Genomic DNA, 72,089 nt, shown 5'->3' with positions numbered 1-72,089 from the left:
TGAACCCACCAAGCGTTGGTATGTTAAGTTTGGTTGTCATATTTTAGTGAATCAAAACTCATGTTAAGAGTCGCTTGATTATGTACTAGAGTCAACTTCGTATAGGTTAGCTTGAAAGTATTAGGATAATGGGACTTTACAAGTATTGCGAAGACTTGAAGATGTGAAGAAGCAAGGAGATACAATGACAACACATCCTTCCACTTGAGATTAGTGATATTTGACTTGAACTGTTTCTTTCCCTAACGTATCTTTCAAGTCGTGCATATTGAAAACAAAACTATGAATCATGTTTGAACTATAGATAGACATAGTATTAAGGAATACAGTACGAGGTTTATTCCTTAACCATTAAACTTTGTAGATAAGACGTCGCCATAATCATTTGAATGCAATTGCGATTATTTTTGGGTATAAGGTGAGGATTTCATCATAGGGAACAATGTTTACATGTGTTCTAAGGAATTAAATTCGTGAACTAGGTTTGTGAATCGAAAAGGAAATCTCCAGGCGTTATTGGGTTTGTTATTCATTGCATATCTTGTGAACATCAAGTATGTGTGATTTAGTATAACCGTTCATGACTTTTTTGTGTTCTTGGTAAAACTATTCACAAAGGCCTGACTTATGTATTGGTATGACTTTTATTAGTGAAACCGATCTTAAGTACTCACCTGAGATGGTATGATCGAGTTTGTGATTTTATGTCTGACCAAAACTGGGAAAAGGGGAACCGATCCTAGTAAGAGGTGCAGTACATCACAAAGGGGAATCGATCATTGTATGAGGTGCAGCAGGTTTATAGCAGAAAGGGGAACCAATCCTATGGACATGTGCAACACGTTTTTCGGCAAAGGGGAAACGATCCTTTGGACATGTACAACACATATAAGTTAGATACCATATAGATGTGGGGAGCCAATCCTAGTATCTAGTCAACCGATTTTTGGAAAGCTAGTGTGACTATGCACATTACTCACATGGAAGGTAGAATCGAAACTTTTTTTGGTAGAACCGTAAAACCCGTGATTTGTGATTGAATGTTATTTGATCAATCGCATAGTTCTTGAAAGACAGATGAACCAATTCTAAACTTGTTTGGAAGTGTGGCAAATCGGTTTCAAGGTTGTAAGTATGAAAGAGGACTTACAAAGTAAGGATGTCGACATACTTTGAACACATGTTGTGAATGTTTATTATTTAATTGTTCAAAGTTATTCCTTAATAGCTAAGGGAAGAGAATCCTAGGATCTAAATATAAATAAGTTACGAATCTTTTAATTAAGGTTATTAATTTCATTTTCAGGAAAATTAGAATTAGTAATATGCATTTACTAATTAGAGATTTTCTGAGAAATTTCGATCATTATTTTTGGACAGAGCATTTCCAGGAATTATGGAAACCGAATTTGTGTTTTAATGAATATCTTGAGAATATTTTCGGTTTTGGAAATTCCTTGATGTCCAAACTTCCTAGTCTATAAATACTTGAAGTTTGCATTTCTAACAAACTAATCCTTCGTAACAGCAAACTACCTCTTGTTGTGCTTCTACTGGTGAAGCAGCCTATTCGGAGAGGAGAGTAACCTAATTAGGAGAAATCTCTTACGACCGCTCGGTATAAAGTCTTCTTTGGGATTGAGAATCTCTATTAGTATCGGTGATGGGAAACTAGATAATTGCGGTTTATCTTTTGTATTCGATTGATTTGATTGACTAACGGTGGTTGAACTTTGATTGCACCTAGTTTGTTTATGCTTGAAAATATTCTCTTCTGATATAAGATTCACTCAAACTAGTTCAGAGTTTCGACAGGGATCTTTAGACTGTTGTTAGTTCTAAAGACGATCTTGTGATAATCCATTGTTAAAAGACTCCGTTATGTGCGTGATTGATCACAAGAGATTCAAGTGATTATGTGCAGGTGTTTATTGAATATCTAAGAATATTTGAAGACAAAGAAGAGTTTGAAGATTTCTGATTTGGGGTTCATAATCTTTGGTGTGCACAATACTTGTTTCGGTAAAAAGAGGATCCAATTAATAATCAGTTTTATCCTTGTGATAGAATTGGATTGATTAATTGAGTAGATCGGCATCAACACAATTCTTTGGATTAATAGTTTTGGTCGCAAAATCTTAACGATTACTTAGGTAATTGAACATAAGATAGATCTAAGGACCTAACGAAGGAGTTTATGTTAAGATAAACAGAAGAGACTTTGTCCGACTCATATCATTTGGTTGAAAAGAGTTGATACCAAACATATTTGTTGTTCCTTTACTGTTTGGAATACGAACCAAAGGAATTGTTCCAAGTACGTGACTTTTTTATAAGTTGGAGGCGTGGGAATACAGACGGAACTAGGTGAACTATAGGTTTAGTTGGTTGGTCTCAACTATACGAAGTTAGGTGTAATTTTGTATAGCGGCTTAATCCTGAGAGTACTCAATTCTGGACAAGGTCCTGGGGGTTTTCTGTATTTGCGGTTTCCTCGTTAACAAAATCTTGTTGTGTCATTTACTTTTATTTTTCGCATTATAATTGTTTTATTATAATTAAAGTAAATTACACAAATGTTAATTCCTATTTACTTGATAAGTGAATCCTATTGTGTTTGGTTAAGTCCGAACCTTTTTATCAAGTAAACATACTTCGTTGTTGTATTGTCTCGATCTCGTATCCATAGACGATCACATGAAGTGTGAACCAATTAGTTGAATTGTCATAGACAATCACTTTCGAAGAAAGGACTTATAGGTAGGAAAAGTTTTAGATTGAGGTATATTTGGGTAACCTCGTCTTTTCAATTGGTATCAGAGCAGGCAAACAAGAAAAGATCTAACAATCTGTGTTTGGCGCGATCCAACCTATAAGAATGAATCTAATGAGTGATTCAGTTAACTTACCACCAAGATTTAATGGGACAAATTACCCATTACGGAAATCGGATATGAAAGTTTTTCTTCAATACCGAAATTTTAATACATGGTTATTAATCAAAGACGGATACCAACGTCCGATGGACTATTCAGAGTCAGAGTTTAAATGCTTAGCGTCTTATACTCTTGAAGAAAGGATTCTTGCTAAGCAGAATTCTGATGTTTTGAATGCCATCATACATGCGGTTAGTCATGATGTTCTACATCATGGGATATTCTTGAGACTGTATTCGAGGGAGATGAATCTGAAAAAGAAGATAGACTTCTTTCCCTTTCTTCTGAATGGGAACATCTCAATATGGATGATAACGACACTTTCGAGGAGTTTAACTCTAAACTTTCTGAGACTGTTAACGCATCTTTTTTCCTTGGAAAGACCATACCTGAAAAGGAAATAGTATGCAAAATTCTCAAATCTGTTGATGGTGGTTTTTAGATTAGGGTTAAATTCGTAAAACCTTGCATCTGACGTCACTCTGCAAGGAAAAGCTGTCGTGAGTGCTAACCTCCCCACCAGCATATTTATTGAGCCATTCAATATATTTACATGAAATTTATCCAGACTGGCGAATGTAGAAACTATCCCAAACACTCTGTAAATTTCGGCACCTCGCCAATACAAGACTCACTGAGTACTTTCATGTGTTATGTTCCCCGACAGAACCCTTAATATCGGTATGGCATGACGGATTTGTGTTCACTCGCTGCGGAGTAGCATGAACCTCCAAGTACCAAAGTTAAGGCCATGACACGAAATGCTCAGACGGAAAACACACTGCATTCTGTAGATAAGGATTTTTGGGGTAGCATACAAAATCCAGCCAATTATTGTGATAACTCAAAAAAACTCATAAACCCGAATAATTTGCAAAATTAGGGTTTCGTGCCCCGCGCAGTACACTAGACCCTGTTGATCGAAAAACTATGCTTAGCCAAACTAGGCGATTAAATCCTCCACAGCACAGTGGAAGTGTGGCCACGCCATAGCTTGCAGGACCCACTTCCCATCGACCAATCAGGTCATTTTAAATCTGCCACACTCACACAGAAGTGTAGCCACGCCCATGCTTGGCCGGCCCTCTTACATTAACCAATCAGGTTTCTTCAAACTCGCAACAGCGTTGAAAAGGAGGAAACCACGCCAGATGGTCACAAAGCCAATTGGCTTCCCAAAACCCGCGCCAAAAACGCATGCCAGACGCACATGCCAATCGGCCAAACATGCCAAGCAGCATGCCAAAATCGCCAAACGTGCATGCCAAACGCACATGCCAATCGCCATTCCAAGCAGCATGCCAAACGCGCATGCCAGGCGCACATGTCGAGCAGCATGCCGAGCAGCATGCCAGGCGCACATGACGAGAAGCATGCCAAACCCGCCAAACGCGCATGCCAGGCGCACATGCCAATCGGCATGCCAAACGCGCATGTCAGGTGCACATGCGGAGCAACATGCCAAACCCGCCAAACGCGCATGCCAAACGCACATGACAAGCAGCATGCCAAACGCGCATGCCAGGCGCACATGCCGAGCATCATGCCAAACCCGCATGTCAGGCGCACATGCCAAGTAGCATGCCAAACTCGCCAAACGCGCATGCCAGGCGCACATGCTAATCGGAATGCCTAACTTGCCAAACGCGCATGCCAGGCGCACATGCCAAACGGCATGCCACATATGCTAATTAGTGTTTCGGCATGCAAAACATTAATCTAGACAAAGTTTTCAGGAGCCAATATAAGGTAGCCATAATCAACGGCTATCCTTCCTCATGAGATGCAATCTCATCCATCCAAGTTCGTCACCGAGCTGACAGATTTATGGAAACTTTCAGGTGACCATCCGCCTAAAACTAATGGCCATGGCTACGCCGAGGGGCCACTTGCACCATCGTGCCACTGGCATGCACGAGCCGTGCCAACCATGCCGCATTTCCACTGTCGTACACCAAAAACGCAACTGCGCCATCTTCATGCGCCAACATAAGGTAGCCATAATCAACGACTACCCTTCCTCCTGAGATGCAATCTCAGCCATCCAAGTTCGCCACCGAGTTGGCAGGCTCGTGGCAAGTTTCAGGAGATTATCCAAGACAAGCATAATAGCATCACATGTTATTTTCCTACGACAGGCCTCTCCACTTTAACTTGCCACACGTAGAAAAGTGCTACATTTTTTTCCATGAAAACACTCGAGACATCAAAACATGTCACAAACTGGGGGATACTCATCAGGGTATTAGTCTGGCGGTTTACAGCGTGCGGCGTGCAATACGCCCGTTACAAGAAAGTTTCATAAATCCAGGCGGTTAGTAATGGCAATAAGTAATGGTGAAACATATCCTTCATTATGGAAACATCAATTCCAGGCGTTACCCGTTACTCTTTTCTTCCACCACTCAACCGTTTCCACTTCCTACGAGACCAGGGTACATTTTTTTGCGACTTGTATAAATAGGTCTCACCTATTTTCCACCAAAAAAAAAGTTTTTGTTAGAAGAACGATACAATATTCAGAAATCACCTGATAGATTTTTCATTCATCTAGGCAGTCCAATTTTCTGATATAAGTCACAAAACACCCACACTTCCAGAACGACGATTCTGGTCTCAACACTTTCTTTGCTTCCCTCCCTAAAACCAACCCTTATCCTTCACTTTGTAACCGAAGCAAGTCTGGAACGACCATTTCTTGGTTTAGGCCAGATTTGTAAAGATTGATCTCTTGAATAAAAAGTACTCCCGTGCAGTACATTTTGTAGGGTTTAGACTAAGTTTCTCACCCACACACGAAATTACCAAAATCAGCTGAAACGGTTTTCACCCACAAACAATTGGCGACCACAGTGGGAGATTAATCTCTCGGTTGAAAAATCAATTTCCAATTTCCAATTCCCAATTTCATTTTTCAATTCCGATCTCAAGATGATAGAACTCAGGTCCGGATCAGCAACAAACCCTGAAAACACTAGCGTTGAAATCATCTTCGATGTTAACGTTTCTTCCAATGGCATTAATGCGCCACCTTCTAACACCAGCGACGCGGAAAATGTCCCTTCAGGCGCTACACCTCTGATCACCAGAGCCAGAGCCGCTGTCACCACCCCCAACGTTTCTTCAAGTGTGAAAGCTCCAATCGTCACCAGAGCCGCTGCTACTCCACCACCAGGACGAGAGACTGGAGGATCCAGAATAAGCTGACCTCCTCTTACCACTGTTGATATGATGGAAAGACAAAAGGTTCTCGTAAGGATCAGACAGACATGTCTATAACTCGGAAAGTGATACCTATTTTCCTCAAGACACCAATGGAGTGGCCACCACAAGAGTCACGTCAACCCCAGATGGAGCTGAAAAGAAATACTTTTAACATCCGGCGCAGGCACTTCAGCAGGACGCGCGTTTATAGATGAAGAGGCTCGCGTTGCTCTTGAACTCCCAGTAGACGGGAATCGGCAATCCAATTTCACCACACGTGAAGATCAGGAACGACTTCTCCAAAATCGAGGCAGAAAAAATAAGCAACCCTCCTAAGTTCACGAAGACCCTCTTCCCGTCAGGAGCTGCATGATTTTTGGGGACTTGGCCCACAAAATCGTGCAGTCTATAATGAAGCAATTGTGTGAGATTCTGTATTTCTCCAAAGCGCAGCGTCAAAACATATTTGCAGCCCTCAACCGCATTGTATCAGGAAAACAGTTGTTTTCATCCAGGGAAGTTGTTCCCAAACCCTCCTGGAAAGCACGATTGATAGATGGAACTGGAGACTCCTAACCATTGTTCACTTAAAGGATGTCGAGTTTGACAGCACCGCGGCCTCCGACTTCACCATTGTAACCGTCAATACTCTGAGAGTTTCAAGGGATAATCAAACGGAAGAAGCGTATTCTTTCACATGAAGAGAAAAACACGACTTGCCGACCAGCACTATTTGTGTGTCGTCTTCCCATATTCCATATCGTGTCAACTCGTTTTTCGAAGTCAAGGGTTAATGGCGCCCTCACTGGAGTTCTCTCCAGAAGCCGCTTCAACATTCTCTCGAGAAACCGCTCCGCTTCCAAATCCAGAAGCCGCTCCGCTTCAATGTTTCGCTCCAGAAGCCGCTTCAACATTCTCTCGAGAAACCGCTCCGCTTCCAGAGCCAGAAGCCGCTCCGCTTCAATGTTTCGCTTCAGAAACCGCTTCAACATTTTATGCATAAGCCGCTCTGCTTCCAGAGCCAGAAGACGCTCCGCTTCAACGTTTCGCTCCAGAAGCCGCTTGAACATTCTCTCGAGAATCCGCTCCGCTTCAACGTTTCGCTCTATAAGTCGCTTCAACATTCTCTCGAGAAGCCGCCCCGCTTCAGTGATTCGCTCCAGAAGCCGCTTCAACAATCTCTGGAGAATCCGCTCCGCTTCCAGCTCCAGAAGCCACTCCGCTTCAACGTTTCTCTCCAGAAGCCGCTTCAACATTCTCTCAAGAAGCCGCTCCGCTTCCAGAAACAGAAGCCGCTCCTCTTCAACGTTTCGCTCCAGAAGCCGCTTCAACATTCTCTCGATAATCCATTCTGCTTCTAGAGCCAGAAGCCGCTCCTCTTCAACGTTTCGCCCCAGAATCGCTTGAACATTCTCTCAAGAATACGCTACACTTCAACGTTTCGCATCAGAAGCCACTTTAACATTCTCTCGAGAAGTCGCTACGCTTCAATGTTCCGTTCCAGACACCGCTTCAACGTTCTATCCAGAAGTCGCCACTCCTCCCTGTCAGGGATCGTGATCACAACCATCCAAGGTTCGTAGTTGTGGCCACTTTTTAATCCATCTCTCTAAAGCTCGTGGTCGTGGAAAGTTTACTCGCTTACGCATCTAGCCAATCCCTTTGCTTCCATGGACGCCCATAAAATTCCAGCCAACCTACTTTGTTCCCACGACAATGTAGTCTTTTCTGATCACATCTGCTGTTAAGAATTGTTGTCGCTCGTTTGTTGATACCAGCCAGAGCTTCACCGCAGCAACAATAACTACAAATGTAACCCGTACTCCTCCATATTTTAGTTTAACGTGGAGAAGTAACAAAGTCACCAGTACAAATGCAAGATGGTGATATCTTTATCATGGTCAACTCACCGACCATACAAGATAGAAACATGTAAACCACACTTGGGGACTGAGGCTCTACAAGGAGTTCCTTCACTGTCAAATCTCAGAATACACGGTCAACCAAAAGGTCATAGACACTACAAGGTCATCTACTCTTAAAGGGTGTATCATAAGGATATCATCACCTCTCTGTCTAGAAGGTGCCTGCAACACTTTACAAGGTCGTGGCGGATCCCAAGCCTGCTCAGAGAAAACAACTTCAGAAACTAAATATAAGTTTGATTCGGGGCTGCTCATCGAAGTCCATCCCTACAACCATCAAATATTCATGAGATAACTCTAGAGACGCGGCTGAAACATTTTCTTGAAGAAACAGAGGAAGCCACGATTAACAACATAATACTCTCACTTCAACCTCTTCGTCGTCCAGAATATTTCGTCCATGCGACGCAATTAAAGTAGGATACATATGGGGACTACCAGCATGGGATGCTTTCATTCCCCTCAACCAGGTTAAAGTCGTACGCATGCATCAAAGACTCCAAAAGCACTCCACAGAGACACATTCACATATCCATCCACGTCATCAGATCTAACACAAGTGTAACTGGGGACTGCTCACCGCATCCCATTCCATACAATAGTCCAAGATTCAGAAGATGGTTCAAAGGATGTCGCTTGGAACGAAGTGCTTGAAGACTTGATAGCAACACATCGGTAATGGAACGTCTCTCAACTCATATACTTCACTCAATGAAGATCTCGACCATACAAGCATCCAAACATGTCATCATCGCGATCATAAAGTCCAGACACCAAATAACCTAAAGTCAAGGATGAACCAATAACGCAACCACGATCTCCAAGATTAGCCCTGACATTATTTCATCCATCCATCCCAAGAGTGAAATGGAGTTCGGTAAATTTTGAAATTCACTGGAGAGGTTAGATACTCATTCTTTTGGAGTCAGAACCTTATTACACATTCTAGAGAAGATCGGTGCTACTGTTGGGTAGATACATGAGAGGGAACCTACCTTGAGTTCTCCTGACCCGCCTTGCTACTGATGATAACTATTGGAGGTTGCTTTTTTGTCGTTAATACTCACTCTACCGCCACTGAAAAATGACAAAGAGGAGCCAGACACCACAGACGAAAACACGAATCCAGACGAGCAACAAAAAACAGAAGACGGTCGATACCTCTTTTCATGCGGAAGGAGTTTCTAGAGTTCAAACAGAATAAGGATTTCTTCTTGATCCATGAACGGGAATATATGAACGGGCGCACCACACTCATGCTCCATGACCGAACCAGCAACGCGCCAGCACGAGGAACACCAGCCGCTCAACCTGCAACACTCCTTGGTCAAGCCAGCGACAACGCTCCGAGCGCCAAACATCAACAGTTCTTGGCCGAAGTTGCAGCACCATCATCAGCGCTCCATGGCCAAAGTTGCAGCGCCAACATCATTGGTCCATGGCCAAAGTTGCAGCGTCATCCCCACTTTTTCACGGAACTGAAGCCAGTTTCCACCATTTCGCGGACTGAAGCCAGTCGTCATCCTTCCATGGAACTGAAGCCAGTTGCCATCCTTACACGAAACTGAAGCCAGTTGTCATCATTCCACGAAACTGAAGCCATTTGCCATCATTCCACGGAACTGAAGCCATTTTCCACCATTCCACGGACTGAAGTCAAAACAGCGCCATCTCCCCACTCCACGGCCAAGCCGACGCCAATAGATCCACGTCCAAGCCAGTAGCGCCACGGACAAGCCAATCCAAGCCAGCAGCGCCACGACCAAGCCAAGCCAAGCCAGCAGCGCCACGGCCAAGCCGACCCAACAGCTCCGCGTCCCAAGCCGAGCAAACGGCTCCATGCCAAACCGACGCCAATGGTTCCACGTTCAAGCCCCGTGCCAAAGGTCCGCATCCAAGCCAGCATCCATCTCGGCCATTCCGCATCCAAGCCAGCGGCACCATCTCCGTACGCCAAGCTAGCCGCACCACTCCACGTACTTCCCAAGGTAGCCGTGCCATCCACCATGCCAAGCTAGCCGCGCCCATCCTCTACTCCATCTAGCAGCGCCATCCTAGCCATTCAAAGCAGCGCCATCTCCACCAGCCAAGGAAGCGCCATCCTGGCCGTTCAAAACAGCGTCATCTCCATACGTTCCGTAACCTAGCCAGCTAGCATTCACCGGTTCGCGAACCAAATTGCAGTACCATCTCTGCCAATCAGTATGCAAAGTTTCAGCGCCAACTTTTCCCCTCTTGAAAAATGCCCTAGCCAGCAGCGCCGTGAACCATTCCCTAATTAGTAGCCAAAGACGCCGCAATGGTGCCAATATCCCACGGCTAAGACGAATTTATGAAAAAGCTGCCAACACAAGGATCACGGATTCCTCATGCCTTCCACCAAAGGTTAGTTGAATTTCCTTGGCAATCTCTTCACGTCTTGCTCTTTTGATTTTACTCTTGTCTGTCACCATCTCATGCTTACCCGCAACAATGCCACTGTTACGTGCTAAGCAGGGGACTTAATGTTGATGGTGGTTTTTGGCTTAGGGTTAAAATCGTAAAACCTTGCATCTGACGTCGCTCTGCAAGGAAACGGTGCCGTGAGTGCTAACCTCTCCACCGGAATATTTATTGATCCATTCAATATATTTGCATGAAATTTATCCAGACTGGCGAATGTAGCAACCATCCCGAACACTCTGTAAATTTCGGCACCTCACCGATACAAGACTCACTGAGTACTTTCCTGTGCTATGTTTCCCGGTAGAACCCTTAGTATCGGTATGACATGACGGATTTGTGTTCACTCGCAGCGGAGTAACATGAACCTCCGAGTACCAAAGTTAAGGCCATCGCACGAAATGCTCAGACGGAAAGCACACTGCATTTTGTAGATAAGGATTTTTGGGGCAGCATACAAAATACATCCAATTATTGTAATAACTCACAAAAAACTCATAAACCCGACTAATTTGCAAAATTAGGGTTTCGCGCCCCGCGCAGTACACTAGACCCCGTTGGTCTAAAACTATGCTTAGCCAAACTAGGCGATTAAATCCGCCATAGCACACTGGAAGTGTGGCCACGCCCTAGCTTGCCGTCCCCACTTCCCATCGACCAATCAGGTCGCTGATAGACACATTTTTGTGTCCGATTTGTCTCGATTCTATATATTGTTAGGGCTCATTTTTGTACTTATTATGGTGTTTTATTTATTTGTAGGTATTTTTGGCTAATAAACATTTTTGGAAAAAATTGGCTCGAAAAGTTGACGGAAAGCACCCGGAGGACACTTGCTATTCGGACCCCCGGCTTGGATAAGGGGCAACCCCATGACACCCCTTAAGGCATCTGTTAAAGGCACCCCTACTCTGGATAGGGGGCGTCCTTTCGTCTTCACGGTTTCAAATTCAGAAAATTGGCGGGGAAAATTTGGCAGTTTTGGAAATCGTGATTTGGAGGAGTTTGAGGTCGAGTAAACCTTTGATTTTCATAGCATAGACTCCTTATGGGTCTAGGTATCTGATATGGGTGTTTAAATCAATTAGACTGGGCTCAATCGACGGATTTTTATCACAACAGAAATATATGGAAAGTCACGTGTGTGACCTGTTTTAGGGAATTTTAGAGAGATTAAAGTGCTGTAAACCTTCCCAAATATTTGTATCTATCTAAGGAAGAGTTTAGAATAAAAAGGAAAGCTCAGAAACGCGTAGAAATTCTAAAACAAGAAATTGCCGCAACTTTGCCGTGAAGAGAAGGAAAGAGATTTTGGAAGATTTGGGAGAGATTTAATCGGTATTTTTGATATAAATAGATGTCTTGGGTCATATAGAAGGTGTGTCGAGAGTTTGGGAACCTAAGGAGAGCCATAGAAGAAGAAATCAGAGCTTTACCAAACTCTGTTTCTGCTGCTGCTGCTGCTGAAGAGGAAGAACGCGAAGAACATTGACGCACGGGAAACAGTCGCAGAACAGTGTCGTTGTTTAACAGCTGAAGAACATTAAGCTGTGCAGGACAGTCGTATTCTAGGGTCTTAAAATCAGCGACAAAGCAACAGTATTTACAACAGTTTTCTGTAACAGTTCCATTGTAACAGCTGTTTTGCAACACCAATACACTGTTGCAAACAACCTGTGTTATTACTTTTCACTCTTTGAATCATCTTTTGAGCAACAATCACATATTTTGAGATCATGATTAATATGAGGAGCTAAACCCCATTGCTGAGGCGATAGAGGAAGCTACTTTTCCAACAAAAAGTGGTATATTCTATTTTATCTTTTTATTTTCAATAATTATATGATTATTTGCCTTGAACTATTATTGAATATGATTTTGATTTGAGTGATTGTGATTTATTTTGATGGAGTATGCTTAGTTTTAAGACTTTTGATGCTTCATACTTGGTATTTACAATTATTACTTTTGAAAATCTACTTGTTGGAATATTTTAGAATCAAATTAAACGAGAAAATTGCATAAATATAAGTATTGGTTTAATCACTTTGAACTTGGAAAATAATGGAATCTTAGCCTCAATGTTTCTTTTAATATTGATATCATCTTTGATTGAGTTTGCTAAAATATTTAGTGAGTTTTCTATTTTAATATTAAAATTTAAGTCTAATTAATATCCTTCACAAGTCTAAGAATCGAACCACTTTTACCATTATCTACAAATCACATCAATTTTTGGCGCCGCTGCTGGGGACCTTTGCGTATAGACGCATGCCTTTCGGGCTATGTAATGCCCCTGCAACTTTTCAACGTTGTATGATGAGCATATTTTCTGATATGGTAGAACGGTTCTTAGAGGTCTTTATGGATGATTTTTCAGTGTTTGGTTCATTTTTCGATGAGTGCTTGCATCATTTGACATTGGTGTTGACTAGGTGTAAGGAAAAAAATTTAGTGCTTAATTGGGAAAAATGCCATTTCATGGTTAAATCAGGAATTATGTTAGGGCACATCGTCTCTTCAAAGGATATAGAGGTAGACAAAGCCAAAGTTGACCTTATTAAGACTTTACAGGTCCCAAAAACCGTAAAAGATATTATGTCATTCCTAGGACATGCAGGTTTTTACCGTCGATTCATTAAGGATTTTAGCTTGATTTCTAGACCTCTTTGCAATTTGCTTGAAAAAGATGTTAAATTTGTCTTTGATGATGCTTGTTTAGAGGCTTTTGAGAAGCTTACAACTTTACTCACTACTTCCCCGATAGTCCAGGCACCTAACTGGAACCTACCCTTTGAGATTATGTGTGATTATTCAGATTATGCTATAGGCGTCGTTTTAGGACAACGAGGAAACAAATTACTTCATGTGATTTATTATGCTAGCAAAACTTTGAACGATGCCCAAATGAACTACACAACTACCGAGAAGGAACTTTTAGCCATCGTGTTTGCCTTGGATAAGTTTAGGTCCTACCTATTAGGTTCTAAGATCATAATCTATACAGATCATGCTGCTTTGAAATACCTTTTATCTAAGAAGGATACCAAACCTAGATTGATTAGATGGATCCTATTGTTACAGGAATTTTCCCCAGACATTAGAGATAAAAAGGGTGCAGAAAATTTAGTAGCAGATCACTTGTCTAGGCTAGTTGTTAGTTCCCCTAGTGACTCCCTTCCTATAAGGGATAGCTTTCCTGATGAACAATTGTTCTCTGTTTCTCAATCACCTTAGTATGCAAATATAGTGAATTATCTTGTTACTGGTCGAACCCCTCAACATTGGGGTAAGCAAGATCGTTCTAGGTTTTTAGCTGAGGTTAAGCATTTATTTTGGGACTATCCTTATCTGTTTAAGTATTGTCCGGACTAGATTATTAGGAGATGTGTATCTGAGAGTGACTAGTCTAGTATTATCTCCTTTTTCCATGAACATGCATGTGGGGGTCATTTTAGTGCTAAGAAGACTGCTGCTAAGATTTTGCAGTGTGGATTTTACTGGCCTTCGTTGTTTAAAGATTCCCATTGTCATTGTGTTTCTTGTGAGCGTTGCCAGAAGTTAGAAACCATTTCTCGTAGAAATATGATGCCTTTGAACCTTATTTTAGTGATTGAGGTCTTTGATGTGTGGGCACTGATTTTATGGGTCCATTTCCTATTTAGTTTGGTTATCTTTACATGCTGGTCGTTGTAGACTATGTGTCTAAGTGGGTTGAGGCGGTTCCGTGTAGAACGAATGACCACAGGGTCGTAGTCCAGTTTTTGAAAGAGAATATACTTACGCGTTTTGGTACGCCGCGAGCTATAATTAGTGATGGAGGTTCACACTTTTGTAATAGACCATTTTCTCTTTTAATGAAACAATACGGTATTACCCATAGAGTAGCAACCCCATATCACCCTCAGACTAGTGGTCAGGTAGAGGTTTCCAATAGGGAAATTAAACGTATTCTAGAGAAAACAGTTAATCCAAATAGGAAAGACTGGTCGTCGAGTCTTACTGATGCCTTATGGGCTTACCGTACTGCATTTAAGACACCCATTGGAATGTCACCTTATCGTTTAGTTTTTGGCAAGGCATGTCACCTGCCTGTTGAGTTAGAGCATCGAGCCTATTGGGCTATTAAGAACTTAAACTTTTCACTTGACAAGGCAGGAGATCAAAGAAAGCTCCAGCTCAATGAGTTGGACGAGATTCGTAGAGATGCATACGATAGTGCTAAGGAGTATAAGAACAAAATGAAACTTGTGCATGATAGGAATATTTTACGAAAGTCAATTTCTCCAGGTCAAAAAGTTCTTCTGTATGACACTCGTTTGCATCTATTCCCCGGGAAGTTGCGCTCTCGGTGGACCGGTCCTTTTGTGGTCCGTACTGTTTTTCCTCATGACGCTGTTGAGATTGAGACACCAGATGGTAGTAGTTCTTCGGAGGTTAACGGTCAGCGATTGAAGTCCTTTTTAGAGCCTTTTACTACAGGTGATGTTAAGGAGGTCCCTCTGGAGGACCATGTTTACCTTGATTGACCATCGAGGTGATTTTGTATGTTGTATAATATTTTTGTAGGTTTTTGGTTACACTTCACCCAGGTACTATCTTTCCGACTTCTCTCTTTACTATTTCCTCATGTTACTTATATTTTTGGTATTGTTCTTTGATTAGAAACATTGAGGACAATGTTAGATTTAAATTTGGGGGTGGGGTAGAACTTTTTGTTACCTTTTCGTTGCAATAAATAAACTCCAGAGCCTAGAAATTTATCCCTATTAAGGATGGCACTAACCAATCTAAGTGGATGGAAGAATTTTGGTTGTAGGAGTTGAGGAACCAATCTGACTAGATGGCAACATCTAAAGAGTCTATTCATAAAAGCACAGAGCTCAGGTGTTAGAAATAACATGATAGTTTCACCATATCTCGTTGAGTCCTTTTCACTTCTATTTTTATTTTGTTTTGTTTTTAAACTATGTTTCTCTAAGTGATTAGGTGGGGCTCACGATTCAAGTTGTTACCAATGCTAGGGTGAATTAGAGTGATTGAGATACAAAAAAAAAAAGACCAGACCATCAGACCAACTGGAATAAATTCAATAAAGTCGACCACTGGAACCCTTGTATATGCCAGTTGTGTTGATCTAGAGTTAGGATTATCGACCACTGGTACCCTTGTATATGCCAGTGTGTTGATATTAGTCAGACAGGTATCTCGGTCCATTAGGATAGGTTCATTTTGGCGGAGGCCTTCAGACAGATATGAGAAACACCATTCACCTAGTAAACATCAAAACCATCTATGTTTTTCTATATCCATCTTCTTGATCTATCCATGTGATTAGTTTTGACTCCGGATATTGATGTCCATAGTGTCACTTATATATAAATTTTAGTATGCTTGAGTGCAAAATCGTGTACAAAAATTGGAATTTCGCATCAGGGTACTTCATCCTGTAGTCAATAAGTATGCCAACCAAGGAGATTCTTTAGTGCCTTCCAAGGTTCTGTGTAGATAGATAGGGTCTGGAGTATAAAGGTTTTGTGGGTATACCTCTGGTAAGCCCTCCGGAGACAACACTCCGCCACTACGGACACCTAGGGGTTTAAAGGTTTATTGCATACGCTAAATGAGATCGATGATGCCTGCGACAGTAAGTTAGGATTTTATTTCTATTTTATTTTTGCTCGAGGACTAGCAAATAATAGGTTTGGGGGTATTTGATAGACACATTTTTGTGTCCGATTTGTCTCGATTCTATATATTGTTAGGGCTCATTTTTGTACTTATTATGGTGTTTTATTTATTTGTAGGTATTTTTGGCTAATAAACATTTTTGGAAAAAATTGGCTCGAAAAGTTGACGGAAAGCACCCGGAGGACACTTGCTATTCGGACCCCCGGCTTGGATAAGGGGCAACCCCAGGACACCCCTTAAGGCAGATGTTAAAGGCACCCCTACTCTGGATAGGGGGAGTCCTTTCTTCTTCACGGTTTTCATAGGATAGACTCCTTATGGGTCTAGGAATCTGATATGTGTGTTTAAATCGATTAGACTGGGCTCAATCGACGGATTTTTATCACAACAGAAATATATTGAAAGTCACGTGTGTGACCTGTTTTAGGGAATTTTAGAGAGATTAAAGTGTTGCCTTCCCAAAGATTTGTATCTATCTAAGGAAGAGTTTAGAATAAAAAGGAAAGCTCAGAAACGCGTAGAAATTCTAAAACAAGAAATTGCCGCAACTTTGCCGTGAAGAGAAGGAAAGAGATTTTGGAAGATTTGGGAGAGATTTAATCGGTATTTTTGATATAAATAGATGTCTTGGGTCATATAGAAGGTGTGTCGAGAGTTTGGGAACCTAAGGAGAGCCAGAGAAGAAGAAATCAGAGCTTTACGAAACTCTGTTTTTGCTGCTGTTGCTGTTGAAGAGGAAGAACGCGAAGAACATTGACGCACGGGAAACAGTCGCAGAACAGTGTCGTTGTTTAACAGCTGAAGAGCATTAAGCTTTGCAGGACAGTCGTATTCTAGGGTCTTAAAATCAACGACAAAGCAACAATATTTACAACAGTTTTCTGTAACAGTTCCATTGTAACAGCTGTTTTGCAACACCAATACACTGTTGCAAACAATCTGTGTTATTACTTTTCACTCTTTTAATCATCTTTTGAGCAACAAACACATATTTTTAGATCATGATTAATATGAGGAGCTAAACCCCATTGCTGAGGCGATAGAGGAAGCTACTTTTCCAACAAAAAGTGGTATATTCTATTTTATCTTTTTATTTTCAATAATTATATGATTATTTGCCTTGAACTATTATTGAATATGATTTTGATTTGAGTGATTGTGATTTATTTTGATGGAGTATGCTTAGTTTTAAGACTTTTGATGCTTCATACTTGGTATTTACAATTATTACTTTTGAAAATCTACTTGTTGCAATATTTTAGAATCAAATTAAACGAGAAAATTGCATAAATATAAGTATTGGTTTAATCACTTTGAACTTGGAAAATAGTGGAATCTTAACCTCAGTGTTTCTTTTAATATTGATATCTTCTTTGATTGAGTTTCCTAAAAATTTTAGTGAGTTTTCTATTTTAATATTAGAATTTAAGTCTAATTAATATCCTTCACAAGTCTGAGAATTGAACCACTTTTACCACTATCTACAAATCACATCAGTCGCTTTAAATACGCCACACTCACACAGAAGTGGAGCCACGCCCATGCTTGGTCGGCCCTCTTACATTAACCAATCAGGTTGCTTCAAACTCGCCACAGTGTTGAAAAGGAGGAAACCACGCCAGATGGTCGCAAATCCAATTGGATTCCCAAAAACCGCGCCAAACACTCATGCCAGACGCACATGCCAAGCAGCTTGCCAAACTCGCCAAACGCGCATGCCAGGCGCACATGCCAAACGTGCATGCCACGCGCACATGCCAATCGACATGCCAAACTCGCCAAATGCGCATGCCAGGCGCACATGCCAATCGGCATGCCAAACGTGCATGCCAGGCGCACATGCCAATCGGCATGCAAAACATGCCAAGCAGCATGCCAAACTCGCCAAACGCGCATGCTAGGCGCACATGCCAATCGGCATGCCAAACCCGCCAAACGCGCATGCCAGGCGCACATGCCAAGCAGCATGCCAAACTCGCCAAACGCGTATGCCAGGCGCACATGCCAATCGACATGCCAAACATGTCGAGCAGCATGCCAGATGCACATGCCAATCGGCATGCCAAACATGTCAAGCAGCATGCCAAACTCACCAAACGCGCATATGCCAGGCGCACATGCCAATCGGCATGCCTAAACTTGCCAAACGTGCATGCCAGGCGCACATGCCATACGACATGCCATATATGCTAATTAGGGTTTCAGCATGCCAAACCCTTATTTAGACAAAGTTTCCAGGCGCCGACAGAAGGTAGCCATAATCGACGGCTATCCTTACTCATGAGTTGCAATCTCATCCATCCAAGTTCTCCACCGAGCTGACAGACTTGTGGCAACTTTCAGGAGACCAGTCGCCTAAAACTAATGGCCATGGCTACGCCAGGCGCCACTTGCACCATCGTGGCACTGGAATGCACGAGTCATGCCGCATTGCCACTGGCGTGCACCAAAAACGCCACTGCGCCATCTTCATGCGCCAACATAAGGTAGCCATAATCAACGGCTACCCTTCCTCCTGAGATGCAATCTCAGCCATCCAAGTTCTCCACCGAGTTGGCAGGCTCGTGGCAAGTTTCAGGCGACTATCCAAGACAAGACTGATAGCATCACATGTTATTTTCCTACGACAGGCCTCTCTACCTTAACTTGCCACACGTAGCAAAGTTCTACATGTTTTCCACGAAAACACTCGAGACATCAAAACAAGTCACAAACTGGGGGATACTCATCAGGGTATTGGTCTGGCCATTTACAGCGTGCGGCGTGCAATACGCCCGGTACAAGAAAGTGTCATAAAGCGAGGCGGTTAGTAATGTCAATAAGTAATGGTGAAACGTATCCTTCATTATGGAAACATCAATTCCATGTGTTACCCGTTACTCTTTTTCTTCCACCACTCAACCGTTTTCACTTCCTACGAGACCAGGGTACGTTTTTTTGCGACTTGTATATACAGGTCTCACTTATTTTCCACCAAAAAACAAGTTTTTGTCAGGAGAACGATACAACATTCATAAATCACCTGATAGCTTTTTCATTCATCTAGGAAGTCCAATTTTCTGATACAAGTCACAAAACACCCACACTTCCAGAACGACGATTCTGGTCTCAACACTTTCTTCGCTTCCCTCCCTAAAACCAACCCTTCTCCTTCACTTTGTGACCGAAGCAAGTCTGGAACGACCATTTCTTGGTTTAGGCAAGATTTGTACAGATTGATATCTCGAATCAAAAGTACTCCCGTGCAGTACATTCTTTAGGGTTTAGACCAAGTTTCTCACCCACACACGAAATTACCAAAATCAGCAGAAACAGTTTTCACCCACAAACAATTCCATAATAAAAGGAAATTATCTTTCTACACTTTCGCGAAGCTCTCTTGTAGGAAAGTTAAAGATCTTTGATAGGGAAATTTTGTTGAAAAATCAAACTGAGAAACGTTGCCAAGAGGTTAAGGCACCCGTTGAAAAGGATCTTGACTCAACTATTGTGCTTTTAGCGTAATGAATTAAGAATATTTTATCTATTGATAAACGTGTTCCTGATACATTATCAGTTTTCCATAAAAAGGGTAATGATGAAGTACAATGCTTCAAGTGTCGTAGATTCAGATATATGGAAAAACATTGTTCCAGCAGAAGAAATAGAAAGTGCAATAGGGCATATATCTCCACCCTTGATGATATTCCAGAGGAAGAATCCAATGAAGAAATATCTAATTGCAATGTACTTCTTGTCAACAATAAAAATGATGATTCCGGTGAGTCTAATCAACTCCTAGAAAAACGTGAGTTGGGAATTAAGGTGTTAGAGCATTGCTCGGTCGAACTCGCATGCGTTGCTATCTCAAGCATGTTTGTCAATGTTAGTGACTATAAGTCTTGATTTCTTGTCTATTATAGCCAAGTCTCGGACTAGGAAAGAAAGTGTAGTTAAGCTCAAGGACTTCAGGGCGATTCATCATACAAGTAGAAGAACTACTCAAGGAACCGGTGGAACTTCTCGAAAAAAAGGTATGTGAAGACTTGAACTTATCTATCACTCAAAAGTATATCTACTCTATCTCCTACTCTTTGAGACAATAAGTCGTATGCTATATATATAGACTTTGATTATACACATTTGGTATTTCGAGCCGAGTATACCTCGCCTATATATATATATACAAATATCTTGATGAGCTTGTGGCTCATACTTGTTCTAATTAATCACAAGGGTTCAAGAGCTTACTCATAAAAACCCTGTTGAGTAAGATGTGTTAATTTTCAGGTATACTTTTAGCATTTGCTTCTGTTAAGTTGATCTATCTTCTTATCGTCCATAGCTAAGCTTTTTGATTGCATACTCAGTGTGCTTAAAGTATTGTTTGTAAAGTGTCATTAGGAAGTATTCTTCTGAATCTTGTTTTGTGCTTCAACTATGCTCAAAATTTTCCTGAGTTATGAAACTTTTCGAGTCTTTTGTTGCAAAAGTCCCTTTTGGGCTTTACTTTCTTGGGGGTCATGTTGTACTCGAACGGATATCCGTGTTCTGGGACGAGTCAACTGTTTAAGAAAACCTAGAATCCCTTCCCTAAGAGACCCTTAAATATCAACTTATTGAGTTACGAAAGTCGCGTACGCATACTCTAGGTTGGCTTCTGGGTTGTCAAGAATGTCTTCTTCTTCATCTTGATATGGTGGTTTTGCAAGAGGATTCCTTGACAAAGGTTGTGTTGTTGAGTCCAAAAAGAAAAGAACCTTTGTAGATGAAGATCATACTAATGCTTCATGTTAATTTGCCTATGTTCATGAGGATGCTGAAAAGGATGATATGATTTCTGCTGAAGTTGTTCATGACTTTCTTAAGTACTTTGGGGAAGCAAAACAAGAGCTCATTGTGACTCTGGAAAATCTTGATGCATTGAAAACTGAGTTGGAAAAGGTTACTGTTGACCTTCGTCTCATAAAGTCTTACATCAATGATCTTCGCAAAGAGAATCACCTCTCCGATGTTGCAATGAATGTTGTTGATCACAAGCTCAAAGACCCTTTGTCTCATGAGGATTCTAAACCATCCATATGATCTTAGTTCGTGTTCGGGATAGGACTGGAGTCTATTTTTCTTTAGCTTGTTTTATTTATGTTGCCTAGTATTTCTTCTTTTTGGTTTAGTTGGAAGAATAACTAGTGCTTGGAATAGCAATGATTGTGACTACACATAGCTATTATTTTTCATCTTCTTATTTTTTAGGTTTATTGGTATTAAATTTTAAAAACTTTTTGGAGGATGATGTTTTGCAGTATTAATCTTTATGATTTGATATATTGCAATTTGTTATGGGATATTGGTGTTTATGTCCGTGAACTATGTTTGTCCCATACTCTGTCAAAAGTAAAGTCGTTCGTGTTCGGTATTCACGTACTGGTAAAATAATGAATAGACTTTTGACAAATACAAAATTTAAGCCTATATTGTAAAACATTTGATGGAAGATAGGTTAAAATCTTTTTTTTTCAAGGATTATGTCTATTAATTGTCGTTATGCAAATAGTGATTGAAGATAGAATGAGTCCTTGTGTATTCCGCAGTATTGATCATCCCTGATCCATATTTTATGTATTATTGTGCGGCTCCGTAATGTATCTTATGTTGAGCACTATACAACCAAGTTGATTTTTTAGCTTAGTTGGTGTTCAGTGAGGTATGTTATGTCGAGCATATTGAACTAAATTAATCATCTTGTTTGGTTATTTAGTTATTGCTCCGTAAGTTTTCTTATATCGAGCAAAACAAATGACAATTAAATTGATTACTTTTGTGATTAGTTTGATTGTGTATTCCAATTAGATTAATTATGGGTTCTCTTGTAATTAATCTAGTTGAGTATTTTCGCGTCTCCATAAGTTCTCTTATGTTGAGCATAATCAATTGAATCGGTCACCTCTTGTGTTAAATTTGATTGTGTATTCCGATTAAATTAATCATGGCTTTACTTGTGATTAATTTGATTGAGTTATTTGGGTATAGAAAATCCTTCTCATGGTTTTTGGTGTCCAATAAAATCCTTATTTTCTTTTGAAATTAAGGTCGCTCTTGTTGTTCTTTCGGGAATGACATCAAATGGGGAAGAGTTCTTTTGAACTTGTGCTTAATGGTCATATCTTGAGGGGTGTGCGGCTGTGGAATTTTAGAGGGGTTACCTTGTATCTTTAAACTCCTTGGTGAATGCATTTAGCTTCGGCTTTATGATTGCATCTAAATTAGTTTGTATGTATTTTTTCCTTTTGTCATGAAATGTCTCTCTCGGAAATTTCATTATGATCTCGTTCTTGTACCTTTACCAATTTTATTGACAAAAAGAGGGAGAATGAATATGTAGTTCATACTACAAATACATATGTTTTTCTGGTCATTATGTAAGGGGGAGTGGTTTCCATGTGAGATGGAGTATTGACTAAGGGGGATTGATACATATCACCATAGTATTATTGTTTAAGTTGTGATACAATTGAACTTTGACGCTGTGTAATAATATTATGACATTGTATAACAATGATCGAGAACTATGTTTTCTCATTGTTATAGCTACGGATCTTCAACAGCGGTGATGCTATGACATTGGAGTACTTGGAAGTGACGAAGATTTCGAGGAATGTTGAAGATTAGACATGTGGAATAGGAGCTACTAAAGTTTCTTTATCTTTTTTGCATTCCATATGTATTGATAGTTTTGTCACTAAAATTGACAAAGGGGGAGATTGTTAGAGCATTGCTCGGTCGAACTCACATGCGTTGCTATCTCAAACATGTTTGTCAATGTTTGTGATCAAAACTATAAGTCTTGATTTCTAGTCTATTATAGCTAAGTCTCGGACTAGGATAGAAAGTGCAGTTGAGCTCCAGGACTTCATGGAGATTCATCATACAAGTAGAAGAACTACTCAAGGAACCGATGGAACTTCTCGACAAAAAGGTATGTGAAGACTTGAACTTATCTATCACTCAAAAGTCTATCTACTCTATATCCTACTCTTTGAGACAAGAAGTCATATGTTATATATATAGACTTTGATTATACATATTTGGTATTTCGAGCCGAGTATACCTCGCCTATCTATATCTCGAAATATGTGTTGGTAAGCTTTTTGCTTTGATCAAGTTTATCTTTACCATGTGACGAAAGTCATGATATGTTTCAATCATGTTGAAAATTGCTTTGACGAAAATGGTGTAACAACTATATAACGTCCTCTAAGAATGTTTCAATGATTGAAATGAGAGTTTAGATTACATAACCGATGGTGGACATAAGAATTGTTGTGGAAATACATTTATGTATAAGTCCTATTCCTTGAACCAAAGTTTGCAAACTTTGTTGATCAAGAGAACCGGAAGAATGACGTGATCCAAGTCCGCGAACTACCGAAGTTCTCAAACCCGAGAATTTATGCTGGAGTACGGCAAACTACTTACGTAAAGCTAAGTCCACGAACTCAGTCCGCGAAGCCAGTCCGCGAACCGGCGAAGTTCTCATATCCGAGAATTTCTGCTGGAGTTTGTAAACTCTGCCCGGTAACTTAAGTCCGCAAACCTAGTCTGCGAACTTGAGAAGGTTATATATCTGAAGATGATTTCTAAACTTAAACTTAAAAAGACTAAGGAATGCAGTTTGCAAATCGTGGCTATGAAATTTCATGAACCGATTCAAGTGAATCAAATCATCTTTGCTTCAATTGTGTCTTGTGTAGTATATAAGATTTTCTTACAATTGACAACTCTCTAACTAGTTCATTTGAAGTCATTTGAACTAGTTATGGTGAAGAAGAACGTGGTTGATATGAAATGCTCATAACCTTTTGGTTAACTATTGTTGAACCAACAAGTGCATATGTTTGGGTATGGTTAACAAACCTAGAAGCGTGCATTGTCAAGTGTGTGTAACAAGCTAAATTTTCGATCTAACGGTTGAGAAATATTAGCTTGAATCTAAATCTGATTTTCATATAACGGTGAATATTGAATGCTTTGTTACTAATCTAACATTGATTGCAACCCTTATGTGAAAGACTATATAAAGGATACATCTAGTATTGTGCAAAACTAATCCCCACACCTTACGTGTGATACTAGTTTACATGCTAGAGTCGGTTCTCCTTTAACCTTTGGTTTTCTTCTTCTAAAACCAGGTTAACGACTTAAAGACTTCATTGGGATTGTGAAGCCAGACAGATACTACTTTTATCGTATTTGTGTGATATGATCTTGCATCTTCTATCGTAAGAGTACAATCAGATTGATTGACTTGAGATTAATATCTCCGATAGGAAAGATATAAAAAGTAATCACAAACATCTTCGTCTAATTTTTTATGATTCCGCAACATCTTGTTTCGCTAGCATACAATTAAGATTATTGTTTATGATTCCGCAACATCTTGTTTCGTCTCTAGGCTATTCTTCGGGAACATAAGACCAGATTATCAATTGGTTCCTGTTCACCTTGATTATTATCAAACGACGAAACAAAACCTTTAGGGTTTATCTGTGGGAGACAGATTGATCCTTTGATAGACTTGTCTGTGTGAGACATATTTGTTTATTGTCAAAGCCTGCGATTTTGGGTCGTAGCAACTATTAGTTGTGGGTGAGATCAGCTAAGGGAATCAAGTGCGTAGTATCCTGCTGGGATCAGAGGCATATGAGCATAAATGTACCTTGTATCAGTGAGAGATTGATTGGGGTTCAACTACACTCCAGTCCGAAGTTAGCTTGGAGTAGGCTAGTGTCTGTAGCGGCTTAATACAGTGTGTGTTCAATCAGGACTAGGTCTCGGGATTTTTCTGCATTTGCGGCTTCCTAGTTAACAAAATTTCTGGTGTCTGTGTTATTTCAATTTCCGCATTATATTGTTTTATATTTATAATTGAAATAATACAGGTTGTGCGTTAGATCATCAATTAGAGTAATCCAACCTTTGGTTGTTGATTGTCATTGATTGATCCTTGGATATTGGTTTTTGGTACCATCCAAGTTATTCCTTGCATTTGGTTAGAACTCGCAGTTCCTGCTTGAGTAAATCAAATCAAGAGAGAGAGATAAACTCGTTGATATACTTTTAATTGATTGAGTCTTGTTGATTCTCTTAAAATTATATTCGAGTTTTTCCATACAGATTGCTAATCGAAATATCGGCTTGAAAAAGCGGGGGTCTAACAACACCACCCAATATTTCGCTTAGCAATCTGTATGGACAAACTCGAATATACTTTTAAGAGAATCAACAAGACTCAATCAATTAAAAGTATATCAACGAGTTTATATCTCTCTCTTGATTTGATTTACTCAAGGAAGAACTGCGAGTTCTAATCAAATACAAGGAATAACTTGGATGGTACCAAAGACAAGGTTAGCACTCACGACACCGTTTCCTTGCAGAGTGACGTCACATCAGATACAAGGTTTTACGATTTTATTGGCGAATGTATCTGTAACATCTATAACACCAATTAGTCCTGGTTCCGCACCAGGAACCATCAACCGGAGGAAATGGGATTTGAACCCATGATACATCCCTACTCTCTTATACGCCTCAATCAAGTGGCCACGGCAATACAAAAATATTCCATGGTTCCAGTATATATAGGGGTGTGCATAAAATCCGGAACCGCGAATTTCATTCGCAACCGTCCACAAAATTGCGGGTGAAAACCAATCCGCAAGAGTCTATGGGCCGGTAACGGATGAATTTTCAAATCTGCAAGGTTTAGCGGTTTGGTTGCGGTTGGTTTTGTAAATCCGCGGATTTATCGGCACCACAGGTTAATAAAAGAAATTAATAGAAATAGTAATAGCTAGTCTAAGATCGAGCACTGATGTATTTTTAACGATTGCCTGATGACTAACAGATAACGAAAGACTTAAAAAATGTACCTGAGCTTATGTTTTTCTTTGTTAGGGTATTTACTCCTTCGGGTGTGGGGGGACTTGTTGACAGCACACACCCAATTACTAAGGTTCAATTCACCACTAAGAACTCAATCATGTCTCTCCCACCTTCCACACCATTACTATCATTAACAAGTTAGCACGTTATGATGTACTTCGGTACTTGCAGTTCCTGGAAACCAAGACATTTAGTAAATGGACGTGTCATCGTCATTCTGAAGGACCTTGAGATTATTAGCTGAAGCCACAGAGCATCTTGGTAAGAGGGTTTCTACTTGAAATATGATAAATGTATAACGACGTCGAAGCACGAACTGTTCTTATGCAAATCCAAAGAAAGGGTCATAAGAAAGCTGAAAAATTCTAAACAAAAGCAGGAAGAAAGAAGGCAAGGGATCATTTGGACTAAATCCGCGGTTAATCCGTATCCGGTCCGTATCATCCGTTGATCCTTGGATGTCAAATCCACGGATGATTGGGCCGGTCATGGTTGAATTTCTCAAATCCGCAACTTTGACGGTTTGGTTGCGGGTGACCCCTAATACGCAACCGTCCGTCCGTTGCACACCCCTAAGTATATACAATCTCGTCCACAAATCCCAAGAATAAGCTGGACGGGCTTCTGAAATCCAATCCCAAATATTCCGATATGACCTCGGTCATCTTCCCTACAACTCCTACACCCAATACGAAGCATTTGCTTGAACCATTTTTTAGGGATCATGGTTTTTTTTGGGAAGGATCATGGTCGTATTAGGCCAACCTATATTTATAAGGGATGTCCTAAAGTTAGGTAAATACACATTTACCATTTACTTTAATTTAAATTAAAACTAACCTAATAACTATATAAAACTAATCGTATACATCTAATCCAAATGAATCTATTAACCAAAATAAAAATCAGAAACAAAAACAGGAGGGGAATCGGAATTTTTTAGCTTTGAAAAAAAAAATTATTCTCTTCTTCTTCTCTCTTTCCTTTACATTCCTCGTTCGATTGAAAAACCCATCAATCTTTTTAATTCGTTTTTTGATTGGGAAAATTGAGTAGAAATCATCAAAATATGGTTTAAATGGAAGTTAAAGTGGCATGTTCTTGTTAGGAACAGTTTTAAAAAAACTAGTTTTGTAACCGAACATTCTGAAACCAATAACACGAAGAACACTTCGGTTATCACGAATTCGATTTTTCATAACCGAACTCCGAGTTCGGTTGGTTTGCAAAAAATAATTTTAACCGAACTCCTCATTGAAAACCAATATATTGTGTTTGGTTGGTTAGGTTAATTGGAATTTTTTTCTTTAACCGAACACTTGTATTCGAACAACAAATGCTGAGTTCGGCTGGTTCTCAAAAAAAAAATTGCTAACTGAACCGAACCCTTTTCTGAAAATCAATATGTGGAGTTCGGTTGGCTCGCAAAAAAAAAATTGCTAACCGAACCCTTCTCTGAAAATTAATATGTTGAGTTCGGTTAGTTCGCAAAAAAAAGTTTTGTAACCGAACTTCACTCTAATATTGAGTTCGGTTTAGTCGAAAATTAATGTTGAAACTGAACATTACTCTGTATACTCTGGAATAAAAGTTCGGTTATTATCCCGGAACCTGTTAACCGAACTCATCAAAACCTCCATTAAAAGCGAGTTCGGCTACCTGTGTATTTTGGATTTATTAACCGAACTACATTTGCAGAAAGTTCGGTTACATGTTCTTCATATAATATAACCGAACTATGTTGACCCAGTTGAAATTTTTTTCTTACGATTTTCATTTTGAAGATATTTTAGACCATTTATAGCAACATTAACTAAGTTAACAGCATACCTCAATACCAAAAGGATGTTTTTTCTCCATATTCACTGATCTCAAAAAAAAAAAAAAAAAAAAAAAAAAAAAAAAAAAAAAAAAAAACTTCTTCTACTTTAATCACTCAATAATTCTACTTCTTTTTTAAAAAAAATCATCTATTAATTTAACCTTAATCAATGGTTAATTATACTAATCATTACACAAAAATAATCAAGAAGGTAGTTTTGGTATTAAAATAAATATATGGATAAGAGTTGTCCTCATACTACTTCAAATAACTTGCCCAAAATAAAATGATGGTCCCCTCCAAAAAAAGAATGGTGCCCAAAATACGGTTCATTTGCTTTATATCTTCGTGTGACATGCCATGCCCATTATCGACGATGGACATGATAGGAATGTTTTTACCAACTCCTCTTGAATAATGGGTGTCAATGGAGATATCAAGCCGAGTTGCTTGAGCGTCTTGAGCATTGTCAACTAGTTGAGGTATTGCACCGAAAGACCATTCATAACTACTTCCAATAAGCATCGAAAGACCATTAATAACTACTTCTAGTAATTTAGAGTCAAGATCACATCCTTCCTCCAGATCATCAGAGAAACGCCTTTTTTTTGTTTCTGTTTCTGTTTCTGTTTTTGTATTTGCTCGCTTCAGAGAAAAGTTTTTTGAATCATGGTTTTCACAAAATCGATGGGTTCTTTGACTGTTGGTCAAAGTCTCTGTTAGAAGTATAAACCTAGTGTTAGTTTCTTTATCTTTACATTATGTTTAGTCTGTCCTGTAGTGGTTCACTATATGTATAAATAGCTGAACCTAGCCCTTGTTTTGTAACCCTTCACACACTTCTCAATACAACTGTGTTTGGTTCCTACATGGTATCAGATATTCAACATTGAATTCGATCCTTATCTCTTTTCTTTCTCCCTGGCGGCTAGAAGAACAACACTTATTTCTCAACCACTTCAGCTGAAATCTCTTGATTTCTTCTGCAAATATATTCAATATTATGGCTACTACAAATAACTTAATCACAGATCTGATTCAAGCCTTATAACAGCAGAATCTTAATAAATCTCCAACCCCTGCTTTTAATTTTTCTCTACCCTTTCAAGATATCTCTAATTTTGTATCTTTCAAGTTGGATAATACCAATTTCCTGCTCTGGGAACATCAGTTTGAGACCATTCTTGCCTCTACAAACTTACTTCGATTTTTCAATGGAACTTATCTATATCCTGCTCCTCAGGTTCAAGAAAATGGTGTTATGGTTCCAAATCCAGAGTATTTCTACTGGATTTCGATGGATGGGTTTGTTTTATCTTGTATCAATGCTACGTTTACCAGATCTGTTTCTGCTGGTACTCTTGGATTAACAACTTCAAATGAAGTATGGGATTATCTGAAAGTGGAGTTCAATGATCAATTTGTGGCTCGTAAATCCCTTTTGCGTCGTCAGTTATATTATATTAAGCAGGGTAATACTCTTATCTCAGAATATTTAAGTTCTGTCAAAGAAATTGTAGATAATCTTGATGTTATTAATGATAAGGTTTCTGATGAAGATGTAGTTCTACATGTTTTGAATGGCTTGAATCCTGATTTTGATCACTTTGTTGTTACTGCTCAACATCGTGAAACTTCATATAAATTTAATGAGCTTAGATCCAAACTACTTCATCATAAACAATGGTTACAGAGTAAATTTCTGGATTCTTCAGTTATTCTTGAGTCTACCAATGCTGCTTCTGCGTTTTATACACACAAGACTGGTGTAAATAGAAATTCGTCTGGTAATGGTGGAAATAGAACTCCACAATCTGGATCCTCATCTGGTTCAAAGGGAAATCGTTCACAACAGTTTTGGAAATACTCTGGATATAATGGTAATGGTGGTTCTTCACAACATTCAGGTCGTTCTTCACAAGGGAATGGAAGTTACGGTCACAAAAAATCTCAATACCAACCTCCTCCATCCACTACTCACTACTAACCTCCTCCAACACCTACGCCATCTCACCAGCAATGGGGTCATACAAACAATTCAGATTACTTCACTCCTACTGACTTCTCTGAAATTGAGTGTCAAATCTGCAAGCGATGGGGTCACACTGCAAATAGATGTAGATTTCGGTATACACCTAAAACTTCAAAACCTTCTACATATAAATCTAGAAATACACCTCCACCCAAAGCTTTTTATGCTTCATCATCACCACCTGGTTTTTCACCTGAAACACCACCTCACTTACTTGACAATAAACCTCCACCACAAGCATTTTATACTTGTTCATTGAGCTCTATTTCTGATAACACTGAACCTGTGACATATACTGAATGGATTCCAGATTCATCTTCCTCTTCTCGTATGACTAACAACTCAGCTCTCCTCTATGATATCATTCCATACAATGGTTCTGAGCATGTCATGGTGGGTAATGGAAAATTTCTACAGATTACACATGTTGGGACTTCTACAATTCCAACTTTGAATGTTGATTTTGTACTCAAGAATGTGCTTCTAGTTCCTTCCTTGTGCAAGAATATTATCTGGGTATCCCAATTCACTAAGGACAATCATGTTTCTTTGTAATTATTTGATTGGGGTTATAATATGAAGGATCTCAAGACTAGTGAAGTGGTGGCAGAAGGACCAGTTTGTAATAATCTCTACCCTATTCAACTGGTTCCTATTATCTCTTTCAGTTCTATTTTTGCAGATCCATCCTTTTGGAACAAGAGATTGGGACATCCATCTCATCAAATACTAAGTAAGTTGCATAATTCTTCTGCAATTAAAATCTCTTCAAAATCCATTGCAACTCTGTGCCATGAATGCCAATTGGGGAAACACCACAAGTTGCCTTTTAATTCTTCTATTAGAGTAACTACTAATCCTCTACAGCTTGTCCACTGTGACATATGGGGTCCAGCACCAGTGCAGTCTTTGGATGGATTCAAGTACTATATTTTGTTCATAGATGAATACAGCAGATATCATTGGATTTATCCTTTGACCTCCAAAACTGAAAGCTTGAAATGCTTTCAACATTTTAAGGCTACAAATGAAAATCTGTTGAACTGCAAGGTTGTTTCATTTAAATGTGATGGAGCACTTGAACTCATCAAAGGTCCTTTTAAGGTGTTTCTTGACTCATGTGGAATAACTTTAAGGATTTCTTGTCCACATACTCAAGATCATAATGGTCTTGCTGAGAGGAAACATAGGCACATTACTGAGGTGGGCAATACTCTGGCTTTTCAGGCATCTTTACCCAAACAGTTCTGGTTTGATTCATTTCTTACAGCCACATTCCTTATAAACAGAACTCCAAGTAAGCTTCTTCTTTACAGCAGTCCTTTTGAGATGTTGTTTAATACTTTACATGATTATAGTCTTCTTAAAGTGTTTGGTTGCAGCTGCTATCCAAATTTATCTGCTTATATATCTAATAAGCTAAGTCCTAAATCCACAAGGTGTGTTTTCTTAGGATACAACCCTCTTTATAGAGGTTATAAGTGCTTTGATCCATTAACTAAAAAGACTTTTGTATCAAGAAATGTTACTTTTGATGAACAAGTGTTTCCTTTTGCAACTGAAACTCCACCTACTAATACCACTGATTCTGAGTATGTGACTTTGCAAATTGGTAACTGTCATACTCCTCTACTGCCAACTGTCCCTACTCCTACAGTACCTACAATACCCACTACTGACATACCTTTACCCTCTTCTCTTCCACCACAACCTCAAATACCTGTCAGAACTATCATTACTAGATTGTCTAGAGGTATATCCAAGCCAAAACATCTTTCATCTGACTTTGTGGCACACAACTCAACTCTCTTATCATTACCAATTGCCTTATAGTCTCTCTTGACATCTGAGGTAGAACCTAAGTCCTATAAAAAAGCATCAAAGAATCCCAAATGGGTAGTGGCTATGAAGACTGAGAATACTGCTCTCAAGGTAAATGACACATGGGACTTAGTTGAATATGTGGAAGGAATGAATGTGCTTGGCAGTAAGTGGGTGTACAAAATTAAATACAACTATGATGGGACAGTTGAGAGGTCCAAGGCTAGATTGGTTACTCAAGGCTGCACTCAACAAGATGGTATTGATTATTCAGAGACATTTAGTCATGTTGTGAAAATTACCGCCATTAGATGTGTACTTACTATTGCAATCACCAATGGATGGGATATCAGGCAGTTGGATGTTTCCTCTTCATAGTTTTCTAAAGGAAGATGTTTATATGACTCAACCTAAGGGTTTTGTGGATGAAGAGAAACCTAATCATGTGTGTCATCTAAAGAAGTCTCTTTATGGACTCAAACAAGCTCCAAGAGCTTGGTTTGAGAGATTTAGCCTCTTTCTTGACAGTCAGGGTTTTCATAATCTGCTTGTGATCATCCACTATTCTCATATACCTCTGGTGAGCAGCAAATACTTCTTCTTCTATATGTGGATGATATAATTCTGACTGGTTCCTCTAAGGCATTACTGGATTCGTTCATCACTGTTTTGAGCAAGGAATTCTCTATGAAAGATTTGGGATCTCTGCACTACTTTCTTGGCATTGAATGTTTCAGGTCTTCTACACATATTCACCTTACTCAAAAAAAGTATGCTCTACAGTTACTAGAGAAGGCTGATATGCTTACTTACAGTCCTGTCAGCTCTCCTGTTGCTGCAGGACCAAGACTATCCTTATATAATGGTGACCCACTTGAAGATGCTGGATTTTACAGAAGCTTAGTTGGTGGGTTGCAATATCTTACACTTACTAGGCCTGATCTGTGCTTTTCAGTCAATTATGTCTCATAATTTATGCATGCTCCCACTACCTCTCATCTACAGCTAGTCAAGAGGATTTTGAGGTATGTCAAAGGCGACATTAGTTCTGGAGTTAGTTTATCTGCTGGAAAATATGATACTCTTACAGCCTACTCAGACTCTGATTGGGAAGGTTGCCCTGACACTAGAAAATCTACTAGTGGTTACTGCATCTTCTTAGGACATTCTCTTATCTCTTGGTCTTCTAAAAAGCAACTAACTATCTCTCGTTCAAGCACTAAGGCAGAATACAAGTCTCTAGTAGTAACTAGTGCAGAGCTTTTGTGAATTTCTTACTTACTTAAAGACTTGGGTATTGATATCTCTAGACCTGTCATTCTTTACTGTGTTAACATTGGAGCAAACAGTCTGGCCACCAATCCTGTTTTCCATGCTCGTACTAAGCACGTGGAGATTGACTATCATTGCATCAGGGAACTAGTTGAAGATGGTTTTCTAAAGTTAGCTTATGTTCCATCTCAATATCGCAGATGTGTTCACTAAGGGTCTAGGAGTTGTTACGTTTCTTTCCTGTATTCGCAAGCTAATGCACATTGTTGAGACATTAACATGAGGGGGACTGTTAGAAGTGTAAACCTAGTGTTAGTTTCTTTATCTTTACATTATGTTTAGTCTGTCCTGTCTGTAGTGGTTCACTATATGTATAAATAGCTGAACCCTAGCCCTTGTTTTGTAACCCTTCACACACTTCTCAATACAACTGTGTTTGGTTCCTACAGTCTCAATCAAAGAAGAACAGGACCAAAAACCTCACCAAAGAAATTGCGAAACTTCAATAGTTCGAATTGAATAAATATAGCATAAATTTTCTGAAACCCTGTATGATACAAATTCTAGATTCAAACTTGCCTCTAATCTTCCAAAATTAACTTATGGCGTGTTTCGGGTCCAAGAGCATAGCTCAGTGGTATCCCATCAACTCCAGTAAGGAGGAAATCAGGGGTTCGATCCCCACCATAATAGAGGTTTGTATTTAAATTAGTTGTATAGAGGGGTTTGGCGGGGTTGGCTCTAGTCCAACTGGTTGGATTTGAGCAGGGACTGGGTCCGGCTTTAGCCTATAGAAAAAAAAGAAACTTATGGCGTGTTTGGAGGACGCTCAAAATCTAGAATCCTCTTTATGTAGCGTTTAACATGGAAGGAGTTTAAACTCTAGAGAGTTCCACCTGCCTGGAAAAAGAGTTCCATCCTTTCAAATTCTCAAAATTCCAAGGATGAAATTGATAATAGTCCAAGTTACTATTATCAAATGCGTCGACAGTAAAAATTACTTACTACTGAGCAGGAATGTTTGCTGTGATCAACAATCCCACTACTACGAAACCTACTAATGTGTCTAAACCTAGAAGACGAACACAACATCTGTTGATTAATTTTCATTCCAACAACAATGCAGACGCCATATGGAGTTTGAGAGGAAATTGGCTTTTTTATTGGAGATAACTTTTATCAACTATAATCACAAAATTAGAATCAAATCTAACCAACACTTAGGAGCATATTGACAATATGGAAAGTATGTGTAGAATTAATATACTCAAGTGGCTCTTTTCACTCCCAAATTTCCCATTCCGCATTCATTTGGTATTCCCATAAATCAGTTCTAAGGATTGAATCTTACCAGATTGGTTTAAGGTTACAAATAGTAAGCAAGTCTCAAACCACATACATAACCAAAAAAGAATAATTTCAAAAAATAGCAACACAGAAAATAAATTAAGGAGAATTCTTAATGACCATTAGCAATACCAGTTTTCTAAAAGACTGTTACCCATAAAACATGAAGGTAAAATGCATATTAAAAGAGATTAACAACCACAAATGAATTTGTACTGTCAAAAATTAAACATTTGGAGTAATGACTAGAATCCCTGAAACATTTGATACTAAGAAGAAACTGAATAGAGATGTTTGCTGTTGTCCACAGGACATCTACTAAGATCAAACTAACGTGCATGACCAAACAAACAAATGCAATCTCTACTGATTAGTTTTTACCCTACAAACAAACATACACCATAACAACACCTCAAACGTAAGTAGAGAACTAAATATACTTTCAGCTCTTCCAGCTCTAAAATAATAGATTAAACAATCAGTCCCCAGATTCTCATTCCAAATTCATTTTCACATTGCTATCTACAAAAACCATATTCTAGTTCTATTGGATCAATTATATCAGATGGGTTAAGCCATTTAAGGTCTAAAATAAGCATATAAAATGAACAAGCAAGGATGTGCAAAAGAATCCTAAGCAACTTATGCTACTGTAGATTCAAGTCAATCGCTTAAATAAGCTCAAAATGGTGTCCAATCTAAAACCTGGTGAATCAGACACATAATGACACAGGTATAGACAACTGAAATTCAAGTTTCTGAAATGTAAAACACACTGCAATGGGGTTAGCCCTAAAATTCACATTTGTAATACCCAGTTTTCTAACAGGCTATTACAATTGAAACATGAAGATACGATGAACACATATTACTTGAAAATTAAAAGAGACTAACCACCACAAATCAATTTATATTACCACGAATTAATCTTGTGCAGTAAATAAACCAAAACCCTAAGATGTTCAAAATTCACATTTCCAAAATGTTTTTCAGTTAAGTATCTGAAATTCCTCCATTAAGGCTATAAGAAAAAAAAAAAAAAAAAAAAAAAAAAAAAAAAAACCTAAAATTCTTATGTTTGTACCTGGAAAATCCAACCCTCAAAAGACACCCATTACTTCAATCAAGATCAGGAACCTCAACATCACCATTATCAATCTGCTCCTGAACATCTTTAGGGTCTTTAGAATCAACAGTGCACCCAACAGAAACACAAGTCCCCAAAATCTCCTTAACAGTTCCACTCAAATCCTTAGCCATAGATCTAGGTTTCATGACTTTAGCAATTTCAATAACATCATCAAAAGAGATATTACCAGTATGTTTGATATTCTTAACTTTCTTCCTATCTCTTTCTGGTTCTTTCAATGCTTTGATTACTAATGCTGCTGCTGATGGTACTACTGATACTTTAGCTTGTCTATTCTGCACTGTTAGCTTCACTGTTACTCTCAAACCCTTCCAGTCTCTGGCTGTTTCTTTAGCAATATCTTCACCGATTTTCTTTGGTGATAAACCCAGTGGACCGATTTTTGGTGCTAAAGAACTTGCTGCTCCTACTTCACCACCTGTTACTCTCACGTATACTTCTACTATCTGCGTTGGATCCATCTTTGGAGGCATGGTGAATCAAAATGGTTGAGAATCGCCCAGAAATGATTTGCAGACGAAGATTTGCGAGAGAGGAAGAAAAGAGAGAGACTGCACAAGGGTTTGTGATTTTAATATATATACCCTAGGGTTTTTCAGATAGAGATTTCTGTTCTGTAAGAAGACGACTATGCCCTTAAAATGACGCTTGATGGTGCACTATGTTAGTGGTTAATTTAGTCATTTAGGATGAATATCTTAAGAATTACTGTTGGGCTTACCTTAGCATGGGCTCAAAAATTGGCTGTATTAACTGGACAGAAATTTCTTGCTCGAGTTCTGAGTTCTGACTATTCTTTTTTTTTTAATCGGCAAACTCAGGTAATGGTGGGCTTGGATGTAGATTTTGCTTTCTTTTTATATAGGTTGGTCCCTAGAATTACACCTAAGGCATTAGCTTAGGATTTATGCTATTACAAGCTTAGGATTTATGCTATTACTAGGGTTCGATTCCCAATCTCTTCTGGGAAGGAAGCTTGAGAACCATCAGACCACTTGATGGTACTCTTTGGATGTAGAATTTAAAAGGTGAAATTTATGGATGTATGGGATTTGGTAGAATTATGTGATAGACGCATTTATGTGTCTAATATAGCTCATTTGTATATATTGTTAGTACTCGATATTGTACTTATTCGGTTATTTTATGTATTTGTAGGTGTTTTTGGAAGAATAAGGCTTTATGGCGAAATTGGCTAAAAATGCGGCATTTGGACCTCCGTGATAACTACCAGAAGCACCCCAAAAGTATGTTGGAGACACCCAGAAATACCCCGGAGGAACCCCGAAAAAGTGCGGAAAATGCCCCAGAGAAATCACTATACGGACCCTCGATTTTGGATAAGGGGTAACCTAATTACTAAGGGGTGACCTATTTCCAGGCAGCTGCTAAAGGGAGAACAGCACAGGATAAGGGCACCCACCTTCTTCACGTTTTGAATTGGAAAATTGGCGGGAAGTTCACTGGCAGATTGATAATCGAATTTTGATGGAGTTTTAACGAGATTCAATCGCCGAAATCAGTTGGACTGGACTTGGATGGACTAAACAGGCCTAGTACAATCGATTGGAACCAACCAATTGGGCTGGAATGGCTGAGAGAGGGTTTCAAAGTTTCCAACAGAGAGACGTGTTCTCTGTTGGGTTTTTAGAATATTTTTGAGAGATTTCTGGAGGACTTTGACGCTGGATTAACATGTACATGGTCCTATTCAAGATTATGGAAGAGTTTGGTAGCTATTTTATAGCCTACAGCACGTGAAAAAGCTCAACAGAAGCGATTATCGTTTCAACTGCATGAGAAGAAGAAAAAGAATAATCACATATTTAGTCGAGATTTATGGATCTGTTGGGCTATATAAGTGTTGGTTTACATCAAAGAAAAGTTTGGAAAACCGGAGGAGAGAGTTTAGAGTCGATGAGAGCCTAGGAGAAGCAATTATAGAGGAGACAGCGCTGCTGCTGCTGCTGCCATTAAAGCTTCTGAAGAACACGAAGAACAGACTCGCAGAGTCCGTCGTTCTTCAGCAGACTTATTTTCAATACCACTGTTGTTGTTTCACAGCAGTGGATAGTTATCGTTTACAGCAGTCTTAAATTACCATACTCTTTTGTAACAGTGACCCCTTTGTAACGGTGACGCTGTAACACTTTCACAGCATTACAATTTCCTGTTTCATCTTATACATCAATAAAAACACCTATTTTAGCCATGAATTTATCTTGTGAGTGTGTTTTTGGGATGAGGAGCTAAAACCCTTAGCCAAGGCGACGGAGGAAGCCATTGGTCCTTATTTATGGTATAATTCTAACTTTATAATTTATTTGCAATATTATTACATGATTATTTGCATGGAATTTTTATTGGAAAATTGATTTTTATTGAATAATTGTGATTCATTTTGATGGAGCATGCTTAGTTTAAGACTCTTGATGTTTCATGCTTGGTGTTTACATTTATTACTTCAAAAATCTACAAAAGGCATAATATTAGAATCACTCTAAAAGAAAAATTGCATGAATATTAATTATTAGAATTTATCAAATAATGGATCAATGGTGGAATCCAAGTCTTGGTGTTTTTCTCTAAAGGTTTGAACTATTTTATTTATTTGCGTGTTTAATTTAAATCTAGAAAAATTGTTTTCTTCACAAGTCTGAAAAGAACCTTTTTACCACTATTTCTACAACCATTTGAAAATCCATCAAATTTTTGGCGCCGCCGATGCGGACCTGTGTTTAGGTAGCATTTTTTTTAGATTTTTTTTTTTTTATTATTTTTGGTCTTCTTTACGTTTTTGGGTTTTTTTTTGTTTCCTTACAGATTTTTGAAGTAGGAGCGAAAAGAAGAAGATTTTCTTTATTTTGTTAAAAAGAGAGAAAGAAAAAAAGAGAGACATTTTTATTTTTGTAATTTTTTTTAGACTTTCTTTTCTTTTGTATTTTTTTTTATGGACTTTGGACATTAATTTTGGGGCATTTTTATTTTTATTTTTAAACCCTACGGAAGGGTACCCTTAAATATAAACTGTTTGCAGGGAAGGACGACGGTTACAATATCGTCTCGGCCCCTCGGGTTCGCACACGGCATAGGAGTCGTGGCCCGAGTCGACTTCAGCGGTTCTTCGCCCGTCTGGTACGGGAGGTAAAATTCTAAACACCCGCGAATCTCCTGCAAGCGGGTTACTGGACTCCTTAAGGTGAATATATGCTGAGGACTTGAATATGGACTGTTTTTAAATTCCTAGTAAAGGGCAAGGACTGGACCATATAAGATAAGGGTTCGGATTTCATCATCGCTCCCTTCTTGCCCGCCTTAGGAAAACAAAACCTAACGCGAACCCAAGCTTTAAAATCTGATTAGAAAGAGACCTATAGGGTATCGAGCTTAACAGGACAATCATTCGAAAAATATTGGTTACTCTTTTAAGCACACCTCAAAGTTCTTGACGGTTTATGCGAGTTGAATGCGTGACTGCGCCGCATAGGATCGGTGAGGTTTTGGGTATCAAAGCTCCACTGAGCTTCCCTCGCCTCGATTCAACTTGCTTTAACTCGGATTGATTCCATAGGGGTTTGCTTAAATTGTAACGAATTCCCTTTCGAAGGATTAGAAGCTGGTCTAGAAACAATCTAAGTGGAGCCATCATGCTTGTTGTTTGCTAGAAATCTTTAGGTTTGCTGTGGTAAAGTCGAGTCAGCCTGCTATGTGATTGCTAGAACCTTCTTGTTAGTATTTTTATTTCTTTTTGAATTCTTTTTAGTGTATGCCCGATTTTTTTAGGGCTTGGAAAAGAGATACTCTAGGTCGATTGATTAGCGAAAAACCTAGTAGTTCTTCTGATTTAAGCAGGGAACTCGAAGATTCTTCTTTTGAGAGCCCTGTTTTTGGAAACTTCTGTTTAGAGAATCTGTCTCTTTGTGAGGATAGTACCCCTAGTACTTCTGTTGTGCCAGCGATGGAAACTTTGAAAGATTACATGTTCCCAACTAGGACCAACCGAGCTTCATGCATTAAATTGCCAGCCACTACGGCTAATTTTGAGATAAAACCTAGTATTCTTCAGATGATCCCTATATTCTTAGGAAAAGATGATGAGAACCCTTATTTTCATATTAGGGACTTTGAGGAAATCTGTGGGACAATTAGGATAAAGGACCTTACCGATGAAGTCTTGAAACTTAAGATGTTTCCCTTTTCTTTGAGAGACAAAGCCAAGACCTGGCTGAACAACCTACCGTCTGAATCCATAGAAACATGGCAGGAACTTATCGCTGCCTTCTATATGAAATTCTACCCTAAGCATAAAACTGCAGCTGTTAGGCAGAAAATTAGTGCTAGTGTGCAACAAGAGGGAGAGTCTCTTTATAGGTTTTTAGAGCGATTCAATGATCTCCTATCTCAGTGTCCTCACCATGGATTTGATAATATGAAACTCGTACAGATTATTTACGATGGTTTAGACTATTCGACCAAAGCCATGGTTGAGTCTATGTGCGCTGGTGAGTTCACTAGTAAAAATGCTGATGATGCTTTTACCTTCTTAGGAGCTATCGCTGAAAAATCCCAACAGTGGGAATCTTGTGTTGAACCCCCTAAAAGACTCTTGGTCAATAGAAGTAGCACCAATATGGTAGATACGAGTTTTGCGTCAGATGCTAAGTTTGCTTCTTTGTCCAGAAGGTTAGAAGCTTTAGAAATGGGTCAGTCTAAAAATAGGTCCCTTGTTGAACCTAATAGAGCCTCTCAAGTCTCTAGTTGTGGAATAGATCCCGATAATTCATTTTGGGAAGGCCAGGTCAGTGAAGAGAAAGCCCATGCTGTCTATAACAATGCTAGGTTTGAGAACCATCAGAAGTTTGACCCATACTCAGAAACCTACAACCCTGGTTGGAGAAACCATCCTAATTTCTCTTGGTCTAAGGGCCAGAATCAAGGTCAGTCTAGTAATTCTCAGCCTCCCCCAGGTTTTGGTTATACTAAAAACTCTTCAGGTCAGACCCAGAACCCATCTGAGAATAGAATAGCTAGCTTAGAGGAAACCCTTAGTATATTAAGGAAGAGCCAGGAGATGCTATCACAAAGCCAGGAAATGTAGCTAACTAGCATAAACTGTCTTCTTACAGTACAACTTATCACAGGTTCATTTGATCAATGTAGCTAACTAGCATCTCTAAAGCCATGAAGCATTATAAGAACAATAAGATGAACTTGAATTATCTTAACATGTGATTAAGGGTTTCATCCAAACTCTAGCAGATTAATTTAGAACATGAACTAAAATTAAATTCTACAACTTGGTGCACCGGCTACTCCGGGCATAGTTAAAATTACACCCCAAGCACTCAATTTATACATGCAAGCATAATCCCCAAAATTCCCAAAAATTAGGGTTTCACCAAAAGTGAAATTAAAACTCACCAACTCTCTGAAAATTGATTCTGACTTCGACCCATTCTTCCCCTTGGTCCTTTGCTCCATTCCCATGTGTCAATTGCTACTCTAGACTCGCCTAATCGATTGATTTTTCTTCTAGGGTTTCAGAGAAAGGTGAGAAGAAATATCAATCAAATAGGGGGCTAGAAAGAGGGGGTGATGATGTTCGAGCAGGTGGAGTTGGTTGATTTTAGAGGAGATGGTGGTGGTTGAGGTGGTGGTTATGGTGATGGCGGACATGGGTTTTCTCTGCAGCGGAGTGGAGGAGAAGATGGATTCGATGGAGAATAGGAGAAGGGGTTGTTTGGTGCGGGGTATAGGTGTTAGGTGCTTGGGTGTGTGGCGGGGATAGCAAGCTTGATGATTTGCGAAGCTCAGCCGTGGGATGCGGAAATGATAGATTGATCTAACGGCTACAAGTGAAGAGGATGGTATCGACCGTCGGATGCCTGATACAACAAAACTGACGGCTCAAGATGGAGTTAGGTGTTGTAGTGTTTGACAGGAGCTTCAGACTTTGATGTACTGGCAATGCTGCGACCGTAGGATGCTGAGATGATCCAATCTGACGGCTAGAAAGGGAAACGGGTATGGATATATGAAATGGATTTGGGTGAGGGTTTTGGGCCTTGGGTATGCCAAGCCCATATCTTCTTTAAGAACAATTCTTCCTCTTCAAGCCCACTTCTAGCCTTTTGGTCTTGTGCACAACATTCTTCGCGGCTTCCTTGTGTAATTCCTCCCGGCTTTTCACCGCTTTTCTGCTCTTTTCCGCTCCGCTATTCATCCAAACTTTATTTATTACCTAAAAATGCAAAATTAATTAATAAAAATATTTATTCTTGAAAACAAAGAAAATACAGAATATGGGATAAAATGTAGAATTAATGCACAAAAGATGAGTTAAATGCCAAGAAAAATATATAGAAATATGCAGTTTTTAGCACTCATCAAATACCCCCAAACCTGAATTTTACTTGTCCTCAAGTAAAACAAAACTAAGGAAATCCGACATATACCACTGTCGCTGGTCTCTCGAATGCATTTAGCGTATGCACTAAGCCTTTTAAACCACTAAGTGTCCCTAGTGGACGAGTGAAGTCTCGTGAAGGTTTGTTTAGAACGTACCTACAAAGTTCTAGGACAAAATATAAGCTCATATTCCATGAAATGTGACATGTGCAAGACAGTAGAAGCTCACAGCAAAATGGAGATGTCAATCTAGCTATCTAAGGCACAATCCTAGCACTGATAACAAAAAAAAGACATGTGATAAGAGTGTAAAGTGTATCTACACATGTGTAAAGAAAGATCGGATGTTATGACTACTAATCACCAAGAGATAGTTTCTCAGGCTAAGAACCGAGGTCGAAATCTAGCTAGCTGTCCGGACTTTACGAGAATTGTGAATGAGTTGGAGGTATTTCACAATTACTCGCGTTGTACATCAATGGCATACACCCTTCCTTGCTTATTACAATGAAACAACAAAATGACTCTTTACATGACTCTTATTTACATTGACTACTCTCTTTTATTTTTGGAACAAGAAAGGATGGAATTGAAAAATAGTTGATTTTTTTTTTTTTAAGACATGCTAACACTTTTGATACATAACAAAAAGAAACAAAAAATTACATGACACTTTGCAAGAGGTATCCCTTTTTGATGCACCCAGTTAAATTCGATGGTTGTCTTTCTTAATGTAACCTCCACCTTCTATCCCAACCAACCAAAGAACAAGCTAGTCAAGTTTCGTTCAGTATTCTAAAGTGATTGGCAACTAAAACTTACGATAGAACACCTCAAGGATGAGGCTATACATGTATTGGTAGATCGTGCGCGTGCAAGTTTCTTATCACTATGTGAATTGTGCTAGAATCAGGGTGCCTAAATATCTAGACTAAGAATCCTTATGTTTACATACATGCACAAGAGTCAACATTTCAAGGTAAATGAGCTCCATTTTTATGTTTTTTTTTTTTCAATTTTTCATTTTTTATTTTTTATTTTCATTTTTCATTTTTTTTCAAAAAGAAGTCAAAAAGAAGGAGTTCTTGTTTTCAATTATGGCAAATTATCGTGGTATCTACTCTATACCCCCAAACCTAAACTAAACATTGTCCTCAATGTTTCAAAAGATGTAAAGAATTATAATACAACATATGAAGAGGATCATGCTGAGTAGAGAAAAAGGAAAGAGAATACCCGATTTAGGCGAAAGCAAGATTAGAACTCCGTTATTCAAGGCAAAAATCCAACATTTTTTTAGCCGAGATCATATTGGATTAGCACTATATATACAAAAGAAACAAAAGATTTAACTAATAAATTATCTACTAGATTTTATACAAGAAAATTTGGTTTTTAATGGGATTGGACCTTTTGGGAAAAATTTGGTTTTGTCGGGAGACATTTGGTTTTGATGGGAAAAAGAAAAATTTTGGTTTTTAGGGAAACATTTGGAAAACTTTGGTTTTTATGGGAGAAAAACATTTGGTTTTTAATGGGATAAGGAGACCAAGTCCACTGTTGGGTTTTGCGAAGCCCAGCTACGTTTTTGAAAAACAGGCCTACTGCTGGTGAGTAAAGCTCACTGTTGGTTTTTGGAATTTTGAATTTTTGGCCCACTCGAACCTTGGTTCAGGACCACAGTTCAGAAACAAGCCCAGGTAACAATTTGAAATTTGGGCTCTTAAATAGCCAAAGGTCGAGGCCCAACTGGGCTTTGAAAACGTTTTCTGTTTTTGGGTCAAGCCCACAGTGTAAATGTTTAGTTTTCAAATGGATGTTAAGCCCACAGTCCCAGAAATTTAGTTGGGCTTTGGCTAGCTACTAACTAAAATATCAAGGCAAAAATCCAACATTTTTTTAGCCGAGATCATATTGGATTAGCACTATATATACAAAAGAAAAAAAGATTTAACTAATAAATTATCTACTAGATTTTATACAAGAAAATTTGGTTTTTAATGGGATTGGACCTTTTGGGAAAAATTTGGTTTTGTCGGGAGACATTTGGTTTTGATGGGAAAAAGAAAAATTTTGGTTTTTAGGGAAACATTTGGAAAACTTTGGTTTTTATGGGAGAAAAACATTTGGTTTTTAATGGGATAAGGAGACCAAGTCCACTGTTGGGTTTTGCGAAGCCCAGCTACGTTTTTGAAAAACAGGCCTACTGCTGGTGAGTAAAGCTCACTGTTGGTTTTTGGAATTTTGAATTTTTGGCCCACTCGAACCTTGGTTCAGGACCACAGTTCAGAAACAAGCCCAGGTAACAATTTGAAATTTGGGCTCTTAAATAGCCAAAGGTCGAGGCCCAACTGGGCTTTGAAAACGTTTTCTGTTTTTGGGTCAAGCCCACAGTGTAAATGTTTAGTTTTCAAATGGATGTTAAGCCCACAGTCCCAGAAATTTAGTTGGGCTTTGGATAGCTACTAACTAAAATATGAGGCCCAACTGGGCTTTCAAAAGTTCAGTTTTCTTAATTCAAAGTTCAAACAACAGGACCAAATCAATCTAAAACCACAAGCCCACAAGAAATTAAACAAACAAGCCCACAAGAAATTAATTACAAACCCAACAGAGAAATGGAAAAAATTATTACAAGCCCACAAATTAAAAATGGAAGCCCACAGGTTGGGTTCTCTTAATGGGTTTAGGCTTACTTGCTTAAGCACAGCCCAGCTGCTCAGTTTGGTTGCAAAAGCCCAGTTGGGCTTTGGATCATCCTCTGCAGCTTACAGCCCAGTTGGGCTTTAATGGCTCAGTTTAGCACCAGGCAGCAGGGGTTGCAGCAGACTTGGCCTGGCACCAGCAGGAGCACCACAGCAGCACAAGTTCTAGCAACAATAGTGCAGCACCATCTCCACAGCAGCAGCACCACTTTAGGCATAGCAGCAGGAGCAGATCAGCAGTAGCGGCAACAGCACAACAACAGGCTTTGCAGGTTCACAGGGCCACAACAGAGCAACAGGTGCAGAAGGCAGCAGCAGTTAGCAGCAACAGGCAGCAACATGGTCCACAGCAGCTCAGCAGCTCAAGGCAAGTTGCACAGCACAGCAGCCTTTGAACAGCAGCACAACAAGGTACCTGGACAGCTCAAGGAGAAGATTAGTTTCTTGCTAGAAGCTAAGAAGTTCAGCTGCACTACACAGCAGCTACTAAAACAGCAAGTTACACTAAAATGCAAGAATGCAATGCATGATGAGTATGCTAGAATGAAACAATATGCAAAAGAGGATGCAATGATGCAAATGAACTAACATGCAAAAACAGCCAAGAAAATTCAACACAACACAACCAAGTCCCCGGCAGCGGCGCCAAAAACTTGGTAGCTCAAGGAATAAGTCCTAAAACTATGTTTTAACCTAAACCTGCAAGTATACAGGATCTAAAGTAGTGAGTGAGCAAATAAGGGGAAGTCAAAAACTTGGCAAATAAGTCCCCGGCAACGGCGCCAAAAACTTGGTAGGTTTCTAAAAGACCTACAAATTATAACCGCAAGTGCACGGTGTCGATTGTAGTATGTGTGTGCAAATACGGGTCATTCCACAGGGACTAGGGTGTGTGTTGAAATCTTCCTAAGCTAAAGTTATCTAAACAAGTAACTAAGTGGCAGTGAGATAGTGAACCAAGGAATAACTGTGAAACAATGGCATGGAGCCAAAGGCAGTGAAGTAAAGAGCCAAAGAAACAAAGTAAAACAGTTGTGGTAACACTACTAGGGTCTTGAATCCACCTTCTTAATCCTATGCTAAGGCAATATTTATTCAAATTATGTTTTTGTTCCTTTCCAAAGAAAACTCCAAAGAATGATTTATCAGTTAATCTTCCTAACTCACCCCTAGCATATGCTGTCTTCTTACAGCACAACCTATCACAGGCTAATTTGGTTCAATTAGCTGACTCTCATTCTTTTCTCAATTAAGCACAGTTCTTATTCTATGGTGGGATCTCAAATGGATAACTTATCAACCAACTTCACTAATTCCCCCCTAGCATAAACTGTCTTCTTACAGTACAGCTTATCACAGGTTCATTTGATCAATGTAGCTAACTAGCATCTCTAAAGCCATGAAGCATTATAAGAACAATAATATGAACTTGAATTATCTTAACATGTGATTAAGGGTTTCATCCAAACCCTAGCAGATTAATTTAGAACATGAACTAAAATTAAATTCTACAACTTGGTGCACCGGCTACTCCGGGCATAGTTAAAATTACACCCCAAGCACTCAATTTATACATGCAAGCATAATCCCCAAAATTCCCAAAAATTAGGGTTTCACCAAAAGTGAAATTAAAACTCACCAACTCTCTGAAAATTGATTCTGACTTCGACCCATTCTTCCCCTTGGTCCTTTGCTCCATTCCCATGTGTCAATTGCTACTCTAGACTCGCCTAATCGATTGATTTTTCTTCTAGGGTTTCAGAGAAAGGTGAGAAGAAATATCAATCAAATAGGGGGCTAGAAAGGGGGTGATGATGTTCGAGCAGGTGGAGTTGGTGGTTTGGTTGATTTGAGGAGATGGTGGTGGTTGAGGTGGTGGTTATGGTGATGGCGGACATGGGTTTTCTCTGCAGCGGAGTGGAGGAGAAGATGGATTCGATGGAGAATAGGAGAAGGGGTTGTTTGGTGCGGGGTATAGGTGTTAGGTGCTTGGGTGTGTGGCGGGGATAGCAAGCTTGATGATTTGCGAAGCTCAGCCGTGGGATGCGGAAATGATAGATTGATCTAACGGCTACAAGTAAGAGGATGGTATCGACCGTCGGATGCCTGATACAACGAAACTGACGGCTCAAGATGGAGTTAGGTGTTGTAGTGTTTGACAGGAGCTTCAGACTTTGATGTACTGGCGATGTGCGACCGTAGGATGCTGAGATGATCCAATCTGACGGCTAGAAAGGGAAACGGGTATGGATATATGAAATGGATTTGGGTGAGGGTTTTGGGCCTTGGGTATGCCAAGCCCATATCTTCTTTAAGAACAATTCTTCCTCTTCAAGCCCACTTCTAGCCTTTTGGTCTTGTGCACAACATTCTTCGCGGCTTCCTTGTGTATTCCTCCCGGCTTTTCACCGCTTTTCTGCTCTTTTCCGCTCCGCTATTCATCCAAACTTTATTTATTACCTAAAAATGCAAAATTAATTAATAAAAATATTTATTCTTGAAAACAAAGAAAATACAGAATATGGGATAAAATGTAGAATTAATGCACAAAAGATGAGTTAAATGCCAAGAAAAAATATAGAAATATGCAGTTTTTAGCACTCATCAAATACCCCCAAACCTGAATTTTACTTGTCCTCAAGTAAAACAAAACTAAGGAAATCCTACCTATACCACTGTCGCTGGTCTCTCGAATGCATTTAGCGTATGCACTAAGCCTTTTAAACCACTAAGTGTCCCTAGTGGACGAGTGAAGTCTCGTGAAGGTTTGCTTAGAACGTACCTACAAAGTTCTAGGACAAAATATAAGCTCATATTCCATGAAATGTGACATGTGCAAGACAGTAAGCTCACAGCAAAATGGAGATGTCAATCTAGCTATCTAAGGCACAATCCTAGCACTGATAACAAAAAAAGACATGTGATAAGAGTGTAAAGTGTATCTACACATGTGTAAAGAAAGATCGGATGTTATGACTACTAATCACCAAGAGATAGTTTCTCAGGCTAAGAACCGAGGTCGAAATCTAGCTAGCTGTCCGGACTTTACGAGAATTGTGAATGAGTTGGAGGTATTTCACAATTACTCGCGTTGTACATCAATGGCATACACCCTTCCTTGCTTATTACAATGAAACAACAAAATGACTCTTTACATGACTCTTATTTACATTGACTACTCTCTTTTATTTTTGGAACAAGAAGGATGGAATTGAAAAATAGTTTTTGATTTTTTTTTTTTTTTTTTTTTTTTTTTTTTTTTTTTAAGACATGCTAACACTTTTGATACATAACAAAAAGAAACAAAAAATTACATGACACTTTGCAAGAGGTAGCCCTTTTTGATGCACCCAGTTAAATTCGATGGTTGTCTTTCTTAATGTAACCTCCACCTTCTATCCCAACCAACCAAAGAACAAGCTAGTCAAGTTTCGTTCAGTATTCTAAAGTGATTGGCAACTAAAACTTACGATAGAACACCTCAAGGATGAGGCTATATATGTATTGGTAGATCGTGCGCGTGCAAGTTTCTTATCACTATGTGAATTGTGCTAGAATCAGGGTGCCTAAATATCTAGACTAAGAATCCTTATGTTTACATACATGCACAAGAGTCAAATTTCAAGGTAAATGAGCTCCATTTTTATGTTTTTTTTTTTTTTCAATTTTTCATTTTTATTTTTTATTTTCATTTTTCATTTTTTTTCAAAAGAAGTCAAAAAGAAGGAGTTCTTGTTTTCAATTATGGCAAATTATCGTGGTATCTACTCTATACCCCCAAACCTAAACTAAACATTGTCCTCAATGTTTCAAAAGATGTAAAGAATTATAATACAACATATGAAGAGGATCATGCTGAGTAGAGAAAAAGGAAAGAGAATACCCGATTTCGGCGAAAGCAAGATTAGAACTCCGTTATTCAAGGCAAAAAAACATTTTTTTAGCCGAGATCATATTGGATTAGCACTATATATACAAAAGAAACAAAAGATTTAACTAATAAATTACTACTAGATTTTATACAAGAAAATTTGGTTTTTAATGGGATTGGACTTTTGGGAAAAATTTGGTTTTGTCGGGAGACATTTGGTTTTGATGGGAAAAAGAAAAATTTTGGTTTTTAGGGAAACATTTGGAAAACTTTGGTTTTTATGGGAGAAAAACATTTGGTTTTTAATGGGATAAGGAGACCAAGCCCACTGTTGGGTTTTGCGAAGCCCAGCTACGTTTTTGAAAAACAGGCCTACTGCTGGTGAGTAAAGCTCACTGTTGGTTTTTGGAATTTTGAATTTTTGGCCCACTCGAACCTTGGTTCAGGACCACAGTTCAGAAACAAGCCCAGGTAACAATTTGAAATTTGGGCTCTTAAATAGCCAAAGGTCGAGGCCCAACTGGGCTTTGAAAACGTTTTCTGTTTTTGGGTCAAGCCCACAGTGTAAATGTTTAGTTTTCAAATGGATGTTAAGCCCACAGTCCCAGAAATTTAGTTGGGCTTTGGCTAGCTACTAACTAAAATATCAAGGCAAAAATCCAACATTTTTTTAGCCGAGATCATATTGGATTAGCACATATATACAAAAGAAACAAAAGATTTAACTAATAAATTATCTACTAGATTTTATACAAGAAAATTTGGTTTTTAATGGGATTGGACCTTTTGGGAAAAATTTGGTTTTGTCGGGAGACATTTGGTTTTGATGGGAAAAAGAAAATTTTGGTTTTTAGGGAAACATTTGGAAAACTTTGGTTTTTATGGGAGAAAAACATTTGGTTTTTAATGGGATAAGGAGACCAAGCCCACTGTTGGGTTTTGCGAAGCCCAGCTACGTTTTGAAAAACAGGCCTACTGCTGGTGAGTAAAGCTCACTGTTGGTTTTTGGAATTTTGAATTTTTGGCCCACTCGAACCTTGGTTCAGGACCACAGTTCAGAAACAAGCCCAGGTAACAATTTGAAATTTGGGCTCTTAAATAGCCAAAGGTCGAGGCCCAACTGGGCTTTGAAAACGTTTTCTGTTTTTGGGTCAAGCCCACAGTGTAAATGTTTAGTTTTCAAATGGATGTTAAGCCCACAGTCCCAGAAATTTAGTTGGGCTTTGGCTAGCTACTAACTAAAATATCAAGGCAAAAACCAACATTTTTTAGCCGAGATCATATTGGATTAGCACTATATATACAAAAGAAACAAAGATTTAACTAATAAATTATCTACTAGATTTTATACAAGAAAATTTGGTTTTTAATGGGATTGGACCTTTTGGGAAAAATTTGGTTTTGTCGGGAGACATTTGGTTTTGATGGGAAAAAGAAAAATTTTGGTTTTTAGGGAAACATTTGGAAAACTTTGGTTTTTATGGGAGAAAAATTTGGTTTTTAATGGGATAAGGAGACCAAGCCCACTGTTGGGTTTTGCGAAGCCCAGCTACGTTTTTGAAAAACAGGCCTACTGCTGGTGAGTAAAGCTCACTGTTGGTTTTTGGAATTTTGAATTTTTGGCCCACTCGAACCTTGGTTCAGGACCACAGTTCAGAAACAAGCCCAGGTAACAATTTGAAATTTGGGCTCTTAAATAGCCAAAGGTCGAGGCCCAACTGGGCTTTGAAAACGTTTTCTGTTTTTGGGTCAAGCCCACAGTGTAAATGTTTAGTTTTCAAATGGATGTTAAGCCCACAGTCCCAGTAATTTAGTTGGGCTTTGGATAGCTACTAACTAAAATATGAGGCCCAACTGGGCTTTCAAAAGTTCAGTTTTCTTAATTCAAAGTTCAAACAACAGGACCAAATCAATCTAAAACCACAAGCCCACAAGAAATTAAACAAACAAGCCCACAAGAAATTAATTACAAACCCAACAGAGAAATGGAAAAAATTATTACAAGCCCACAAATTAAAAATGGAAGCCCACAGGTTGGGTTCTCTTAATGGGTTTAGGCTTACTTGCTTAAGCACAGCCCAGCTGCTCAGTTTGGTTGCAAAAGCCCAGTTGGGCTTTGGATCATCCTCTGCAGATTACAGCCCAGTTGGGCTTTAATGGCTCAGTTTAGCACCAGGCAGCAGGGGTTGCAGCAGACTTGGCCTGGCACCAGCAGGAGCACCACAGCAGCACAAGTTCTAGCAACAATAGTGCAGCACCAGCTCCACAGCAGCAGCACCACTTCAGGCATAGCAGCAGGAGCAGATCAGCAGTAGCGGCAACAGCACAACAGCAGGCTTTGCAGGTTCACAGGGCCACAGCAGAGCAACAGGTGCAGAAGGCAGCAGCAGTTAGCAGCAACAGGCAGCAACATGGTCCACAGCAGCTCAGCAGCTCAAGGCAAGTTGCACAGCACAGCAGCCTTTGAACAGCATCACTGCAAGGTACCTGGACAGCTCAAGGAGAAGATTAGTTTCTTGTTAGAAGCTAAGAAGTTCAGCTGCACTACACAGCAGCTACTAAAACAACAAGTTACACTAAAATGCAAGAATGCAATGCATGATGAGTATGCTAGAATGAAACAATATGCAAAAGAGGATGCAATGATGCAAATGAACTAACATGCAAAAACAACCAAGAAAAATTCAACACAACACAACCAAGTCCCCGGCAGCGGCGCCAAAAACTTGGTAGCTCAAAGAATAAGTCCTAAAACTATGTTTTAACCTAAACCTGCAAGTATACAGGATCTAAAGTAGTGAGTGAGCAAATAAGGGGAAGTCAAAAACTTGGAAAATAAGTCCCCGGCAACGGCGCCAAAAACTTGGTAGGTTTCTAAAAGACCTACAAATTATAACCGCAAGTGCACGGTGTCGATTGTAGTATGTGTGTGCAAATACGGGTCATTCCACATGGACTAGGGTGTGTGTTGAAATCTTCTTAAGCTAAAGTTATCTAAACAAGTAACTAAGTGGCAGTGAGATAGTGAACCAAGGAATAACTGTGAAACAATGGCATGGAGCCAAAGGCAGTGAAGTAAAGAGCCAAAGAAACAAAGTAAAACAGTTGTGGTAACACTACTAGGGTCTTGAATCCACCTTCTTAATCCTATGCTAAGGCAATATTTATTCAAATTATGTTCTTGTTCCTTTCCAAAGAAAACTCCAAAGAATGATTTATCAGTTAATCTTCCTAACTCACCCCTAGCATATGCTGTCTTCTTACAGCACAACCTATCACAGGCTAATTTGGTTCAATTAGCTAACTCTCATTCTTTTCTAATTAAGCACAGTTCTTATTCTATGGTGGGATCTCAAATGGATAACTTATCAACCAACTTCACTAATTCCCCCCTAGCATAAACTGTCTTCTTACAGTACAGCTTATCACAGGTTCATTTGATCAATGTAGCTAACTAGCGTCTCTAAAGCCATGAAGCATTATAAGAACAATAATATGAACTTGAATTATCTTAACATGTGATTAAGGGTTTCATCCAAACCCTAGCAGATTAATTTAGAACATGAACTAAAATTAAATTCTACAACTTGGTGCACCGGCTACTCCGGGCATAGTTAAAATTACACCCCAAGCACTCAATTTATACATGCAAGCATAATCCCCAAAATTCCCAAAAATTAGGGTTTCACCAAAAGTGAAATTAAAACTCACCAACTCTCTGAAAATTGATTCTGACTTCGACCCATTCTTCCCCTTGGTCCTTTGCTCCATTCCCATGTGTCAATTGCTACTCTAGCTCGCCTAATCGATTGATTTTTCTTCTAGGGTTTCAGAGAAAGGTGAGAAGAAATATCAATCAAATAGGGGGCTAGAAAGAGGGGGTGATGATGTTCGAGCAGGTGGAGTTGGTGGTTTGGTTGATTTGAGAGGAGATGGTGGTGGTTGAGGTGGTGGTTATGGTGATGGCGGACATGGGTTTTCTCTGCAGCGGAGTGGAGGAGAAGATGGATTCGATGGAGAATAGGAGAAGCGGTTGTTTGGTGCGGGGTATAGGTGTTAGGTGCTTGGGTGTGTGGCGGGGATAGCAAGCTTGATGATTTGCGAAGCTCAGCCCTGGGATGCGGAAATGATAGATAGATCTAACGGCTACAAGTGAAGAGGATGGTATCGACCGTCGGATGCCTGATACAACGAAACTGACGGCTCAAGATGGAGTTAGGTGTTGTAGTGTTTGACAGGAGATTCAGACTTTGATGTACTGGCGATGCTGCGACCGTAGGATGCTGAGATGATCCAATCTGACGGCTAGAAAGGGAAACGATGGATATATGAAATGGATTTGGGTGAGGGTTTTGGGCCTTGGGTATGCCAAGCCCATATCTTCTTTAAGAACAATTCTTCCTCTTCAAGCCCACTTCTAGCCTTTTGGTCTTGTGCACAACATTCTTCGCGGCTTCCTTGTGTAATTCCTCCCGGCTTTTCACCGCTTTTCTGCTCTTTTCCGCTCCGCTATTCATCCAAACTTTATTTATTACCTAAAAATGCAAAATTAATTAATAAAAATATTTATTCTTGAAAACAAAGAAAACACAGAATATGGGATAAAATGTAGAATTAATGCACAAAAGATGAGTTAAATGCCAAGAAAAATATATAGAAATATGCACTTTTTAGCACTCATCAAATACCCCCAAACCTGAATTTTACTTGTCCTCAAGTAAAACAAAACTAAGGAAATCCTACCTATACCACTGTCGCTGGTCTCTCGAATGCATTTAGCGTATGCACTAAGCCTTTTAAACCACTAAGTGTCCCTAGTGGACGAGTGAAGTCTCGTGAAGGTTTGCTTAGAACGTACCTACAAAGTTCTAGGACAAAATATAAGCTCATATTCCATGAAATGTGACATGTGCAAGACAGTAGAAGCTCACAGCAAAATGGAGATGTCAATCTAGCTATCTAAGGCACAATCCTAGCACTGATAAAAAAAAAGACATGTGATAAGAGTGTAAAGTGTATCTACACATGTGTAAAGAAAGATCGGATGTTATGACTACTAATCACCAAGAGATAGTTTCTCAGGCTAAGAACCGAGGTCGAAATCTAGCTAGCTGTCCGGACTTTACGAGAATTGTGAATGAGTTGGAGGTATTTCACAATTACTCGCGTTGTACATCAATGGCATACACCCTTCCTTGCTTATTACAATGAAACAACAAAATGACTCTTTACATGACTCTTATTTACATTGACTACTCTCTTTTATTTTTGGAACAAGAAGGATGGAATTGAAAAATAGTTGATTTTTTTTTTTTTTTTTAAGACATGCTAACACTTTTGATACATAACAAAAAGAAACAAAAAATTACATGACACTTTGCAAGAGGTAGCCCTTTTTGATGCACCCAGTTAAATTCGATGGTTGTCTTTCTTAATGTAACCTCCACCTTCTATCCCAACCAACCAAAGAACAAGCTAGTCAAGTTTCGTTCAGTATTCTAAAGTGATTGGCAACTAAAACTTCGATAGAACACCTCAAGGATGAGGCTATACATGTATTGGTAGATCGTGCGCGTGCAAGTTTCTTATCACTATGTGAATTGTGCTAGAATCAGGGTGCCTAAATATCTAGACTAAGAATCCTTATGTTTACATACATGCACAAGAGTCAACATTTCAAGGTAAATGAGCTCCATTTTTATGTTTTTTTTTTCAATTTTTCATTTTTATTTTCATTTTTCATTTTTTTCAAAAAGAAGTCAAAAGAAGGAGTTCTTGTTTTCAATTATGGCAAATTATCGTGGTATCTACTCTATACCCCCAAACCTAAACTAAACATTGTCCTCAATGTTTCAAAAGATGTAAAGAATTATAATACAACATATGAGAGGATCATGCTGAGTAGAGAAAAAGGAAAGAGAATACCCGATTTCGGCGAAAGCAAGATTAGAACTCCGTTATTCAAGGCAAAAATCCAACATTTTTTTAGCCGAGATCATATTGGATTAGCACTATATATACAAAAGAAACAAAAGATTTAACTAAGAAATATCTACTAGATTTTATACAAGAAAATTTGGTTTTTAATGGGATTGGACCTTTTGGGAAAAATTTGGTTTTGTCGGGAGACATTTGGTTTTGATGGGAAAAAGAAAAATTTTGGTTTTTAGGGAAACATTTGGAAAACTTTGGTTTTTATGGGAGAAAAACAATTTGGTTTTTAAAAAAATTTGGGATAAGAGAACCAATCCACTGTTGGGTTTGCGAAGCCCAGCTACGTTTTTGAAAAACAGGCCTACTGCTGGCTGGTGAGTAAAGCTCACTGTTGGTTTTTGGAATTTTGAATTTTTGGCCCACTCGAACCTTGGTTCAGGACCACAGTTCAGAAACAAGCCCAGGTAACAATTTGAAATTTGGGCTCTTAAATAGCCAAAGGTCGAGGCCCAACTGGGCTTTGAAAACGTTTTCTGTTTTTGGGGTCAAGCCCACAGTGTAAATGTTTAGTTTTCAAATGGATGTTAAGCCCACAGTCCCAGAAATTTAGTTGGTCTTTGGATAGCTAATAACTAAAATATGAGGCCCAACTGGGCTTTCAAAAGTTCAGTTTTCTTAATTCAAAGTTCAAACAACAGGACCAAATCAATCTAAAACCACAAGCCCACAAGAAATTAAACAAACAAGCCCACAAGAAATTAATTACAAACCCAACAGAGAAATGGAAAAAATTATTACAAGCCCACAAATTAAAAATGGAAGCCCACAGGTTGGGTTCTCTTAATGGGTTTAGGCTTACTTGCTTAAGCACAGCCCAGCTGCTCAGTTTGGTTGCAAAAAGCCCAGTTGGGCTTTGGATCATCCTCTGCAGCTTACAGCCCAGTTGGGCTTTAATGGCTCAGTTTAGCACCAGGCAGCAGGGGTTGCAGCAGACTTGGCCTGGCACCAGCAGGAGCACCACAGCAGCACAAGTTCTAGCAACAATAGTGCAGCACCAGCCCAGCAGCAGCACCACTTCAGGCATAGCAGCAGGAGCAGATCAGATCAGCAGTAGCGGCAACAGCACAACAACAGGCTTTGCAGGTTCACAGGGCCACAACAGAGCAACAGGTGCAGAAGGCAGCAGCAGCAGTTAGCAGCAACAGCAGCAACATGGTCCACAGCAGCTCAGCAGCTCAAGGCAAGTTGCACAGCACAGCAGCCTTTGAACAGCAGCACAACAAGGTACCTGGACAGCTCAAGGAGAAGATTAGTTTCTTGCTAGAAGCTAAGAAGTTCAGCTGCACTACACAGCAGCTACTAAAACAGCAAGTTACACTAAAATGCAAGAATGCAATGCATGATGAGTATGCTAGAATGAAACAATATGCAAAAGAGGATGCAATGATGCAAATGAACTAACATGCAAAAACAGCCAAGAAAATTCAACACAACACAACCAAGTCCCCGGCAGCGGCGCCAAAAACTTGGTAGCTCAAGGAATAAGTCCTAAAACTATGTTTTAACCTAAACCTTCAAGTATACAGGATCTAAAGTAGTGAGTGAGCAAATAAGGGAAGTCAAAAACTTGGCAAATAAGTCCCCGGCAACGGCGCCAAAAACTTGGTAGGTTTCTAAAAGACCTACAAATTATAACCGCAAGTGCACGGTGTCGATTGTAGTATGTGTGTGCAAATACGGGTCATTCCACAGGGACTAGGGTGTGTGTTGAAATCTTCCTAAGCTAAAGTTATCTAAACAAGTAACTAAGTGGCAGTGAGATAGTGAACCAAGGAATAACTGTGAAACAATGGCATGGAGCCAAAGGCAGTGAAGTAAAGAGCCAAAGAAACAAAGTAAAACAGTTGTGGTAACACTACTAGGGTCTTGAATCCACCTTCTTAATCCTATGCTAAGGCAATATTTATTCAAATTATGTTTTGTTCCTTTCCAAAGAAAACTCCAAAGAATGATTTATCAGTTAATCTTCCTAACTCACCCCTAGCATATGCTGTCTTCTTACAGCACAACCTATCACAGGCTAATTTGGTTCAATTAGCTGACTCTCATTCTTTTCTCAATTAAGCACAGTTCTTATTCTATGGTGGGATCTCAAATGGATAACTTATCAACCAACTTCACTAATTCCCCCCTAGCATAAACTGTCTTCTTACAGTACAGCTTATCACAGGTTCATTTGATCAATGTAGCTAACTAGCATCTCTAAAGCCATGAAGCATTATAAGAACAATAATATGAACTTGAATTATCTTAACATGTGATTAAGGGTTTCATCCAAACCCTAGCAGATTAATTTAGAACATGAACTAAAATTAAATTCTACAACTTGGTGCACCGGCTACTCCGGGCATAGTTAAAATTACACCCCAAGCACTCAATTTATACATGCAAGCATAATCCCCAAAATTCCCAAAAATTAGGGTTTCACCAAAAGTGAAATTAAAACTCACCAACTCTCTGAAAATTGATTCTGACTTCGACCCATTCTTCCCCTTGGTCCTTTGCTCCATTCCCATGTGTCAATTGCTACTCTAGACTCGCCTAATCGATTGATTTTTCTTCTAGGGTTTCAGAGAAAGGTGAGAAGAAATATCAATCAAATAGGGGGCTAGAAATAGGGGGTGATGATGTTCGAGCAGGTGGAGTTGGTGGTTTGGTTGATTTGAGAGGATATGGTGGTGGTTGAGGTGGTGGTTATGGTGATGGCGGACATGGGTTTTCTCTGCAGCGGAGTGGAGGAGAAGATGGATTCGATGGAGAATAGGAGAAGGGGTTGTTTGGTGCGGGGTATAGGTGTTAGGTGCTTGGGTGTGTGGCGGGGATAGCAAGCTTGATGATTTGCGAAGCTCAGCCGTGGGATGCGGAAATGATAGATTGATCTAACGGCTACAAGTAAAGAGGATGGTATCGACCGTCGGATGCCTGATACAACGAAACTGACGGCTCAAGATGGAGTTAGGTGTTGTAGTGTTTGACAGGAGCTTCAGACTTTGATGTACTGGCGATGTTGCGACCGTAGGATGCTGAGATGATCCAATCTGACGACTAGAAAGGGAAACGGGTATGGATATATGAAATGGATTTGGGTGAGGGTTTGGGCCTTGGGTATGCCAAGCCCATATCTTCTTTAAGAACAATTCTTTCTTCATTCTTCCTCTTCAAGCCCACTTCTAGCCTTTTGGTCTTGTGCACAACATTCTTCGCGGCTTCCTTGTGTGATTCCTCCCGGCTTTTCATCATTCACACCGCTTTTTCTTTTCCTGTCCTTTTTTTTTCCTTTTCTTTTTCTCTTTTCCGCTCCGCTATTCATCCAAACTTTATTATTACCTAAAAATGCAAATTAATAATAAAATATTTATTCTTGAAAACAAAGAAAACAGAATATGGGATAAAATGTAGAATTAATGCACAAAAGATGAGTTAAATGCCAAGAAAAATATATAGAAATATGCAGTTTTTAGCACTCATCAAATACCCCCAAACCTGAATTTTACTTGTCCTCAAGTAAAACAAAACTAAGGAAATCCTACCTATACCACTGTCGCTGGTCTCTCGAATGCATTTAGCGTATGCACTAAGCCTTTTAAACCACTAAGTGTCCCTAGTGGACGAGTGAAGTCTCGTGAAGGTTTGCTTAGAACGTACCTACAAAGTTCTAGGACAAAATATAAGCTCATATTCCATGAAATGTGACATGTGCAAGACAGTAGAAGCTCACAGCAAAATGGAGATGTCAATCTAGCTATCTAAGGCACAATCCTAACACTGATAACAAAAAAAAGACATGTGATAAGAGTGTAAAGTGTATCTACACATGTGTAAAGAAAGATCGGATGTTATGACTACTAATCACCAAGAGATAGTTTCTCAGGCTAAGAACCGAGGTCGAAATCTAGCTAGCTGTCCGGACTTTACGAGAATTGTGAATGAGTTGGAGGTATTTCACAATTACTCGCGTTGTACATCAATGGCATACACCCTTCCTTTCTTATTACAATGAAACAACAAAATGACTCTTTACATGACTCTCATTTACATTGACTACTCTCTTTTATTTTTGGAACAAGAAAGGATGGAATTGAAAAATAGTTGAATTTTTTTTTTTTTTTTTTTTTTTTTTTTTTTTTTTTTTAAGACATGCTAACACTTTTGATACATAACAAAAAGAAACAAAAAATTACATGACACTTTGCAAGAGGTAGCCCTTTTTGATGCACCCAGTTAAATTCGATGGTTGTCTTCTTAATGTAACCTCCACCTTCTATCCCAACCAACCAAAGAACAAGCTAGTCAAGTTTCGTTCAGTATTCTAAAGTGATTGGCAACTAAAACTTACGATAGAACACCTCAAGGATGAGGCTATAATGTATTGGTAGATCGTGCGCGTGCAAGTTTCTTATCACTATGTGAATTGTGCTAGAATCAGGGTGCCTAAATATCTAGACTAAGAATCCTTATGTTTACATACATGCACAAGAGTCAAATTTCAAGGTAAATGAGCTCCATTTTTATGTTTTTTTTTTCTTCAATTTTTCATTTTTTATTTTTTATTTTCATTTTTATTTTTTTTTTTTCAAAAAGAAGTCAAAAAGAAGGAGTTCTTGTTTTCAATTATGGCAAATTATCGTGGTATCTACTCTATACCCCCAAACCTAAACTAAACATTGTCCTCAATGTTTCAAAAGATGTAAAGAATTATAATACAACATATGAGAGGATCATGCTGCTGAGTAGAGAAAAAGGAAAGAGAATACCCGATTTCGGCGAAAGCAAGATTAGAACTCCGTTATTCAAGGCAAAAATCCAACATTTTTTTAGCCGAGATCATATTGGATTAGCACTATATATACAAAAGAAACAAAAGATTTAACTAATAAATTATCTACTAGATTTTATACAAGAAAATTTGGTTTTTAATGGGATTGGACCTTTTGGGAAAAATTTGGTTTCGTCGGGAGACATTTGGTTTTGATGGGAAAAAGAAAAATTTTGGTTTTTAGGGAAACATTTGGAAAACTTTGGTTTTTATGGGAGAAAAACATTTGGTTTTTAATGGGATAAGGAGACCAAGCCCACTGTTGGGTTTTGCGAAGCCCAGCTACGTTTTTGAAAAACAGGCCTACTGCTGGTGAGTAAAGCTCACTGTTGGTTTTTGGAATTTTGAATTTTTGGCCCACTACGAACCTTGGTTCAGGACCACAGTTCAGAAACAAGCCCAGGTAACAATTTGAAATTTGGGCTCTTAAATAGCCAAAGGTCGAGGCCCAACTGGGCTTTGAAAACGTTTTCTGTTTTTGGGTCAAGCCCACAGTGTAAATGTTTAGTTTTCAAATGGATGTTAAGCCCACAGTCCCAGAAATTTAGTTGGGCTTTGGCTAGCTACTAACTAAAATATCAAGGCAAAAATCCAACATTTTTTTAGCCGAGATCATATTGGATTAGCACTATATATACAAAAGAAACAAAAGATTTAACTAATAAATTATCTACTAGATTTTATACAAGAAAATTTGGTTTTTAATGGGATTGGACCTTTTGGGAAAAATTTGGTTTTGTCGGGAGACATTTGGTTTTGATGGGAAAAAGAAAAATTTTGGTTTTTAGGGAAACATTTGGAAAACTTTGGTTTTTATGGGAAAAAACATTTGGTTTTTAATGGGATAAGGAGACCAAGCCCACTGTTGGGTTTTGCGAAGCCCAGCTACGTTTTTGAAAAACAGGCCCTACTGCTGGTGAGTAAAGCTCACTGTTGGTTTTTGGAATTTTGAATTTTTGGCCCACTCGAACCTTGGTTCAGGACCACAGTTCAGAAACAAGCCCAGGTAACAATTTGAAATTTGGGCTCTTAAATAGCCAAAGGTCGAGGCCCAACTGGGCTTTGAAAACGTTTTCTGTTTTTGGGTCAAGCCCACAGTGTAAATGTTTAGTTTTCAAATGGATGTTAAGCCCACAGTCCCAGAAATTTAGTTGGGCTTTGGCTAGCTACTAACTAAAATACAAGGCAAAAATCCAACATTTTTTAGCCGAGATCATATTGGATTAGCACTATATATACAACAAAAAACAAAGATTTAACTAATAAATTATCTACTAGATTTTATACAAGAAATTTGGTTTTTAATGGGATTGGACCTTTTGGGAAAAATTTGGTTTTGTCGGGAGACATTTGGTTTTGATGGGAAAAAGAAAAATTTTGGTTTTTAGGGAAACATTTGGAAAACTTTGGTTTTTATGGGAGAAAAACATTTGGTTTTTAATGGGATAAGGAGACCAAGTCCACTGTTGGGTTTTGCGAAGCCCAGCTACGTTTTTGAAAAACAGGCCTACTGCTGGTGAGTAAAGCTCACTGTTGGTTTTTGGAATTTTGAATTTTTGGCCCACTCGAACCTTGGTTCAGGACCACAGTTCAGAAACAAGCCCAGGTAACAATTTGAAATTTGGGCTCTTAAATAGCCAAAGGTCGAGGCCCAACTGGGCTTTGAAAACGTTTTCTGTTTTTGGGTCAAGCCCACAGTGTAAATGTTTAGTTTTCAAATGGATGTTAAGCCCACAGTCCCAGAAATTTAGTTGGGCTTTGGATAGCTACTAACTAAAATATGAGGCCCAACTGGGCTTTCAAAAGTTCAGTTTTCTTAATTCAAAGTTCAAACAACAGGACCAAATCAATCTAAAACCACAAGCCCACAAGAAATTAAACAAACAAGCCCACAAGAAATTAATTACAAACCCAACAGAGAAATGGAAAAAATTATTACAAGCCCACAAATTAAAAATGGAAGCCCACAGGTTGGGTTCTCTTAATGGGTTTAGGCTTACTTGCTTAAGCACAGCCCAGCTGCTCAGTTTGGTTGCAAAAGCCCAGTTGGGCTTTGGATCATCCTCTGCAGCTTACAGCCCAGTTGGGCTTTAATGGCTCAGTTTAGCACCAGGCAGCAGGGGTTGCAGCAGACTTGGCCTGGCACCAGCAGGAGCACCACAGCAGCACAAGTTCTAGCAACAATAGTGCAGCACCATCTCCACAGCAGCACCACTTTAGGCATAGCAGCAGGAGCAGATCAGCAGTAGCGGCAACAGCACAACAACAGGCTTTGCAGGTTCACAGGGCCACAACAGAGCAACAGGTGCAGAAGGCAGCAGCAGTTAGCAGCAACAGGCAGCAACATGGTCCACAGCAGCTCAGCAGCTCAAGGCAAGTTGCACAGCACAGCAGCCTTTGAACAGCAGCACAACAAGGTACCTGGACAGCTCAAGGAGAAGATTAGTTTCTTGCTAGAAGCTAAGAAGTTCAGCTGCACTACACAGCAGCTACTAAAACAGCAAGTTACACTAAAATGCAAGAATGCAATGCATGATGAGTATGCTAGAATGAAACAATATGCAAAAGAGGATGCAATGATGCAAATGAACTAACATGCAAAAACAGCCAAGAAAATTCAACACAACACAACCAAGTCCCCGGCAGCGGCGCCAAAAACTTGGTAGCTCAAGGAATAAGTCCTAAAACTATGTTTTAACCTAAACCTGCAAGTATACAGGATCTAAAGTAGTGAGTGAGCAAATAAGGGGAAGTCAAAAACTTGGCAAATAAGTCCCCGGCAACGGCGCCAAAAACTTGGTAGGTTTCTAAAAGACCTACAAATTATAACCGCAAGTGCACGGTGTCGATTGTAGTATGTGTGTGCAAATACGGGTCATTCCACAGGGACTAGGGTGTGTGTTGAAATCTTCCTAAGCTAAAGTTATCTAAACAAGTAACTAAGTGGCAGTGAGATAGTGAACCAAGGAATAACTGTGAAACAATGGCATGGAGCCAAAGGCAGTGAAGTAAAGAGCCAAAGAAACAAAGTAAAACAGTTGTGGTAACACTACTAGGGTCTTGAATCCACCTTCTTAATCCTATGCTAAGGCAATATTTATTCAAATTATGTTTTTGTTCCTTTCCAAAGAAAACTCCAAAGAATGATTTATCAGTTAATCTTCCTAACTCACCCCTAGCATATGCTGTCTTCTTACAGCACAACCTATCACAGGCTAATTTGGTTCAATTAGCTGACTCTCATTCTTTTCTCAATTAAGCACAGTTCTTATTCTATGGTGGGATCTCAAATGGATAACTTATCAACCAACTTCACTAATTCCCCCCTAGCATAAACTGTCTTCTTACAGTACAGCTTATCACAGGTTCATTTGATCAATGTAGCTAACTAGCATCTCTAAAGCCATGAAGCATTATAAGAACAATAATATGAACTTGAATTATCTTAACATGTGATTAAGGGTTTCATCCAAACCCTAGCAGATTAATTTAGAACATGAACTAAAATTAAATTCTACAACTTGGTGCACCGGCTACTCCGGGCATAGTTAAAATTACACCCCAAGCACTCAATTTATACATGCAAGCATAATCCCCAAAATTCCCAAAAATTAGGGTTTCACCAAAAGTGAAATTAAAACTCACCAACTCTCTGAAAATTGATTCTGACTTCGACCCATTCTTCCCCTTGGTCCTTTGCTCCATTCCCATGTGTCAATTGCTACTCTAGACTCGCCTAATCGATTGATTTTTCTTCTAGGGTTTCAGAGAAAGGTGAGAAGAAATATCAATCAAATAGGGGGCTAGAAATAGGGGGTGATGATGTTCGAGCAGGTGGAGTTGGTGGTTTGGTTGATTTGAGAGGATATGGTGGTGGTTGAGGTGGTGGTTATGGTGATGGCGGACATGGGTTTTCTCTGCAGCGGAGTGGAGGAGAAGATGGATTCGATGGAGAATAGGAGAAGGGGTTGTTTGGTGCGGGGTATAGGTGTTAGGTGCTTGGGTGTGTGGCGGGGATAGCAAGCTTGATGATTTGCGAAGCTCAGCCGTGGGATGCGGAAATGATAGATTGATCTAACGGCTACAAGTAAAGAGGATGGTATCGACCGTCGGATGCCTGATACAACGAAACTGACGGCTCAAGATGGAGTTAGGTGTTGTAGTGTTTGACAGGAGCTTCAGACTTTGATGTACTGGCGATGTTGCGACCGTAGGATGCTGAGATGATCCAATCTGACGACTAGAAAGGGAAACGGGTATGGATATATGAAATGGATTTGGGTGAGGGTTTTGGGCCTTGGGTATGCCAAGCCCATATCTTCTTTAAGAACAATTCTTCCTCTTCAAGCCCACTTCTAGCCTTTTGGTCTTGTGCACAACATTCTTCGCGGCTTCCTTGTGTGATTCCTCCCGGCTTTTCACCGCTTTTCTGCTCTTTTCCGCTCCGCTATTCATCCAAACTTTATTTATTACCTAAAAATGCAAAATTAATTAATAAAAATATTTATTCTTGAAAACAAAGAAAATACAGAATATGGGATAAAATGTAGAATTAATGCACAAAAGATGAGTTAAATGCCAAGAAAAATATATAGAAATATGCAGTTTTTAGCACTCATCAAATACCCCCAAACCTGAATTTTACTTGTCCTCAAGTAAAACAAAACTAAGGAAATCCTACCTATACCACTGTCGCTGGTCTCTCGAATGCATTTAGCGTATGCACTAAGCCTTTTAAACCACTAAGTGTCCCTAGTGGACGAGTGAAGTCTCGTGAAGGTTTGCTTAGAACGTACCTACAAAGTTCTAGGACAAAATATAAGCTCATATTCCATGAAATGTGACATGTGCAAGACAGTAGAAGCTCACAGCAAAATGGAGATGTCAATCTAGCTATCTAAGGCACAATCCTAACACTGATAACAAAAAAAAGACATGTGATAAGAGTGTAAAGTGTATCTACACATGTGTAAAGAAAGATCGGATGTTATGACTACTAATCACCAAGAGATAGTTTCTCAGGCTAAGAACCGAGGTCGAAATCTAGCTAGCTGTCCGGACTTTACGAGAATTGTGAATGAGTTGGAGGTATTTCACAATTACTCGCGTTGTACATCAATGGCATACACCCTTCCTTTCTTATTACAATGAAACAACAAAATGACTCTTTACATGACTCTCATTTACATTGACTACTCTCTTTTATTTTTGGAACAAGAAAGGATGGAATTGAAAAATAGTTGAATTTTTTTTTTTTTTTTTTTTTTTTTTTTTTTTTTTTTTTAAGACATGCTAACACTTTTGATACATAACAAAAAGAAACAAAAAATTACATGACACTTTGCAAGAGGTAGCCCTTTTTGATGCACCCAGTTAAATTCGATGGTTGTCTTCTTAATGTAACCTCCACCTTCTATCCCAACCAACCAAAGAACAAGCTAGTCAAGTTTCGTTCAGTATTCTAAAGTGATTGGCAACTAAAACTTACGATAGAACACCTCAAGGATGAGGCTATATATGTATTGGTAGATCGTGCGCGTGCAAGTTTCTTATCACTATGTGAATTGTGCTAGAATCAGGGTGCCTAAATATCTAGACTAAGAATCCTTATGTTTACATACATGCACAAGAGTCAAAATTTCAAGGTAAATGAGCTCCATTTTTATGTTTTTTTTTTCTTTCAATTTTTCATTTTTTATTTTTTATTTTCATTTTTCATTTTTTTTCAAAAAGAAGTCAAAAAGAAGGAGTTCTTGTTTTCAATTATGGCAAATTATCGTGGTATCTACTCTATACCCCCAAACCTAAACTAAACATTGTCCTCAATGTTTCAAAAGATGTAAAGAATTATAATACAACATATGAAGAGGATCATGCTGAGTAGAGAAAAAGGAAAGAGAATACCCGATTTCGGCGAAAGCAAGATTAGAACTCCGTTATTCAAGGCAAAAATCCAACATTTTTTTAGCCGAGATCATATTGGATTAGCACTATATATACAAAAGAAACAAAAGATTTAACTAATAAATTATCTACTAGATTTTATACAAGAAAATTTGGTTTTTAATGGGATTGGACCTTTTGGGAAAAATTTGGTTTCGTCGGGAGACATTTGGTTTTGATGGGAAAAAGAAAAATTTTGGTTTTTAGGGAAACATTTGGAAAACTTTGGTTTTTATGGGAGAAAAACATTTGGTTTTTAATGGGATAAGGAGACCAAGCCCACTGTTGGGTTTTGCGAAGCCCAGCTACGTTTTTGAAAAACAGGCCTATGCTGGTGAGTAAAGCTCACTGTTGGTTTTTGGAATTTTGAATTTTTGGCCCACTCGAACCTTGGTTCAGGACCACAGTTCAGAAACAAGCCCAGGTAACAATTTGAAATTTGGGCTCTTAAATAGCCAAAGGTCGAGGCCCAACTGGGCTTTGAAAACGTTTTCTGTTTTTGGGTCAAGCCCACAGTGTAAATGTTTAGTTTTCAAATGGATGTTAAGCCCACAGTCCCAGAAATTTAGTTGGGCTTTGGCTAGCTACTAACTAAAATATCAAGGCAAAAATCCAACATTTTTTAGCCGAGATCATATTGGATTAGCACTATATATACAAAAGAAACAAAAGATTTAACTAATAAATTATCTACTAGATTTTATACAAGAAAAATTTGGTTTTTAATGGGATTGGACCTTTTGGGAAAAATTTGGTTTTGTCGGGAGACATTTGGTTTTGATGGGAAAAAGAAAAATTTTGGTTTTTAGGGAAACATTTGGAAAACTTTGGTTTTTATGGGAGAAAAACATTTGGTTTTTAATGGGATAAGGAGACCAAGCCCACTGTTGGGTTTTGCGAAGCCCAGCTACGTTTTTGAAAAACAGGCCTACTGCTGGTGAGTAAAGCTCACTGTTGGTTTTTGGAATTTTGAATTTTTGGCCCACTCGAACCTTGGTTCAGGACCACAGTTCAGAAACAAGCCCAGGTAACAATTTGAAATTTGGGCTCTTAAATAGCCAAAGGTCGAGGCCCAACTGGGCTTTGAAAACGTTTTCTGTTTTTGGGTCAAGCCACAGTGTAAATGTTTAGTTTTCAAATGGATGTTAAGCCCACAGTCCCAGAAATTTAGTTGGGCTTTGGCTAGCTACTAACTAAAATATCAAGGCAAAAATCCAACATTTTTTTAGCCGAGATCATATTGGATTAGCACTATATATACAAAAGAAACAAAAGATTTAACTAATAAATTATCTACTAGATTTTATACAAGAAAATTTGGTTTTTAATGGGATTGGACCTTTTGGGAAAAATTTGGTTTTGTCGGGAGACATTTGGTTTTGATGGGAAAAAGAAAAATTTTGGTTTTTAGGGAAACATTTGGAAAACTTTGGTTTTTATGGGAGAAAAACATTTGGTTTTTAATGGGATAAGGAGACCAAGCCCACTGTTGGGTTTTGCGAAGCCCAGCTACGTTTTTGAAAAACAGGCCTACTGCTGGTGAGTAAAGCTCACTGTTGGTTTTTGGAATTTTGAATTTTTGGCCCACTCGAACCTTGGTTCAGGACCACAGTTCAGAAACAAGCCCAGGTAACAATTTGAAATTTGGGCTCTTAAATAGCCAAAGGTCGAGGCCCAACTGGGCTTTGAAAACGTTTTCTGTTTTTGGGTCAAGCCCACAGTGTAAATGTTTAGTTTTCAAATGGATGTTAAGCCCACAGTCCCAGTAATTTAGTTGGGCTTTGGATAGCTACTAACTAAAATATGAGGCCCAACTGGGCTTTCAAAAGTTCAGTTTTCTTAATTCAAAGTTCAAACAACAGGACCAAATCAATCTAAAACCACAAGCCCACAAGAAATTAAACAAACAAGCCCACAAGAAATTAATTACAAACCCAACAGAGAAATGGAAAAAATTATTACAAGCCCACAAATTAAAAATGGAAGCCCACAGGTTGGGTTCTCTTAATGGGTTTAGGCTTACTTGCTTAAGCACAGCCCAGCTGCTCAGTTTGGTTGCAAAAGCCCAGTTGGGCTTTGGATCATCCTCTGCAGATTACAGCCCAGTTGGGCTTTAATGGCTCAGTTTAGCACCAGGCAGCAGGGGTTGCAGCAGACTTGGCCTGGCACCAGCAGGAGCACCACAGCAGCACAAGTTCTAGCAACAATAGTGCAGCACCACTCCACAGCAGCAGCACCACTTAGGCATAGCAGCAGGAGCAGATCAGCAGTAGCGGCAACAGCACAACACAGGCTTTGCAGGTTCACAGGGCCACAACAGAGCAACAGGTGCAGAAGGCAGCAGCAGTTAGCAGCAACAGGCAGCAACATGGTCCACAGCAGCTCAGCAGCTCAAGGCAAGTTGCACAGCACAGCAGCCTTTGAACAGCATCACTGCAAGGTACCTGGACAGCTCAAGGAGAAGATTAGTTTCTTGTTAGAAGCTAAGAAGTTCAGCTGCACTACACAGCAGCTACTAAAACAACAAGTTACACTAAAATGCAAGAATGCAATGCATGATGAGTATGCTAGAATGAAACAATATGCAAAAGAGGATGCAATGATGCAAATGAACTAACATGCAAAAACAACCAAGAAAAATTCAACACAACACAACCAAGTCCCCGGCAGCGGCGCCAAAAACTTGGTAGCTCAAAGAATAAGTCCTAAAACTATGTTTTAACCTAAACCTGCAAGTATACAGGATCTAAAGTAGTGAGTGAGCAAATAAGGGGAAGTCAAAAACTTGGAAAATAAGTCCCCGGCAACGGCGCCAAAAACTTGGTAGGTTTCTAAAAGACCTACAAATTATAACCGCAAGTGCACGGTGTCGATTGTAGTATGTGTGTGCAAATACGGGTCATTCCACATGGACTAGGGTGTGTGTTGAAATCTTCTTAAGCTAAAGTTATCTAAACAAGTAACTAAGTGGCAGTGAGATAGTGAACCAAGGAATAACTGTGAAACAATGGCATGGAGCCAAAGGCAGTGAAGTAAAGAGCCAAAGAAACAAAGTAAAACAGTTGTGGTAACACTACTAGGGTCTTGAATCCACCTTCTTAATCCTATGCTAAGGCAATATTTATTCAAATTATGTTCTTGTTCCTTTCCAAAGAAAACTCCAAAGAATGATTTATCAGTTAATCTTCCTAACTCACCCCTAGCATATGCTGTCTTCTTACAGCACAACCTATCACAGGCTAATTTGGTTCAATTAGCTAACTCTCATTCTTTTCTAAATTAAGCACAGTTCTTATTCTATGGTGGGATCTCAAATGGATAACTTATCAACCAACTTCACTAATTCCCCCCTAGCATAAACTGTCTTCTTACAGTACAGCTTATCACAGGTTCATTTGATCAATGTAGCTAACTAGCGTCTCTAAAGCCATGAAGCATTATAAGAACAATAATATGAACTTGAATTATCTTAACATGTGATTAAGGGTTTCATCCAAACCCTAGCAGATTAATTTAGAACATGAACTAAAATTAAATTCTACAACTTGGTGCACCGGCTACTCCGGGCATAGTTAAAATTACACCCCAAGCACTCAATTTATACATGCAAGCATAATCCCCAAAATTCCCAAAAATTAGGGTTTCACCAAAAGTGAAATTAAAACTCACCAACTCTCTGAAAATTGATTCTGACTTCGACCCATTCTTCCCCTTGGTCCTTTGCTCCATTCCCATGTGTCAATTGCTACTCTAGCTCGCCTAATCGATTGATTTTTCTTCTAGGGTTTCAGAGAAAGGTGAGAAGAAATATCAATCAAATAGGGGGCTAGAAAGAGGGGGTGATGATGTTCGAGCAGGTGGAGTTGGTGGTTTGGTTGATTTGAGAGGAGATGGTGGTGGTTGAGGTGGTGGTTATGGTGATGGCGGACATGGGTTTTCTCTGCAGCGGAGTGGAGGAGAAGATGGATTCGATGGAGAATAGGAGAAGCGGTTGTTTGGTGCGGGGTATAGGTGTTAGGTGCTTGGGTGTGTGGCGGGGATAGCAAGCTTGATGATTTGCGAAGCTCAGCCCTGGGATGCGGAAATGATAGATAGATCTAACGGCTACAAGTGAAGAGGATGGTATCGACCGTCGGATGCCTGATACAACGAAACTGACGGCTCAAGATGGAGTTAGGTGTTGTAGTGTTTGACAGGAGATTCAGACTTTGATGTACTGGCGATGCTGCGACCGTAGGATGCTGAGATGATCCAATCTGACGGCTAGAAAGGGAAACGAGTATGGATATATGAAATGGATTTGGGTGAGGGTTTTGGGCCTTGGGTATGCCAATCCCATATCTTCTTTAAGAACAATTCTTCCTCTTCAAGCCCACTTCTAGCCTTTTGGTCTTGTGCACAACATTCTTCGCGGCTTCCTTGTGTAATTCCTCCCGGCTTTTCACCGCTTTTCTGCTCTTTTCCGCTCCGCTATTCATCCAAACTTTATTTATTACCTAAAAATGCAAAATTAATTAATAAAAATATTTATTCTTGAAAACAAAGAAAACACAGAATATGGGATAAAATGTAGAATTAATGCACAAAAGATGAGTTAAATGCCAAGAAAAATATATAGAAATATGCAGTTTTTAGCACTCATCAAATACCCCCAAACCTGAATTTTACTTGTCCTCAAGTAAAACAAAACTAAGGAAATCCTACCTATACCACTGTCGCTGGTCTCTCGAATGCATTTAGCGTATGCACTAAGCCTTTTAAACCACTAAGTGTCCCTAGTGGACGAGTGAAGTCTCGTGAAGGTTTGCTTAGAACGTACCTACAAAGTTCTAGGACAAAATATAAGCTCATATTCCATGAAATGTGACATGTGCAAGACAGTAGAAGCTCACAGCAAAATGGAGATTTCAATCTAGCTATCTAAGGCACAATCCTAGCACTGATTAAAAAAAAAAGACATGTGATAAGAGTGTAAAGTGTATCTACACATGTGTAAAGAAAGATCGGATGTTATGACTACTAATCACCAAGAGATAGTTTCTCAGGCTAAGAACCGAGGTCGAAATCTAGCTAGCTGTCCGGACTTTACGAGAATTGTGAATGAGTTGGAGGTATTTCACAATTACTCGCGTTGTACATCAATGGCATACACCCTTCCTTGCTTATTACAATGAAACAACAAAATGACTCTTTACATGACTCTTATTTACATTGACTACTCTCTTTTATTTTTGGAACAAGAAAGGATGGAATTGAAAAATAGTTGATTTTTTTTTTTTTTTTTAAGACATGCTAACACTTTTGATACATAACAAAAAGAAACAAAAAATTACATGACACTTTGCAAGAGGTATCCCTTTTTGATGCACCCAGTTAAATTCGATGGTTGTCTTTCTTAATGTAACCTCCACCTTCTATCCCAACCAACCAAAGAACAAGCTAGTCAAGTTTCGTTCAGTATTCTAAAGTGATTGGCAACTAAAACTTACGATAGAACACCTCAAGGATGAGGCTATACATGTATTGGTAGATCGTGCGCGTGCAAGTTTCTTATCACTATGTGAATTGTGCTAGAATCAGGGTGCCTAAATATCTAGACTAAGAATCCTTATGTTTACATACATGCACAAGAGTCAACATTTCAAGGTAAATGAGCTCCATTTTTATGTTTTTTTTTTTTCAATTTTTCATTTTTTATTTTCATTTTTCATTTTTTTTCAAAAAGAAGTCAAAAAGAAGGAGTTCTTGTTTTCAATTATGGCAAATTATCGTGGTATCTACTCTATACCCCCAAACCTAAACTAAACATTGTCCTCAATGTTTCAAAAGATGTAAAGAATTATAATACAACATATGAAGAGGATCATGCTGAGTAGAGAAAAAGGAAAGAGAATACCCGATTTCGGCGAAAGCAAGATTAGAACTTCGTTATTCAAGGCAAAAATCCAACATTTTTTTAGCCGAGATCATATTGGATTAGCACTATATATACAAAAGAAACAAAAGATTTAACTAATAAATTATCTACTAGATTTTATACAAGAAAATTTGGTTTTTAATGGGATTGGACCTTTTGGGAAAAATTTGGTTTTATCGGGAGACATTTGGTTTTGATGGGAAAAAGAAAAATTTTGGTTTTTAGGGAAACATTTGGAAAACTTTGGTTTTTATGGGAGAAAAACATTTGGTTTTTAATGGGATAAGGAGACCAAGCCCACTGTTGGGTTTTGCGAAGCCCAGCTACGTTTTTGAAAAACAGGCCTACTGCTGGTGAGTAAAGCTCACTGTTGGTTTTTGGAATTTTGAATTTTTGGCCCACTCGAACCTTGGTTCAGGACCACAGTTCAGAAACAAGCCCAGGTAACAATTTGAAATTTGGGCTCTTAAATAGCCAAAGGTCGAGGCCCAACTGGGCTTTGAAAACGTTTTCTGTTTTTGGGTCAAGCCCACAGTGTAAATGTTTAGTTTTCAAATGGATGTTAAGCCCACAGTCCCAGAAATTTAGTTGGTCTTTGGCTAGCTAATAACTAAAATATGAGGCCCAACTGGGCTTTCAAAAGTTCAGTTTTCTTAATTCAAAGTTCAAACAACAGGACCAAATCAATCTAAAACCACAAGCCCACAAGAAATTAAACAAACAAGCCCACAAGAAATTAGTTACAAACCCAACAGAGAAATGGAAAAAATTATTACAAGCCCACAAATTAAAAATGGAAGCCCACAGGTTGGGTTCTCTTAATGGGTTTAGGCTTACTTGCTTAAGCACAGCCCAGCTGCTCAGTTTGG

General features: G+C 39.1%; 1 protein-coding gene across 1 annotated transcript; it reads right to left on the bottom strand.

Annotated features, from left to right (window-relative positions):
- Positions 1-35,306: 35,306 nt before the first annotated feature.
- Positions 35,307-36,120, bottom strand: LOC113321037 (60S ribosomal protein L12-3). Its single transcript, XM_026568920.1, has one exon. The coding sequence runs from the start codon at positions 36,037-36,039 to the stop codon at positions 35,536-35,538; it is 504 nt and encodes a 167-aa protein (XP_026424705.1). The 5' UTR covers positions 36,040-36,120; the 3' UTR covers positions 35,307-35,535.
- Between the last annotated feature and the right edge of the window lie 35,969 nt (positions 36,121-72,089).

Source organism: Papaver somniferum, chromosome 11 (genome assembly GCF_003573695.1).
Source record: "Papaver somniferum cultivar HN1 chromosome 11, ASM357369v1, whole genome shotgun sequence".
In the NCBI taxonomy this organism is placed as follows: domain Eukaryota; kingdom Viridiplantae; phylum Streptophyta; class Magnoliopsida; order Ranunculales; family Papaveraceae; genus Papaver; species Papaver somniferum.
The sequence above is the reverse complement of the archived record's forward strand: the minus strand, read 5'-3'. Positions and strand labels throughout refer to the sequence as shown.

Coding starts and splice junctions, on each gene's coding strand:
- LOC113321037 (XM_026568920.1), bottom strand. CDS start 36,039: ATGCCTCCAAAGATGGATCCAACGCAGATAGTAGAAGTATACGTGAGA.